This window comes from Bidens hawaiensis, unplaced genomic scaffold, assembly GCF_021521415.1.
Source record: "Bidens hawaiensis isolate Kalapana, Puna unplaced genomic scaffold, B.hawaiensis_p1.1 tig00028798_1, whole genome shotgun sequence".
Taxonomy (NCBI): Eukaryota; Viridiplantae; Streptophyta; class Magnoliopsida; order Asterales; family Asteraceae; genus Bidens; species Bidens hawaiensis.
In genome coordinates this window covers 10,397-82,485 of record NW_027494728.1, presented here as the reverse complement: position 1 = coordinate 82,485, position 72,089 = coordinate 10,397, and the positions used below count along the sequence as shown (strand labels likewise).

Genomic DNA, 72,089 nt, shown 5'->3' with positions numbered 1-72,089 from the left:
AGCCTTGTTAGCTGTTCTAACAGCATATGTTGCAAGAGATTCCAATGGTCTCATTGGTAAAGGAGTATGCTTTATTCTCTCATTAAATCTGGTCCAGAGATGGTTCTGCTTCGATACAAATCCGAGCCATCGTTTTCACAACAATCTAAGGCCGGTGTGCCCCAGCTGCACTTAATTTCACCATGCAGCATGACGCAATCCGTGCCATCAAGTAGTGTGTTCGCATCATCATGGCCTCAGCATGGTTGGGTCGGGGTGTTTTGATAGTGAATTCAAACATATGTGTGGCTGTCACAACGGGTGCGTAATTAGCAAGAATGCATTTCTAAATCATCATTTTATTGTGCCACAAGAAGTTTTGCTCAACAAGGATTTCGATTCCGGCCTAGATCTCTACGAGCAATCTTGAATGGTGTTGGTCTCACGTAAAATTTGTTGGGGCAATTAGAAAAGGATCAAGCACAATAGGATGTAAACCAAGTCTTTTATCATCAGTATAACAAAATTTCATCATGTATGATGTTAGATATAAATCTTTACATCTACGTATATAACAACCTATATAGTCGCAAATCTACCAATATATTTGCAACTTTTTCGTACATAGGATGGTGTGCACGGTTCAGTTTAGGCTCATTTTGGGTGAAAACCAAACTTCAGTTTTGGATTTTTTAAACTGTTTGGTTTCAGTTTCAGTTGTTCAGTTTTCATATTGATTTTGGTTTTTTCAGTTTTTGGCATACGAGCTTGAAAATTTTGGATTCAAAAAAAAAAGTTAGCCTAAAATATTGAATTTAGGTATAAAACATGTAAATTAATAAACTAAATGACTATTATCCATTTGGGGGAAAATATTTGAGTTACATGGTAATGAATTATGATAAATTACTCAAAATAAAAAAATGAAAATCTAGAAATTCGGTTCGGTTTTTCGGTTTCCTAGTACATACAAAACCAAAACCAACCGTACGTAAGTTCAAATTTTACAAAAACATAAAACCAAACCATTAGTTTTTGTTTCAGGACAGTTTTTTCGATTCATGCGCATCCCTAAATAAATAGACAAGGATAACTATTGGTAACTATCATCTTAGTCATTTAAAAAGTTTATTAAATTATATAGCTAAAGTAAATAAGGTATCACATTCACGATGAGTGTGTGGTCTATGTTACACTTCTTGTTTGGTTGTTTATTCTAATATTAATCTAAATAAACAAATGATATCAACCGATACTTTAAAAGTGGATTTTGATTGTGAATACAATTTAAGAAAAAGAGTTACTTTTCAGTTGTAACAACAATTGGAAAGTAAGGCAATCACCACATGTTCATGTTTGGGAAATAGCCACTTCATCTAATATAATCTTAGATGGGAAACCATATAGACATGATTTTGTTTTAACTCCTCAACCCAATTCACTTAATTAACCAACCCATAATCAAATTTTTCTCAATAAAAAGAAATGATGATTTGAGTAACATCAAATTGAGCCAAACTGATTAAATTAATGGAATAGATAGTTGAATCCACAAATGCTTAGCGTCCCCACAAAATCCAATACTAATCTAGAACAATGAATATCGAATGATTACTATCAACCATACTAATCTCGTGAAAATAACGTTAAAAGTGGCGGAATGTGGAAGGTTAATCAGGCATCATGTGGATGTGTTGATAGCCGAAAGACAATGGTACATGCACCAATCGTCCGGTATCTCGATGGTTGAGTTTTATGTGTCTTATGTCCAAGGCTTGATGCAAAACTACTATCGAGTCAGAGGTCTCACCGGAAGCAGGCTCTCTATTTCTACGGGGTTGAGCGGTAGAGATAAGGTTGTCTACATCTTACCCACCCCAGACCCTACCATAGCTTTGTTATTGGTGGAATATACTGAGTATGATGATGATGATGACGACGACGACGACTTGAAGAATATCAAAAAGGCAAAAAACAACAAGAAAATGGCTTCCTCTTTCATTGGCAATGTTCTATTCTACAACTCGATTATCACCGATATGGGTTCATTTCGAGTTATGTAAAATGTCGTTCTGTCCAACAAAAGCTCGATGTGTTCATTTTGGTTCTATGTTGTTGTCAGATTCAACAACGATTTTGAATCAATATTTGATGTCAGATTCAATAAAGAGATTTTGGAAAGACATTTGAACTTAGGTCCAACGGCTCGAGTAGAAGACTAAATGAAGACGATAAAGTTCATCAAAACAAAGACGACTTAGTGGTTCAACTAATTTTTATCCAGACGATTTAGTGGTTTATATGTCACAACTTTAAATAATAGTCAACACATCATTGCTAACTTCTATTTTTGCTTAATTCTCAATTCTTGTACTTCACGTCAGACCTCTTTTAATTCATTTTTTCCACAATTTAATTGTTGGCCACAAGTAGTTTAGTTATTCACCAGCTAATTTCCGAATAGGGGAGGCTTGGAGGGTGTAGAGCCGCACCATCAGCCAGGGCACATAAGGTTCGGGGGCATAAACTTTTTTACACATATTACACACACACACACATATATATATATATATATATATATGTGTGTGTGTGTGTGTGTGTGTTTTGGTGTTAAAAATAAGGTTATTTATTATGGTTTATGAGATAAGTCCATGCTCAGAATGGTTTCTACTTATAATGAACCGGTCAATAAAAGTTTTATTCATGTACACTAGCGAATAAATTTTTTTCGTTAAGACATACGGGCCTTTTTATTTTGCTCGGCTGAGGTATCTAAATTTTTGGAGACGGCCCTGTAGCCGAAGACCTTTTTAAAAGCTTTTCCTTCATCATTTTACCTAGTTTCGTCTTTAACCCTATAAAATATAAAAACTAATGAACAATAATATATATGTATATAATAATATAGTATCAATGCAAGTTATGAATAATTAACATGTAAATGCTACTATGCTAGTACCTAAAGTGTACCGGTCAACTAGCATCTTAACCATCTAAGGTTACTTATACTTCGAATACTTCCCCTTAAGAAGACACGACCCATTTCCACTTTCTTTTTCAACTAGTTGAAGGGTACAATCTCTTCTTTGGTACTGCAATAATAAACAACTTTGAGATAATTACGTTTTGCAAACCTATGATCAACGTCAGAATGTATTTTGTGACACGCATTTCAAATTTAACCCATCCAAGCCCCCAACGTTGTAAGTGTGATTCAGTTTAAGCATGTCGGTTAAGTTAACCGTTGTTTGACCTTGAAAATCGTTGAAGTGACATTTATACCCTTATTTTATTTATTTATTACTTTTCTCTCTCTCACACACACACCCATGCGATGCAACAAATCCCAGTCTCAATCCTAATCCCTAGAAGCTTCTCATGTTGGCCAAAGGTATCGCTTGTGTCTAAAAATAAAATCCATGGTACCAAGAAGCTTTACGACTCCTTTTCCAAGAGCCTCATAGACGAGATGAAATAAAAAGAGTTCCGATCACTGGGTCTAAGGTCACAAGCATTCCGGCCGACAATTACTTATTGAAAATAGGACCGACATGTCAACTTACATACCTTAGGTATTTTATTATAAACTAATGCAATTTTCTTTTATATTTCAAATGACTCTGTACTTTATTGGGTGTCTTTTTAGCGACAATGTACTTTTAACGTGGTATTTGCTTTTTTGTCATGTGACTCGACTAGATCTGAAAATTTTAACATCGTATAGTTATAAATCTAATTATCGAAAAATACTGACAAAAGAGAAAAAAAATCGAGCCCACCACCGAGCAGAACTACATTAATCCGTTGATTAACTTTAAATAACCTAAACGAACCCGTATCAAATTTATTATTAGATAAATAAACAGATTTTTAAAAATAATTAGTTATTGTTGCCACCTATTTACATGGTTGCAGGTTATTGTCAATCATCGTTGTCTTCCATCTCCTTGTATTAGAAAAATCACTCAATTTGATAAGATAATTTAGTTATTTCAAATTATATTAATTTTTTATTAACGCGATTTAGAAGCGGATCTTCTCGTTACGTCACGGCAACTAACAACAAGAATATAGACGTTATTATGAAACCAAATAAACTTAAACAAGCAAATTTAAATTTCCAAAATAATCCAAGTATGACCCATGTCGAAACTTAATTAAGTTACCCGGAGTTAGTTAACGGGCTGTGTTAAATCAAAATTATCCGAAATACACTTCGTGTGAAATTTGTCCCGTATCAAATTTCCAAGCTAACTCGTAACTTGAATCCGGTGACCCAAGCTAAATTTACGTGTCAAAAACTAGAACCAAAACTCACTCGAAACCAATCCAGAGTAGAGGGGCTTTCGACTCGAAATTTTAACTTTTTGAACCGCGTCAAAATCTAACCCATAATCAATTCGTCACAAACTCACCCATCTTTGTCCTTAATTAGCTGAAAAATAACCCGAAATATATAACTCATACTTAAATTCTTACATTATTGTATTTGAATTATATATTTACCTTTTTTTATTATGTCTACGTTATTAAAAATTAGTTTTTACAAGAAACGTTTTAATCAATTATTGTAGGTATAATAAAAAATTTGTTCTATTTAAAACATTATTATTAAATTAAATTACTCTCTATTACACATAAGACAAATTGGTTGCTTTCCAACCTTCCAGAAACAACTCGACGTAAAATCAACCAATAGTTGTAACCTCGATTATTTATACCCATCGATAAGAGCTTCTAATTAAACACACTCACACTCTCAGCGAAACAAAAATGACAAATAATATTCATGTTCTAGTAATACCTTATCCAGCACAAGGCCATGTGATTCCTCTCATGGAGGTATCACGTTCCTTTATCCGCAACGGTCTCAAGGTCACCTTTGTGAACACTGAGTTCATTCACAAACGAGTTACTAGTGCTTGGTCCGATATAGATGTCCCGAATGATTTGATGAACATGGTTACAATCTCGGACGGGTTGGGACCATGTGACGATAGGGATGATCTTGTGTTGTTGACCAAAGCAATGTTTGAACTCATGCCCACCAAACTAGAAGAGCTAATAAATGATATCGACAAAAATAATGAGGATAACATTACTTGCATCGTTGCCGATTTTTGCATGGGATGGGTTGGAAAAGTTGCTCGGAAGATGGGTATTAGACTAGCACTCTTTACTCCATGCTCGGCTGCAGTTGTGGCCGTCGCCATGAGCATTCCGAAGCTAATTGATGATGAAGTTATAAACACTAGAGGTTAGATAACCTTTTATATATTGACGTACAAAACTATATAGTTACTTGTACAAAACTATCATGTTTCACAGGGGCCGTCACTATTGCCTTAACTTATGGGTGTAAACGAGTTGAGCCCATCCCAGACTCATTGACGCTCGAGATTCGCCCGTTTAAGTTATAAGTGCTCGAGCTAGGATCATTTGGTCTAAAGCTGGTCTTGTTAGTAGCTTTTCAAGCTCGAGTCCAGCTCAGCTCGGCCTATTTAGTATATATTGACTAATTTAAATACATATATAACTATTTTTTATTAGTATTTATAGTTATATTTATATATAACATAATATATATTATCTGTTGGGTCAATTGTTGTTTGGCTTAAGTGTAAGGCCCAACCCAATAATTAGGTTTATTATATTTGGTAATGTCTTGGCTAACAAGTTAGGGTTAGTCTATATAAACCGAGTTAATGGTTAGACATTAGAGAGGTGAGTTTGGTGTAACCGAGTTAGGGTTCATCAAGAGTCAAACCGAGTTAGGGTTTGAGGGTTTGTAATCAGTTTTTAGAGTTATATTTTCTGATTAATATAAACGAGAGTTATTCGTTTAGTTTGTGTGTTGATTATTGATACGAGACTTGAATTGGTATCAGAGCCAAGTTCAAGAAATCGATAATCAGTTGGCGGCGATCGGCGGCTTGCGGAGGATTATTAGAATCGAACAAAGGGTGTTTGTTTTGGTTTGCGGCTGGGTTGTTCATGATCTCTTGCAATGTTCTTTCGGCTCCACTTAGCTGTTTAATGTTCTTTGAATTAAACCGTCTTATTCAACCCAAATAAAAAACCTGGTCTAACCAACTTGTTTATCCAATGAAAGAAAAAAAAACTTAAAGCTTGACCAAGATAACAAATATTAAACCTGCTTGCTTATTCCTTTTATTATCTTATCCCCACCAAGAATAAAAGCAATACTTTTGTAACCTAATAAATACCAAGTCTTGGATGACGTAATCACAATTATTAGATGCATAGAAACATGATCTGCTGTAGGTTAATGATGCGAATAAGAATTAAACGGCAAGGTTGTTTTTGTTCCAAGTTATGGAAGATAATATTCTTCTTCAAGTTTCTCAATACAGGAATGCTCGAGAAATATGGGCGGCTTTGAAGGTGTTTCTCAGTTTATTAGGGCCGAACGAGTTCAAAAGGCTCGACTACTAACGTTGAAAAGTGAATTTGAGAAACTCAAGATGGCGGAAGACGAGACTGTTGATCAGTTTGCGGGAAAAATAACTGGTATGGTTTCAAAGGCAACGGGTCTTGGTCACGTATTCGAGCAAGATGTTTTGGTGAAAAAGTTACTTGACGCGGTTCCAGACAAATACTTTAACTTGGTAGCCTCAATCGAGCAAACGGTTGATCTTGATAGTATGAGGTTTGAAGATGTTGTTGAAAGACTTAAGGCGTTTGAGGAACGTCTACGAGGGAGAGAACGCGCTTCAAATTCACAAGGTCAGTTACTTTTCAATCCGTCGGAAAGTAATTACAAAGGGAAGTCGTATCATCAGTCCGGTAGCCGAGGTAAGGGTTGGCCGAGTTCACGAGGACGTGGAAAAGGCCGTGAAACCGGAGGTCAAGATTGAGATGATGAAGATCAAGATGGTTGTGACAACCGAGATGGTCAACATCATGGGTCAAGGTATACTGGGTCAAAGAAAGGATCGTCAATGGAGAAAAAAGGATATGTCACAAGTTCAGTGTTTCCGTTGTGATGAGTTCGGTCACTTTGCATCTACGTGTCCGGAACGTATGAAGAAAAAGGAAGAATATAATTTGAACAAAATTGATGATATTGATCCGAGTTTATTTATGATTAAAGGAGATCAGAAAACGGTTTTTCTGAATGAAGATGGTGTGATTCCAAAGCGTTTCGAAACCGAGCCGATGGAGAAAGATGTTTGGTATCTCGACAACGGAGCATCGAATCACATGACGGGTAGTAAAGCGTATTTTTATGAATTGAATGAAAAAGTCACGGGAACGGTGAAGTTCGGAGATGAATCTTGTATTGATATTCCTGGAAAATGGTCGGTCTTAATTGAAGGAAAAACGGGGGAGCAACGTTTGTTGACCGATGTCTACTACATTCCGAGCCTACAGTGCAATATCATAAGTCTTGGTCAAGCAACGGAAGGTGGATGCGAGATTCACATGAAACATGATTTGTTAACCATTAAAGATGATACAGGTAAGCTTTTGATGAAGGTGACAAGGACCAAGAATCGATTGTACAAGATCAGTCTCAAGATAACAAGTCCCGGTAAACGAGCTATCATTGTAATAAAGAATTTTGCAGGTAGGGATCTTCAAAGTATTGGACTGAAAGAAGACAAGTCGGTTATGAGTCAGATTCCAATCAAAGATCCAAGTTCCAAAATTCAAAGTCCAAAGAAGAGTGTTCAAGAAACTAAACGCGTGGTCAAGAAAGTGATTCAAGCACAAGGGAAGGCGTGTGATGATCAAACGAAGCAAGTGTTACTTCTAGCCAAGTGTAGCCGAAAGAACATTGCAAGAGATCATGAAAAGCCTCGGGAGAATCAAGTAAAGGATGACAAGCGTGAAGTTGAAGACTCGCCAATTTCGAGTAGGAAATTAGGGGATGAGTCGGGTGACTCGGGTACAACAATTGCGGGGGTGATTGTTGGGTCAGTTGTTGTTTGGCTTAAGTGTAAGGCGCAACCCAATAATTAGGTTTATTATATGTAGTAATGTCTTGGCTAACAAGTTAGGGTTAGTCTATACAAACCGAGTTAATGGTTAGACATTAGAGAGGTGAGTTTGGTGTAACCGAGTTAGGGTTCATCAAGAGTCAAACCGAGTTAGGGTTTGAGGGTTTGTAATCAGTTTTTAGAGTTATATTTTCTGATTAATATAAACGAGAGTTATTCGTTTAGTTTGTGTGTTGATTATTGATACGGGACTTGATTATCTACTTATTTTAATATTTTACACACACATTTATAACTATATTTCATCGTTCTTGTCTGTACCATTGTGCTTATGGGCTCTGGCAACTTGCGGGACTCCTGTTTGGTTTTTTATTATAATTAGGTCTTTCAAAAAAATATATAATAACTAATATATATATATATATATATATATATATATATATATATATTAATTTATTAGTTAAAATTATATTAAAAAATAGGCTCATGAACGAGCTCGGGCTCAGGCTCTTTTACTAAGCAAACTTAGTTTCTAGACTCGAGCTCTTTTAAACTCGGTCCGAGCTTTTATCGACCTTATATCATGTAACAGAAGGTACCCAAATAAAAATTCCTTTTATTTTAGGAAAACTTTTGAAGGATGACATGGTTCAGCTATCAACGTCCATGCCACTCTTGGACCCTACAATGTTTGTATGGGTATGTATGGGAGACCCAATCATGAACCAAGTTTTATTTGATTACCTATTTCTTGAGGGAAATGAAGCAACAAAAATAGCAGACAGAATAATTTGCAATTCAGCCATGGAACTAGAGCATGGGACGTTCACCCTATTTCCAAAGATGTTGCCAATTGGTCCACTTTTAGCGACCAACAACTCAACAAAGCAAGTAGGCCACTTTTGGAACGAAGACTCCACTTGCCTAACATGGCTTGATCAACAACCGATCAACTCTGTCATCTATGTGGCATTTGGAAGCATCACAATTTTCAACCAGACGCAATTTGAAGAGCTAGCGATGGGACTCTTAGATACCAAAAGGCCATTCTTGTGGGTGGTTCGACATAGTACAAGTGGTAGTATGGACTATGTCTTGCCAGATGGCTACATGGACAGCATAGGTACTCTTGGGAAAATCGTCAATTGGGCACCTCAACAAGAGGTCCTAAAGCATCCGTCAGTGGCTTGCTTCATGAGTCATTGTGGCTGGAACTCTACCATGGAAGGTGGTAGCAATGGCGTTCCTTTCTTGTGTTGGCCATACTTTGCTGATCAGTTTTTTGATAAGACATACATATGTGATGTCTGGAAAACTGGTGTGAGTTTAAACAAAGATGATACATGTATTGTTACACGAGGAGAAATCAAGAGTAAAGTGGACCAACTTCTCAATAATTACACAATCAAACAAAATGCTTTGAATTTGCAAGAAAAAGTGATTGACTGCTTGCAAAAGGGAAATTCCTCAGACAAAAATCTCAACAATTTCATTGATTGGGTAAAGGAAGGGAATGCTCATGCTTAATTGTGTGGATGAAACGAGAAAATGATAATGCACAACATTTATGATTTTAACTGTTTTCATGTATGTTCTCTTTTTCATTGTTTTCATGTGTGCTTTCTTTTCCGCATTGTTTTTTTATAGTTCAAAACACATGTGACATGTCGACATTGTATAAAATTATATATGTTACTCACTGTGAATTTATACACTATTACTAAATGCATAGGGTAAAACGGGTATTTAACTACAACTTAAATTCAATAAAGGGTGATTAATGTGAATGTTGTCTTTTATATTTATAGGATCTCAATGTTGGTAAACCTGTAACTGTGTGTACATCAATGTTAACCACAGAGCCGGTTCTTGGGCTGTGCATACTGCATACCGTGCCACTACACGAGGCCCAAAAGCTTATATAGGCCCAAAGGTTATTACAAATTGATTGTTTATTTTCTCCTAATAGGCACAATGCACACGACACATACTCATATTTACATTTTATATCCTCTAACATTTTGCTATATTTTGTTCGGCATTGTGTTCTATTTAGCGATCTGTTGTGGCTTTTTTTAGTTATAATTGTGTCTTTTGTTCATTTTCGTCATTGTGTCTTTGATCTCGGCATTGTGTTTTTTCGTCAAATTTTTTTATTTTTTTTGTATTTTTTTTGAACGGAAATGATAAGCAATTTAGTTTTTTAATTTTTTTCGTTATTTATTTATATTTTGAGTTACGATTTTTTTTATTATTTTTTTGTATTTATTTTTAATGAGTTTTTGTGTGGTCACAAATACTTCTCGCACTTCTAATTTTTGTCTCCTTTTTTATTTTAACTTTACCCATAATAATCCCCAATAAAATATTTAAGGTTGGTATTAATAATTATTCAGGTAGAAGTTTATTTATAATCTTACTTCAAATAAATGGCGAAACTTGGTCATAAACGCGTCCAGGGGGATTCAATACGTACAAAAACTTTCATAAATAGGGGGAGCCATGCTCAAAAAAATTCGGAGGAAAAAGAGTAAAGTTACGCTACGTTTAAAAATTTTCGAACAAAAACGAATAAATTAACACTATTAAGGAATGATGAGACCCTGGACCTCAACTATACTTCACAACTTCTACAAATGCCCAAAATATCTTGTGGCTTTTGATAGTCGATGATCTTCGAACCAGTCCAAGTGATTGAGGTGAGGCGGACTTCTTTTTTTTTAAACAAAGAGGTCTTGAGTACAAGTCCTATTTGTAAAAAAAAATTAAAAAAAGACATAATTACAGAAATTGTCATTTATTTTTGTTTCAAATTTCACTCATTCTCCTTTATTTTCAATTTGATGTGTTTTATCCTTTACGTTTACAAATCTAACATCGTTTGTTATTTGACCTTAACTCAGTTAGTTTTCTCGTTAAGTCTAGTCATGTGTCTTACACATGAGGACAAATTAGAACTTTTATCAATTTAATTAAAAAACATTTTAATAATCAAAATTAAAAGAATATATTATATAATCTCCTTTCTCTTTCTTTATTTCTTATTCTATAACACCTTCACCACCACCAACCCAACTTCACCACCCACCACTGTTTAACCTCCGGCAGCTACCATTCATTCTCCAGAACCACCACCGTCTGAAACCTATGCCACCCACTACCACCATCGCTCATCACCCACTACCTTCCCTACCAAGTCACCGGAACCACCCAACCTTTCAGATTCTAAGCTCTGGCCATCTCATACCTTAGTGGAATCATTCTTACTAATAAACTATTTATTTACAAAAAAAAATTAAGTGGAATCGAAATCAGGGAAAAGAAATGGTGTTTGACTAATTAAAGTAAAAAATTAGATTAGATCTGCAACTTTTGAGGACTCTAAAACAGAATTAAGTCTGAAAGTTTGGCCGGAAAACAGATTGTGATGGAGATTGATCCATCGACCCGACCCAACTCGTTTCTACTCCCCAAGGTCCGACCCATGTACTGTTGGCCGGAAAACCGATTGTGATGGAGATGGTTTGATTCCAGTGAAGTAGAAAATGGTAGCAAGAGTTTTATTGTAGGAAAAAGATACGGGAGAATGGTGATGGCTGCTTTTTAAAGTTTTAATGATGGCATGTGGTGGTGTAGGGTGGGTGGTGATGGTGGTGGCGTGTGAGTGTGGGTGGTGGGTTGTTTGGGAAGATTCAAGATAAAACATGGATCCTTATATCATACTTAGAAATGATGATATATAAGCTATGATCTATTTCTCTAGTTTTGATTATTCTGAAATAACATTGTTAACACGATTGATTAGGTTATCATGCTAGTTAAAGAAATCATATGTTAATGAATGTGTAATTATAACCTAATTAAATCAACCAAATGGAGGTTTTGTGACTAAACTATAATCACCCAAATTTGTTAGAATTGGTATTTGAGAAATCGAAGTCAATCATAATCTTTCTGCTTTACTAAACTACTTGCCTACTTAAATTGACATTCTCGTGGTAGTATGAGATTAAGAAAGGGTGGACTTGAAAATATGCATGCTACTTTCTTTTATGTCATATAATATGTTTACTTAGAAATGAGGGGCTATTCTATCATATATTATTATGGCAAGTTTATCATATGTTTAATTAATAATCATTAAGGAAGAATGGAGTGGATTCTTGATCTTAGATGGTAAATTCATATAAATGATTTACTCATTTAGATTTTCTCTTCTTGTCAACTATATATTATATAAAAGTAGTTTTTATTAAAGTTTGAAAATCAACCCCAAAATGATTAAACTATCCGATTGAAATAAAATGAAGATTTAGTAATAGAAACATTTGTGTCCACGGATCGATACTTGGTTCTTATCAATACTATTATACATAAACGATAGGTACACTTGTTTATTTTGTGTGTGTTTACTCTTAGTAGAAATCACTTTATAAATTTAAAACACGATCTTATGTGAAAGCTAAATCTCCCAATCATCCAATTTTATAACCGCACGCACATCACCCTATAGTCAGAAAAAATAAACTAGAAGATATTAAAAAACACATAGGTAATCGTTATATTTTTATCTTTTTGCTATCTTGTTATGAATTTTAATAGACTTTTGGGTTGATAATGTAGGCACTATGAAGTTATTCCAAGCGGTAACAAACTTGCATGTGCAGATCAGGCAATTGTCAAGCATTTAAGGAGTGAAAAAAATGCATATGTAGTGAAGATTCGGTAACAAACTTGCACGTGCAAATCATGGCAATTGTCAGGCATCCCTTGTGTTCATACGGTAGCAGCTTTAGGGTTCATCAACATAAACCCAGATGCTATGTCAGCAGCTGGTTTACAAAGGACATATTTAAGGAAGCTTATAGACATCGTATCCAACCGTTGAATGGAAGTATGCATTGGCCTAAAACAAATGATGTTAAACCCCTACCTCCAAAAGAAAGACGAATTCCTGGTAGACCGACAATGAAAAGAAAAAGAGACTCTTTAGAGAAAGAAAAGAAGAACACAAAAGAAAAGAAGGACAAAAAGGTTGGAACTGCAAGAAAAGTGACTAGTCAAAACTACAAAGAAACTAACATCAGGTCTTGGACGTAGGAGAAAAAAGATCCACAACCAAAGGTGGCAAGTGCAAAAGGTAGAAATAAAAAGGCAGAGTTGATAAGTGCGACCCGCGATGGGGTAGAATAGGTGATTATACCCAACTGGGCTCATTTTTGGTGTGTTTTTTCTTTGTTTGTGGGGTATTTTGGTGTATTTTGACCCATTTGGGCGTATCAGGATCGTTTGGATTTATTTTGGTGTATTTTGATATGTTAAGGTTTTTTGTGTATTTGACCCATTTGGGCGTATCAGAATCGTTTGGATTTATTTTGGTTTATTGTGATATGTTAAGGTTTTTGGTGTATTTTGACCCATTTGGCGTATCAGAATCGTTTGGATATATTTTGGTTTATTTTGATATGTTAAGGTTTTTGGTGTATTTTGACTCATTTGGGCGTATCATAATCGTTTGGATTTATTTTGGTTTATTTTGACATTTTAAGGGTTTTGGTATATTTTGATCGTTTGAGTATTATACATGTTTTTGTATACTTTGGTTTTGACGTGGCGTCGTCTCAGTGGACTGTGCTTTTTTCTCTCCACTGTTCGTATCCCACCACATTTATTGCGATGAGTATAAATAGTAGCAATTATTTATCTTTTGAAGTTTTATCATCTTTGATTTCTCATTTTTCTTCATCTTTTCTTCCAAACTTCCGATTGGACTTTTACTTCTGTTCAAAATTGCTCGTTGTTTTCCTTTCATTATCGAACCGATGGTTGGTGATAAAAAATAAATTTCCGTCATCACCCAATACTGATATTGTAGAAGTTAATTGGAAGAGTTCTGATTATGAAAAGCTTATCCACACTTATGGGATCCCGTCGGAGTGGGAACCGGAGTTCCCAGCTGTTGGATCTGTCGCTAGCAGACCTCCGGCCGGCAAGATGGCTGTCACACCACCATCTAGGGCCTAGGAGTGTGACCAATAGTTGGTATCGTATTTGTAAATAAATCAGAGTGGCAGGTTAATGCGGAAGTCTTTATAATATATAAGGATCATACTTGTAAATGTTTACATTACAAAACAACGAGACAAAAGTCTCGTTTTAAGTTTACTTGTTATAAGTTTTACAAAACCACCATATTTTAATATTTACACAAAATTATCCGAGCCATCGGATTCTTGAGCTTCTTCGTCTTTCAAGCTCTAATCTTGGTTACCTGCAAGATGTTAATAAAAATACGTCAGCAACGAATGCTGGTGAATATGTTGACGCTAAAAATATGTTCTTTAATTAATCACCCCTCGAGATCACGCAAGCCTCAGCCCATCTTGGCTTAGGAATAATCAATTTTAAACAATCATTATAAACTCGAGTCTCTACACTAGGTCACCTCAGCAAAACACCGCAGCATTTCGACGTACTTAGGTACCATAAATATACACAAGGTCATTCTCACTCGAACATACTTTGGTTCGGCCCATCGTGGCTGGAGGTCGTGACCAGGCGTGGTGCGATGTGCCCACCGCATACCACATATGTAAAGATCCAGACAAACGTATACCACAACCTGAGGGCTAGGCTTATACTCTTATTTACAATATTTTTAGAGACACGTAGCCTCATGTAAAGTTTTACACATAACACGTTTTGTTTTTTTACAAGTTTGTAAAAGTGGGGCGTATTCACCTTTTAAAATGGGATCGGCTTCAAACACCGTCCTTGAGTTCTTTCCTTTGCTATTTCGCACCTATAGTACGAGTATAACTTTTGTTAGTCGGATACACGATCTTCTTTGGGAGTTTGGTTATGAAATCCATGGTTATTAACTCCCACTTCCATATAGGAAGTTCGAGTTACTGAAGCAGTCCCGAAGGCTTTTGGTGTTCAGCTTTAACTTTTAAACAAGTTAGACATTTCGCAACATGCGAAGCAATGTCCTTTTTCATTCCATTCCACCAGTAGTTTGGCTTGAGGTTTTGATACATTTTGTCACTACCGGGGTGAATCATGTATTTGGACTTATGCGCTTCGTTCATAATCTTTTCACGCAAGTCTCCAATGATTGGTACCCAAATCCGGTTTCCCATTCTAAGGATACCATCATCACCCTTGACTAACGAGTCAATGGTGCCGTTACGTTTTTCATCGGAGATCTTGTTTTCATTGATCGCTTGAGTTTAAGCAGATTTGATTTGGTCGATAAGATCGATTTGAAGTTCCTTAACGCTCGGACTCTTTTTGGCTTTTCGTGCTCTTTACGACTCAAGGCGTCAGCCACAACGTTGGCCTTACCTTCGTGATAAACGATCTCACAATCGTAATCGTTAAGAGTTTCCACCCAGCGTCGTTGCCGCATATTAAGCTCTTTTTGCTCAAATATGTGTTTTAAGTTTTTATGATCAGTGTACACGATAAATCTTACTCCATATCTTTAGTGCCAAGATTATGGCGCCTAACTCTAGATCGTGAGTTGTATAGTTCTTTTCGTGCACCTTAAGTTGAAGAGAGGCATAAGCGATTACTTTCTTTCATTGCATTAGTACACATCCCAAGCCGGAATGAGATGCATCACTAAAGACAACAAAATCTTCGGTACCTTCTGGCAAGGCCAGTATAGGAGCTTGGGTAAGCTTTTGTTTAAGTATATCGAACGCCTCTTGTTGTTTCATTCCCCATTCACACTTGATGTTTTTGCGAGTTAAAGAAGTTAAGGGAACAACAATTCGAGAAAAATTTTCGATGAACCTACGGTAATAGCCAGCCAATCCAAGAAACTTCGAATCTCGGTTGGCGACTTTGGGATTTCCCACTTAGAGATAGCTTCAATCTTAGCGGGGTCCACTTGAATACCATTAACGTTGATAATGTGACCAAGAAATTGCACTTCGTGTAACCAGAATTCGCATTTCGAGAACTTGGCGTACAACTTCTCGGTCTTAAGGATTTCAAGTAAGGTTCGAAGATGATGTTCATGATCGTCCTTAGACTTAGAATAAATAAGTATGTCGTCGATGAAGACGATAACATATTTATCCAAGTAAGGCTTACAAATTCGGTTCATCATATCCATGAACGCAGCTCGTGCATTAGTAAGTCCGAATGGCATAACGGTGAACTCATAATGGCCATACCTTGTTCGAAAGGCGGTTTTCGGGATATCTTCGTATTGAACTTTAAGTTGGTGATAGCCGGAACGAAGTTTGATTTTTGAAAAGAAGCTAGCACCTTGAAGTTGGTCAAACAAATCATCGATTCGAGGAAGTGGATAATGATTCTTGATTGTAACTTTATTGAGATCTCGGTAGTCAATGCATATGCGCATGGATCCGTCCTTCTTCTTAACGAATAGTATCGGGGCTCCCCATGGCTATGAACTTGGTCGTATAAAACCTTTCTCGAGAAGCTCGTCAAGTTGTTTCTTTAATTCCTTCATCTCGGTTGGCGTAAGACGATACGGAGCATTAGCGATCGGAGCAGTACCAGGAAGAATATTGATTATAAACTCTACTTCACGATCGAGAGGAATGCCGGGAAGTTCATCGGGAAATACATCGGCATAGTCAGAAACAACATGAACGTCTTTGATTTCTTTGGGTTTTGATTCTTCAGTGACGTAGGCCATGAATGCTAAGCATCCTTGATTTAAACATTTGTTAGCCCTTATCATGGAGATTAGGGTAACTCGGCCAACGTCTTTATCCCTTTCAATTCGAATAGTTCGTTTATCCGAGGCTTGAAGTTCAACGGTCTTGCTATTGCAAAGGATATGAGCATGGTTGTCGGATAACCAATCCATACCCAATACAACATCAAAACCAGCAAGAGTCATGGGTAGCAATTGAATAGGCAAAACATAACCGGCTAATAAGATTTTTCCGTTTTCTAAAGCTTCGGATATTTTAATAGTTTCGCCACTAGCGGTCTCGACGCTTAGAGTTTTATTTAATTTGATTAAAGGTTCGTTTAATAGACTACAAAAGTTATAATCTATAAAACTTAAGTTGGCTTCTGAATCAAACAAGACTCTAGCATAAGCGTTGTTAACAAGGAACGTACCGGTGATAGTTTCCGGTGTGTCGGCCGCTTTCTTCGTATCGAGAACGAAGACTCTTGCATTGCCCTTCTTGGTCTCGTTCTTTTGACCGCTACCACCCGCACCACCAGTCGCGGGCTTGTTCTTGGGACATTCGAAGCTAAGATGCCCCATCTCTTTGCAGTTGTAGCAGGTCATTTTCTTTTTCCAACAATCGGTCGTAGCGTGGCCGGTTTTATGACATGATTCACAAAGTCGTGGAATTAAATGGCATCTACCCCTATGATACTTCTTACAAATTTTGCATTGTGGGATGCCGGGGTTGAAGCCTGACCTTCGTTGGTCAACTCCCTTACCCTTGAAACGGGTATTCCCTTCCTTCTTCGAGTCTTGCGTCGTCACGATCTTCTTATCCTCCTCCTTATTGCCGATCATTCCGCCCATCAGATACCCAGCCAACTCCATCGCGGAGTCAGTGGTTTGTGGCAAGTGTGACCTCACCATGTCACGAATCTCTTGTGGCAGTCCCCAAATATAATGTGTGACTTTGCTGGACTCGGGGGTAACCAGCTGGGGAACCAAGCGACAGTATTCGTGAAATTTCGTATTATATTCACGAAGGTTCGTTCCAACCACCTTGTGAGTCAAGAACTTGGTTTGAATTTGGTCCGTTTCATGCATCGGACAGAATTGACATCAGCAACTCCTTGAACTCGTTCCAGGTCAAACTATACATTGCTTCCCTTCCTCTACTCATCATTAACGTGTTCCACCACTCCAGGGCCTCACCTTTGAACATCAAGGCATAGTACTGTATCTTCTCCTCATCCGAACAATTGCTTGTAATAACTATCGTCTCCATCTCCTCGAGCCACCTCACAGTTGTGATGGCTCCCTTGTCACCATGGAACTCTTTTGGTCCATAGTACTTGAAATCTTTAAACGAGCATCCTCAGATTTTGAGTTTCTTAAATTCTTGTCTAACGCCTCCATCGGCATTTGACTCATGGACACTCTCTTCTAGGAGAGATGGTTTTGGACGAGACTTAACAGATTTTTGGGAAAGGTGAACAGATTGAGAATGTTTTGTTTGTCGAGATTGGGATCGAAATTCAGATTCTTCCCTAACAGCTTTCTTAATCATTTGTTGAATTTGGTTCATGTATTTATCGGGAATTGGTTCGACTTGTTCTTTCTCAGGACCTTTCCCTTTTACTTCACGTTTCTCGGCTTCCTTTCGGGAAACCTCTCGATTATCACTTTGTCGAGACATTCTTTATCTGAAATTTAACATATTTCTTTTCTTAAAATACAAATTTTATTTATTTCACATTCATATACATATCATAAATGATATGTATATTATTTTACAACATACTTATATATCGTTTAAGTGATATATAAAGTCATATCCTTATTACATATGATACATTTCACACATAACATACAAACTATTTTTAACACATAACTTCTTTTCTTGCATACACCATCGTCACCATCCTCTTAGTCCTTCATAAATTTCTTCACTACTTTTGTTAGCTTGTTACATTTGCGAAGAAGCTTGTCTCCTACCTTCTTCTTTTTCTTCTCATCAACATCAATTTTCTTCCTCAACCCATCAGTTTCCTATAGGGCTCGATCTAAATGCTCCTCCTGGGACTGAGGTATGTCGGTAGGATATCCGTATCTTGGAGGTGGGTCGCGGTAACCCATCATCACAATGTCATAGTGGTTCTTCGAGTTTGGATACGGAGATGTTGTCACATCAGAGGGATAATTGAAGAATGCATCAGCTGCTTCATTCTGCTCACGAATCTTATTGGCATGTTCTTCAATGGATGGAATCTCACCTTGGTATGGTGGGAAACTTGATTACGCCTTACCCTTGAGTTCATGGAGAAATTGCATATACAGGTCGACCGAACCATAGCTTGGAGTTGAGTGTTGCTCTTCCATTGATGTGGTTACTTCATTTGTATTGTCATGATTCCTCCTCAAGGTCAGTTTCCTCTTCCGGTTCCTCTTCTGGTTCTTCTTCTGGTTCCTCTTCGGTAATTGCCGGCATATGAATCTTTTAATATGGCATTGTTACTCTCATCTTGGGTTTATGAGATGGCCTTTCCTTGTTGATGCGGGAATCGGCAGAATCCATAGTTGAAGTACCGGTATGCCACCTTCATTAATCAGAGTGACATTGCATCCAGTCGGATGAAGGAGATTTTGGTTCCTCTTTGATCGGTATATTAGAGAGGAAAGCATACGAAGGATGGGGATTTGGTGGTAAGTGTGTTGATCCTCCGGATGGGTAATATGGTGGGATTTCGGTTGGTTGATAAGTCGGGATCTCGGTAGGATGATATGTCGGGATCTCGGATGGTTGATACATCGGTAGACTTGTTGGATGATAGCTGGAATGTCTTGGTGCTTGGTATGTTTGGTGTGGAGTGTTATCTAGGTGGTAAATTGGACTTGGATTGGGGTGTTGGCTATGTTCTTCGTTAGAGTTAAAGAATGATTCAAAGTAATTCTTGCTCATTATGTCTTTTTGGGAATTTGTAATACTTCATTGCTCTTCTTGCTTCATTATCATAATATTCCATTAACTTCTCGTAAGACATCTTGATAGGTGGTTTAGATTGAGGAGAGGGAAAGAAAGGGTTACCAACCAAGCTTATCCCTATTCAAATAAACACGCAAATATTTCCTATACTTGGATCCAAGCTTGGGTATTGTTTTATGATACCCAATTCGCTAAGATCGATGACTCTGATACCAACCTATCACACCCCCATTTAGGGCCTAGGAGTGTGAAATAGTTGGTATCGTATTTGTAAATAAATCAGAGTGGCGGGTTAATGCGGAAGTCTTTATAAAATATAAGGATCATACTTGTAAATGTTTACATTACAAAAAGACGAGACAAAAGTCTCGTTTTAAGTTTACTTGTTATAAGTTTTACCAAACCACCATATTTTAATATTTACACAAAATTATCCAAGCCATCGGATTCTTGAGCTTCTTCGTCTTTCAAGCTCTAATCTTGGTTACCTGCAAGATGTTAATAAAAATACGTCAGCAACGAATGCTGGTGAATATGCTGACGCTAAAAATATTTTCTTTACTTAATCACCCCTCGAGACCACGCAAGCCTCGGCCCATCTTGGCTTAGGAATAATCAAGTTTAAACAATCATTATAAACTCGAGTCTCTACACTAGGTCACCTCAGCAAAACACTTCAGCGTTTCTTCGTACTTAGGTACCATAAATATACACAAGGTCATTCTCACTCGAACATACTTTGGTTCGGCCCATCGTGACTGGAGGTCGTGACCAGGCGTGGTGCGATGTGCCCACCGCATACCACATATGTAAGGATCCAGACAAACGTATACCACAGCCTGAGGGCTAGGCTTATACTCATATTTACAATGTTTTTAGAGACACATAGCCTCACGTAAAGTTTTACACATAACACGATTTGTTTGTTTACAAGTTTGTAAAAGTGGGGCGTATTCACCTTTTAAAATGGGATCGCCTTTCAACACCGTCCTTGAGTTCTTTCCTTTGCTATCTCGCACCTATAATACGAGTATAACTTTTGTTAGTCGGATACACGATCCGGCTTAAGACCTTTAGTCTTATAAACTCTACCTCGACGAACCTTTAGTTCTTATAATCTCTTTTACTTTAAAACCTTTAGTTTTAATAGTAACTTATAAACCTTTTGTTTATATATAAATTTCTACGTTTCTTCTTCTTTAAGAAACGTATTTCTTTCTTTATTATTTAAGTATTCTCATTATACTTAAATAATATTTATAACAAAGAATACTTATATATATATATTTCTTTTTCTTTATATCTTTTCTTTGTTATATGTATTTCTTTTATTTTCGAGGTATTGTGTATAATTTCGACTTAGGGTATTAAGTCTTTATAATATTTTATTATTATTTCGGTTCAGCATTATGCGTACCTTGCTTGGCTTGGAAATACCCTAGATACTTGGGCAGCACTTCGACGCCGCTTGCTTTTCAACGCTTTACTTGATCAACACTTCACTTCGGCATGCAAATCGAGACACTCTTCTACGTCGGCACGCTTTACGAGGTATCTTGTCGGGACGTCACTTCAATTCCATTTTCTTGCTTAACATTATCGGGAGGTGGCACGATTATCGAGGTATAACACGAATTACGAGAAATCGGGTACGCAAAACGGGGTGGATCGATGGCACGAACTTCGAGGTTTAGAAAGAGAGTAGTGAGAGAGTAATGCGTGTGTTTTGAGGTGTGAGGGATCTGAATTCGTAGCTGCTTATTTATAGGCTGAAATTGGACCCCATCACGCTACGCGATGGGTTCCTTGGCAAGCCCATCGCGTTGCGCGATGTAGGCTTGTCGAGTCACAGGGTAGACCTGCCACGTGGCGACACATGGCAGGCGTCGCGGCACGTGGTGACACGTGGCAGACGTGGTGACACGTGGCGGCAGACGTTGCCACCATGTGCCACGTGGCACACGTGTCCCATGTGTCAGACAACCGTATCGCGGTACGCGATGGGTGTCTCCTCTGACTCATCGCGTATCGCGATAAGTCAGGAAAATCAGAATTTACATTTTAGTCCTTCTAGTTTGGAAATTGGCAGAATTAGTCCATTGACTTTGAAAATTGACATTTTTGGCCCGAAATTTACGTGATGTTACAATGGCAGTCTATGCCGACTTCTTTTCTCATGGGAATCTTCGAATTCTGATAATCAAGTTTCTCATGAACGTTCTTAGTGCCTACGAGATTCATCTTTCCCAGGTGCATCCGTTCGTACTCATGCGGATTCGACATTTCGAATTCGTATGTAGAGCGAATGAGATGGTTCCACATATTGATCGGTTTGCGGTATTTTTCCGGGTGGTCAACCGCGACAGATAATTCAACTATGCGCCGATTCCGAAAAGGGTCATTGGAACTGAACCGCCCCGCAGTGCTCACGAATGGAGAACCAAGTTTTTCTGGATCTCCGAGAAGGTTGTGCCTACCACCATGGTTCATCGTCTAGCTAATGAGCCACTACTAGATGTCATTACTTGTAACATCCCTAAAATTTCGATCTAAATTTGACAACTTATTAAAGTTGGAGCATTAAAATTATTCTCAAAAATAAATAATGGAAACAAAAATTATAAAAATAAATAAATAAATAACCTTTACTAATATGCCTACATAATGTAAACGAGAACACTCATCTAAGCATACATATATACATAACAACTATAATATGGTGTGTTTTTTTTTCTCTCAATTAAGATGTTCAATATCAAATGGGCTAACCTCTAACTTAATTATATTTAACCATTTTATGTATTATCTATAATATATATAAACGAAAACATAAAAATCTTACGTGTCGAGATGTGGTTGTATCCCCTTTTTTTGGAGTCACCAGATTTGCTTGATTTTTAAATGGAGATTTCTCATAAATTTGACCCGAATTCATGGGTATGGGTCTTACCAAACCCAGATAATTCTTAAATGGGTTATAACATCGCATTAAATAAATAATTATTCTCACCAAATTATTGATGTAAAAATCCTATAAAATAGGATATACTAAAAATTAATATCTTATTTATTTTAAAAAAGATATATATATTATTTAAATTAAAAAACAAATTTTATAGTAAAAAAAAATAAACGGGTCTTGGTCTCATCAAACCATAGATATATTATTAACTTTCTTAAATATTATTTATAAATTAAAAAACCCGATTTTATAGTAAAAAAAATAAACGGGTCTTGGGTCTCATCAAAACCATATAACTTTTAAACTGGGTTATAACATCTCATTTATTTGTGAAACAATTTATCAACAAACCATAAATATATTATTAACTTTCATACAATAAAAAAATATAAATTAAAAAAATTAATAAATATTAAAACAAACAATATAAAACAACCCCGTAATACAGGGGATAAAAACTAGTTTTACATAAATAAAGATATAGAACTAATAAAATAAACATCATGCATTTAGTGGCCACGTAGAAAGATTATGAATGCCACAGCTTTTAATGTTTGCCAACAATATCTTCAAGTTTAACACGTGTCATCCAATTTGTAATTCACCAACTACTATTTATATATGGATAGACTAGATTGACGTCTATGTATTACACGAATAATTTATGAAAATTTTAAACTTTAATAATTAAGTGAATTACAGACAATAAAATAATCATATATTGTTAATACAATTACAATTTATATTAAAATTACAGAAATTACATAACTAAGATTACACAAATATGTTGCAAATATGTACTCCAACCTTCTTTGTACACTACATTTGTGATTGTATTGGTTGGTATACATTGTTTATCAAAAATCAAAATCTTTAGTCCATGTCTTCTTGTAACTCTTTATAAGGTAACATATATGTCTGTTTATAACTCTTGATATAGCCATGTATTGTTGTCTGTGTGACAAATAAAGTTATTCAAGTACATACCGCGACCCTAGATAAATTATAATATATATATACATGAAACTAACAAAAAAGTATTCATATAGATAAAATAGCATACCTTTTGATCATTTAATATATATGATGTCATTTGAGATAATTTGCTCATGTTTATAAAAAAAACATAATTATCCCAAAAAACATATTACCTGAACTTTGATGATATAATCATCCTTAGAATCTTTAGAATATGAATTGATTGATCATGATAAATTATTTGTTGTTATTAATATTCTGCATATGGCAAATTTTAATTAAGTTTATATATTAAAATTAACAATTGTATAATCAAGAAATATATATAACCCAAAATTTAAATATAACAAAATGTTTTGTTTCATTTCATATGAATGGAAAATGACAAAGACATACTAAACTTAAAGCCATGTTCAAATAACAGTAAATTCTTTTTAAAAAAATGTGTATAGCTTTATTATTTTGAATATAAACTATAATAGACATTTTAATTATGTACTACCAAACATGTAACACTAACATAACCTCAAATCTTTGTATTTGTCTAAAAATAAAATTACTAAGTAATATAATATTGAAATGATTTGAATGAATAACTGATGAAAACGATATTCTAGGTTTTCATATCCTAAATGAATTTTGGAAAGCGAAAATACTGGAATGGGATTGAAACAGATTTTTTTGTTTAAAAATCTGAATGTTTTTAATTAAATAATTTGTCTTATAAGGCATATTAAATTTAATATATTTTAATGTATAAAAAAATATAAATCAAGTCATAAAATATATGTTTCTGAAGCATTTTTGTCTTGAGTTATGAAAGAAAATATTGAAAACTAAATATTGATCTTCTTGTTGCTAACCTTTTATATTACACAAAAAAGTCAAATAAATAAATGATAGATAGTTCATATGGTAAATCATGATTCATATGGATTATAATTATAATATTCAACTTCAGTAATATAATGCTAAACACCGAGATATATATAAAATGTATTCTTCATGTTTGTAGTATTTATATAAAATGGTTGAAAAAATTTAAGAAAATACACATTTTCCTGAGTTCAAATACATATGAGAAAATTTTAAATCCAAATTTGAAACCAATCTTATATAAAAAAATATGCATTGCTGCTCAAATCCCAGTTTAAAAACAAGTTGTAGTTTATCTTGATTTTAATTACCTATAATTTTAAAATTTTATTCTAATAGGTCTGAAAATATTTCCTTATTTTATTATCTTTCACTATTAATGTTAATGAATGAATCGAATATGATTTACATTTAAGAAAAATAAACTTCAATTCATAAATATATATTGAAATGACTTAAAATATAAGGATCAATATTGAAATGTTGAAAAAAAGAGGAAGTAGGCTATGAGAGTGACAAGTGACAAAAATGGGTAGTTATTTATTAGAATAGATAGATATGTATCTTTGGATGAAAGGAATCCAGATTTTAGAAGTTGCTCATGAAAGAGGCGCACAATTTTGAAAACAATTTTACCCAACAAACAAAGATATATATTTGATTTCCATCGCCTTGATTCATATTAAACCAAAAGAGATAAATTTGATTTCCGGAAGCCATCGCGCTACGCGATGAGCCCAGAACAAAGGTCATCGCGTATCGCGATGGACCTTGATAGGTCAGCGGACACGTGTCAACACAAGGTATGGCGGCGTAGAATATACGGCGCCGCGATAAGCGACGGGATCACCAAGACCCATCGCGTATCGCGATGGGCTGCAAGTTCAGTTTATAAATAGGAGGTTCACGGCACCATCCTCCTACACACCAAAATTGTTTCTCTCTCTAGAATTACTCTCTCGCTACCTCGATTTCCGTGCCCGACTCGACAACCGTCACCTCGTAATCTGCGCCATATACCGACGATACCTTGAAGTACGTGCACGACACGACGACCATCATATGTCGCCTCGTTTTGCGTGCCAAGCATCGTTTTGCGTGACGAGTATCATAGTGCGTGTCAATCCCTGAGGTTACAACATTTTAAGCTCTAGTACGCGTTAGAGAGTAGAAGTGCTGCTCAATCAATCTTAGTAATCAAACTCCAAATACCCGTGTAAGATGGGGGTTCTGCTTAAATCATTATTTTATTATATGGTTTAGACCATAGTCAGGGGCATAACCCAAACCTTGATCATAAATATGTTTACATAAGCTTTAAACATACAAGAATTATAGTAATATTTCTTTACAATTAAGAAACACATATTTTTCATTCATATAGTCAAAGTATAGTTTCTTAACAATTAAAAAACATAGTATTTCATACACAAGGAATTTATAATCGAACCCCAAAATTGGATAAAGACAGTAAATTTCTCATCAAATTGCAGTAAAGGGGAATTTATAATTCAAAAACCACCCTAATATCATATTCACATGAAAACACTAAACATAAATTGTAAATACAAGAGGGCTCATGAGATTAACACATTGATTTAAATATGAAATCATGTCAAGCTTCTGAACAACTTTGATGCTGTTTGCCATTAACAAAAATTACCCCCAAATCCGGTAGCACAAAAAATAACACAACCCTTAGACGACGTCGGTGGCTAAAACCGATAGTAACAAGAATGTTAATTTTCTTTCATCTGATTGGTGGCTTACATGGAAGCAATCGTGAATTGAAAAGGATCGATGAGTTAAGAGGAAATGAGGTGTAGAGATAGATTAAGGGTTGGAAGGGTACCAATGTCGACGGAAAAAGGGGGGAATGAAACCTCCGGTAACTCCCATGGAAACTGCCTTTTTCTTGCTAGGATTTAATTTCATAAGCGAATTAAAGAAAAAGCAGTTGTAACTGTCTTCACTCCTCTCTGACAATATAATATATAATATAGACGTTATTATGACACCAAATAAACATAAACAAGCAGATTTAAATTTCCAAATAATCCGCAAGTTTGACCCATGTCGAATCTTAGTTAAGTTACGCGGAATCAGTTAGCTGGCCATTTTAACTCGAAATTGTCCAAAATACACTTAGGTAGCGTTTGGTATGCAGGAATGACAGGAGGAATAGAATGATTTATTACGTGAGAATGAAAAAAGTTGTGTTTGGTTGGTCAATGAAATGGAATCATCCATTACACATAGAATCTCATTTCATCAAATCCATTCCTTCCCACCCTCTTCTTTTTTTTCATTCCATTCTTCTCTCACCCTACTTTCTCAACACCACCACCACCACTCCCATCGCCACCACCACCACCTGACCGCCACCGTCGCCACCAACTTCGCCACCACCACCACCTTACCATCAGCGCTGCCACCGCCACCTGACCATAACCGTCATTACCACTGTCGCTGCTTGACCACCACCTTCGTCGCTGCCACTCTATCATCGACGTCACTACCAATGCTACCAACGCCACCCCCATCACCACAACCATCGCTCCTGACCGTCACCACCACCATTTTCGTCGTCGGAGCTACCACCATCATTGTCGCTATTTCAGTTTTTTTTTTCTTTTTTTAGTAAAAAGTATATATATTGGGACAGGAATATTTTTATTAATTCTATTTCATTCCTACATTTTTTTTTAGATACCAAACAACATAAAATAATTATTTATTTCATTCTTATAGGTTAACCAAACAAGACAAAGGAATGATAATGATTCATTTTATTCGCTTGTTCATTGCATTTTTCTCTCATTTCATTCCCTCTTCATTCCATTACTTCCAACCAAACATACCCTTAGTGTGAAATTTGACCCATATCAATATCAAATTTCCAAACTAACTCGAATCTGAAGACCCAAGCTAAATTTACGTGTGTCAAAAACGTGAACCGAAAGTCACTCGAAACCAACCCGAAGTAGAGTGGCTTTCGACTCGAAATTTTAACTTTTTCAACCACATCAAAATCTAACCCATAATCAGTTCGTCACAAGCTCACAATTTCTGAAAATCCCATCTTTCCCTTAGCAGAAACATAACCCGAATTAACTCATACTTAAATTCTTAAATTATTTTATTTGACTTATTTACCTTATTTTAATATGTGTGCGTTGTTAAAAATTATTTAAAAGAAACGTTTTACTTTTTAATCAATTAATGTAGGTGTATTTAAAAATTTTGTTTAATTTAAACATTATTAAATTAAACTATTATCTACTACACATAAGACAAATTGCTTGCTTACCAACTTTCCATAAACAACTCGACGTAAAAATCAACCAATAGTTGTAACCTCGATTATTTATACCCATCGATAAGAGCTTCTAATTAAACACACTCACACTCTCAGCGAAACAAAAATGACAAATAATATTCATGTTCTAGTAATACCTTATCCAGCACAAGGCCATGTGATTCCTCTCATGGAGGTATCACGTTCCTTTATCCGCAACGGTCTCAAGGTCACCTTTGTGAACACTGAGTTCATTCACAAACGAGTTACTAGTGCTTGGTCCGATATAGATGTCCCGAATGATTTGATGAACATGGTTACAATCTCGGACGGGTTGGGACCATGTGACGATAGGGATGATCTTGTGTTGTTGACCAAAGCAATGTTTGAACTCATGCCCACCAAACTAGAAGAGCTAATAAATGATATCGACAAAAATAATGAGGATAACATTACTTGCATCGTTGCCGATTTTTGCATGGGATGGGTTGGAAAAGTTGCTCGGAAGATGGGTATTAGACTAGCACTCTTTACTCCATGCTCGGCTGCAGTTGTGGCCGTCGCCATGAGCATTCCGAAGCTAATTGATGATGAAGTTATAAACACTAGAGGTTAGATAACCTTTTTTATATATTGACGTACAAAACTATATAGTTACTTGTACAAAACTATCATGTTTCACAGGGGCCGTCACTATTGCCTTAACTTATGGGTGTAAACGAGTTGAGCCCATCCCGGACTCATTGACGCTCGAGATTCGCCCGTTTAAGTTATAAGTGCTCGAGCTAGGATCATTTGGTCTAAAGCTGGTCTTGTTAGTAGCTTTTCAAGCTCGAGTCCAGCTCAGCTCGGCCTGTTTAGTATATATTGACTAATTTAAATACATATATAACTATTTTTTATTAGTATTTATAGTTATATTTATATATAACATAATATATATTATCTGTTGGGTCAATTGTTGTTTGGCTTAAGTGTAAGGCCCAACCCAATAATTAGGTTTATTATATTTGGTAATGTCTTGGCTAACAAGTTAGGGTTAGTCTATATAAACCGAGTTAATGGTTAGACATTAGAGAGGTGAGTTTGGTGTAACCGAGTTAGGGTTCATCAAGAGTCAAACCGAGTTAGGGTTTGAGGGTTTGTAATCAGTTTTTAGAGTTATATTTTCTGATTAATATAAACGAGAGTTATTCGTTTAGTTTGTGTGTTGATTATTGATACGGGACTTGATTATCTACTTATTTTAATATTTTACACACACATTTATAACTATATTTCATCGTTCTTGTCTGTACCATTGTGCTTATGGGCTCTGGCAACTTGCGGGACTCCTGTTTGGTTTTTTATTATAACTAGGTCTTTCAAAAAAATATATAATAACTATATATATATATATATATATATATATATATATATATATTAATTTATTAGTTAAAATTATATTAAAAAATAGGCTCATGAACGAGCTCGGGCTCAGGCTCTTTTACTAAGCAAACTTAGTTTCTAGACTCGAGCTCTTTTAAACTCGGTCCGAGCTTTTATCGACCTTATATCATGTAACAGAAGGTACCCAAATAAAAATTCCTTTTATTTTAGGAAAACTTTTGAAGGATGACATGGTTCAGCTATCAACGTCCATGCCACTCTTGGACCCTACAATGTTTGTATGGGTATGTATGGGAGACCCAATCATGAACCAAGTTTTCTTTGATTACCTATTTCTTGAGGGAAATGAAGCAACAAAAATAGCAGACCGAATAATTTGCAATTCAGCCATGGAACTAGAGCATGGGACGTTCACCCTATTTCCAAAGATGTTGCCAATTGGTCCACTTTTAGCGACCAACAACTCAACAAAGCAAGTAGGCCACTTTTGGAACGAAGACTCCACTTGCCTAACATGGCTTGATCAACAACCGATCAACCCTGTCATCTATGTGGCATTTGGAAGCATCACAATTTTCAACCAGACGCAATTTGAAGAGCTAGCGATGGGACTCTTAGATACCAAAAGGCCATTCTTGTGGGTGGTTCGACATAGTACAAGTGGTAGTATGGACTATGTCTTGCCAGATGGCTACATGGACAACATAGGTACTGAAGAGGTAGGTCCCAGCAGAGCCCAGTTGGACCCGCAAGACTCACCTTGAAAAGGGACGTCTGCGCAGAAACCAACTGGATCCGCAGGACCAACCATGCTCAGAGACGTGACGTCCTTACGCGCAGTACGCAAGCTGTTCCCGCAGGAAATGCCTCCCAATGGTGAAGGACTCTGCCTGTTCCCGCAGTTGCGGATACAAGCCATCAGGGAAGGCCACCCGCGCAGCAAGGCTACACGCACAAGGCACTTAGCTCTCAATCACTCAGTGTCACCTGAAGGAATGAGCAAAGCCGGGAACAATCCCGCACAAGGGCGGGAGGGGGAATACTCCCGCCCAAATAAGCCAGTCCGTACGATACGGGAAGATCTTCTGTACTGTACCTGACGAGGTATGGGCAAAAGATCTGACTAAAGATACGACAGCTTATTGACAACAGTATGGCGAGCAGCATGCTCCTGTACTGTATGTCACTATTAGCCGCTGCCTACTCACCAACTCCTGTCATACCATGTGCATAGCCGGCAGTTGGTGGAAAAGGAATAGTACACAGCAGGCCTGGTCACTATCAGCCGCTGCCTACCCACCAACTACCAGCAGGGCACGTGCGTAGGCCACAGTTGGTTGAACAGGAATACTATTCAGCCGGCCACACCTCCTTGGAAACCTACCTTCGGCTATAAATACCACAAATGGTATGACCATCTCATCTTATCATATCTTATCATATTATCATCATAATATACCTGATATCTGCTCTAGCAGTCTCTTAATATACATTTATATTTAAAGAGCAATCTAGTCTGATTCTCACGCCGGAGGGTGGTCACAAGGAGGAACCCCCCCCCCTTCTCAGTGACAAGCTCGCGGTGTCTGTTTTGCAGGTTATCAGAAGAACCATCTTTGCCGGGTCTAACCCCTCGTGGGAAACATCTATCTAACCCCCAGGTTACCCGTAATCTGCCCGGGGTCCGGTTAGTGTTTCTTCATTGGCGCCATCCGTGCATAAAGCTAGAACTTCATTTTTCTCCAGTTTTTTCAAACTTCTGGAAAGATGGTTAAAGAAACTCCGGTAACCACAACCCCAGCTACTGGGGGGAATACCGGCTACACAGTCTTTACGAACACTACCCCAGTTACCCAAGCCGGGGCAAGTGAAGTAAATTTTACGAATACTACCCCAGTTATCCAAGCTGGGGCAAGTGCAGTAAATAATCGCTCACTGGGATTCACCGATACCCAGTTAGAGAAACGAACAAGACTCCCCCGCCAAACACTCGATGAAGTTAAGGCATGGGCGGAGGCACGTCAAAAGGAATTCCAAGCTGAGTTGGACGAACGCTTGCGTTCCGTCCAACAGGCAGACGAATTCGAAGAATACTTGGACGATGACTCGGAGGAATCCGACTCCGACGCGAACCCTCGCCATAGGGCAAAAGGGAAGCGTAAGGAAACGGACTCCCAACCGAGAAGGCATTTTGGAAAAGCCTTCAAACCAAAAAACACAGGTGGAAGTCCACGTGACTTCTCGAAAACATTCAGACCAAACGTTGCAAATGCGGGAACGTCCAAATTTGCAAGGGACATTGCGGAAGCAATTGCCCCAAAAAGTACCAAACAAATGTCCAGCATAGGCACATATGATGGTATATCTGACCCAGATGATCATTTGAACAGATTCATAACGGGGGCAACCGTCAGTAGTTGGACAGAACCTACGTGGTGTTACATGTTCCAAATGACGCTTGTTGGGGCTGCTAGAGCGTGGTTCGATCGTCTACCGGTCAACCACATCTACGACTGGGCAGACTTCCAATAGAAGTTTAGCCAACACTTCAGCCAGCAAAGAAAGTATACCGAGGAGCAATGGACAATCCTCAAATGCATTCGAGAGGAAGATGAATCTTTGCTAGACTTCATCACTCGCTTCAACTCGAAGAAGCTAAGTCTGGGTAACATTAGTGAAGATCTCGTTCGCGCTGCTTTTATTCAGGGCGCGAACGACCCAGAGCTCATCCGCACCTTAACGGGTAAAGATGGCATGCCATCCACATGGGATGCCATCATGACAGCAGCTAAACGCTTTGCGGAAACGGAGAAGCAACTGGGTAGAGATCTCCCACAGAGCACAAACCTCTACACCCACAAAACAAGAGAAGAAAACGTCCTTACCGCCCGATTAAACAAAAAGCGAAAGCTAGGCATTTGGCAGTCAAGGGTAAACTTTGACACCTCATCCGGCTTGCAACATCGGTTAGGCGGAAGGGATAACGTACAGTCAAACAAGAACTCCAGATGGACGCCGCTCACCAAAAGCGTCACCGAGATATTCGCCACTGAGGAGCTCCCATGGCCAAAGCCTCAAATAATCCGACATCGTCACAATGCTGATCGGAGCAAATACTGTGACTTTCACAGGACAAAAGGCCACAACACCGAAGAATGCATAGACGTAAAGGACATGGTCGAAGCACTTTTCAGAGATGGGACGCTCGCGCACCTCGTGGCGCAATGAACGCTGAGCAGGCTGATGCGTGTAGAACCCCAGCTGGGGAAAACACGAATAAAATTCCAGCTTCAATATGGAGACTACATGCTGCGTAAAGAACGAGATCCCGAACCAGGTGCGTATCGGCTCGATGGCACTCCCATCCCAACAACATGGAAGGGAGCTCAATTACACAGTTTGCATGTAGATCAATTCCAAATTTGTAAAGAAAAGGCCAAGAGCCACTTCTAATGGAAATGATTCTCCTTAGAACATCGACGCTGATGATTTTACATTTATACTTTATGAACTATCAACACTGATGACGGTCTTCACTGCATACATAAGTGTGAAAGTCGTTGCATGGGGAAGGTGGCAAAACCCGCATAAACCCAAAAAACGGCAAACCTTCACGCAGGTCAGTTGAAGGGGAAAAGTTCAGTCATCCCACTAAATGAAAGTGCCGGTCTATCCGCATGAATCATGATAGAGGAAACTGAACACTAACCTATTAACAACCGAGCGTCGAACGGTTAATTTATTCAACACTAATATGCCGGTTTTCACCGCATAATTACGTGGAAAGTCGTTAGTTGGGGAAGGCGGCAAAACCCGCATAAACCCAAAAAACGGCAAACCTTCACGCAGGTCAGTTGAAGGGGAAAAAGTTCAGTCATCCCACTAAATGAAAGTGCCGGTCTATCCGCATGAATCATGATAGAGGAAACTGAATAACCTATTAACAACCGAGCGTCGAACGGTTAATTTATTCAACACTAATATGCCGGTTTTCACCGCATAATTACGTGGAAAGTCGTTGGTTGGGGAAGGAGGCAAAACCCGCATAAACCCAAAAAACGGCAAACCTTCACGCATGTCAGTTGAAGGGGAAAAGCTCAGTCATCCCACTAAATGAAAGTGCCAGTCTATCCGCATGAATCATGATAGAGGAAACTGAACAATAACCTATTGACAACCGCGCGTCGTACGGTTAACTTATTCAAGAGAATTTCTAACAAAAGGATGAGGAAAACCTACACGCAGGTCAGATATAGGTAAAGTTTAGCCATCCTACTAAGTGCAAGTGACGGTCCTACCCGCACAATCACGAAAGAGGAAGCAAAACTTCACACCTATTATTTACCACGTTCAAAGGTTAACTTATCCTAAAGACTTAGAAATCTCAAAAAAGATGAGGAAAACCTACACGCAGGTCAGATGGTAAAGTTTAGCCATCCTACTAAGTGCAAGTGACGGTCCTACCCGCACAATCACGAAAGAGGAAGCAAAACTTCAACCTATTATCTACCACGTTCAAAGGTTAACTTATTCTAAACACTTGGAAAATTGCTAATTTAAACTAAAGTATGCAAGTCATATAACATTTATAAAGCAAGGAATCCAGAGAAAATAGCGGTCTTACCCGCACAAAGATTTATATTTCACAATGATTCATTACAAGAATGGCCGGGTAACTACCCTCCTACAAGAAAATAAATCTATACAAGCTAAATCTATCCTAGCAGTGGGAAGGGATCTTCAGGATCAGGCTTCAGGGCCACTTCCACTTGGACCAGCACCATCAGTAGAGCGAGGCAGTTCAAGGAAAGCTTTAAGGATAGCTAGCCCATCATCAGCAGCAGCAACTTCGTTTACCTTCTCCACCACCGGATGCGGGAAGGCGGCATACTGATTCACTGCTTGGTCGTATACAGCTTCAGTATCTACATCGAATAAAGGGAAGTTGGAAGGCGGGATGCCTTTCTCAACGAACCCTAGACCAAGCAGGAAGCCGGCCTTTTCCCCATCCTCGTGAGAAGCGTTGAGGGCTGCGCTCATAGCATCGTCATAAGACGTCTCATTGAAGACTCGATGCACAACCTACAAAAGAAAATATACAAGTATCAGAACCTTTTCTATTTACAAAGAAAAGCGTAAAGACATGAAAAGCTTACCTGAGACAACGCTTCTCGAAGAAGCCATTCCTTGGCAACCAGAGCTTCTTGGAGGGCAGCTTGAGCTTCGTTACGGGTGCGTTCGGCTTCACTCTTGTTGAGGTTGGCAAGCAACACATCTTTAGCCGCAGCCTCTTCGACGCCCTTTAGCTTACGCTCGGTATGGTCAAGCACCCCCCTCTGGTCCAGGATTTCTTGAAGCTTCTTCGCGTCCTCCATCGCCAAGGCATCATGAGCCTGCTGGAGAGCCTCTAATTTGGCTTTAAGCTCTTCATTCTCCAGGCGTAGAGGCTCAGCAACAGCTTCAGCCTTGGTGGCCCTTTCAGTTGCGTTCCTAGCAGTTTCCTTAGCCAGCCGAAGCTGTTCATTAACAGCTTGGGCAGCCTTGGAGCGAGCCTCGAGACGGGCCTGAACCTCAACTTCAAGGGCCTTGAACGCCTTCTCCTTCTCCGCCGCCGCGGCGGAGAGCCTCCTATTCTCCTCCCGGACAGCCCGCGCCTGAGCTACTTCCTGAAGGCGAGCTGCTTTTAACTTGTCGTTTTCACGACAAAGCAGCTCGACGCGCGGCTGCATCCGGGCCAGGAGAACCCGAAGCTCATTGCTTAGCCTACCCTCCTGGTAGCTAGCCATGGCTTCCCCCAACGCACCACTAGGAGCAGCGTGACGAGCCCACTCCACGCACTCCACAGGGGTGCGAAGGGTTGTTCCTCGGCGAATGTTCCATCGTGGAACATACACTTCATTGGAATCCGACACTGCAAAAAACAAAGAGCAGTTAGGAAAAGATGATTGAAAAATATAAAATAGGCCAAAAGAACCCTACGCACCTGTAGGGTCAATAACAGGCCGATAGCCGCCAAACCCATCACCTGAACCCAAGGGAAATCCATCCAAGAGGTCAGGCAGATGGGAAGGTGGCAGAGGTTGGCGATACGCCCCATGCATACCTGAAGGATCGGCCGTCGTTGCCGATGACGGAGGAGGCATGGTAAAGGCCGCCGCGGTCGCCGCTGCGGAATCCGCAGCAAAAGTAACCGCCGGCTCGGTGAAAGATGCGGTAAAAATGGCACTCACAGCCGGCGGTGACGTCATCACAGCTGGAACAGTCGGCTCAAAGGAGTGAGCAACTGAACCAGCGGAAGCAGGCGCAGGCGCCTGGGTCGTCGCCTCAGGTAGGCTGACCAAGCCTACCGTCATTGGCGGAGAGGACTCCTCTGCGCTCCACCCTGGAATGCATCAACATCCATGCCTGCACAATGAAGATAAGTATTAATGATGGAAAACTATGAAGTTAAAAGATAAAGGAAGTTTGTACTTACGGGTTTTCTTGAGCCTAAAGGTACGGAGAGGCGGGGACAAACCCGATGGAGCCGGCCTCTTTGCGCCGCTCACCATCGTCTTCTTGGGCTCTCCGGAGGTGACAGTTGCAGCCTCCGGAGCGGTGGTCTTATCACCACCGGGATTCCCCGCCACCTCTTCGCTCTCGGTCTCCGAATCAGACCGAGGCACTGGATCGGCAGTGGAGGCCACCTTCTCCTTCCCCTTCCCGCCGGCAGCCTTCTTCTTCCGCACCAACGGAGGACCATCTGCGGATTCCTCATCAGAACATACGATTAGAGGAATTCCAGCAGAGGTTTCAACATTGAGGGGTCGAGGGTTGAATAGCGCCTTACCTGGCCGCCTGGCGCTAAGGATCTCGTGGCCTAGCGGGTAGACCTCCACGAACCGATCCGCCGTTTGTTCTAGGATGGGCAACTCGTTCTCGTCTAGAGCGCGAGTACCCATCCGAGCGGGACCGTCAGCCTCCCGCGGGTACATGAGCGACTGCAAGTCGTTCCCCTCTGAAATAAACAGGAAAAAAGTTAGAAGAGATTCTAAATCAACAAAAAGAAACAGAGCATACCGTAAGGAACAGAGTTCGAACCGTATTCAATGACGATTGGGATCTTTTGCGCATCCGCCTCCTTCCACACCCGGCTCATCCCCAGCATCACCATCCCGGACTCCGCAAACCGGTAAACCGGAGATTGGACTCGGGATATCTTCGAAAACCATTCCGCCTCCTCGTAGTTGGAGGCGTGAAGGCTGGGAAGTGCTTGCCCATTTTTGAACTTCATGGCAAGGGGGATGGCGCGAGCGGAGATGAAGAAGAACTCCCGCTTCCAAGCGCGAAGACTGCGCTCGGTTGCGCAAATCTTCAAACCCTTTATCCGGGTTATCAACGTATACCACCCCTTGATGCACCTCCAAGTGTAGAAGGTCATCAGGCGGTCAACATAGGGCTCAATGCCCAGAATCCGGCACACCCACTCGAAGTGCCGAATCTTGGCAATCGCCATCGGGTGCACCTCGGTCAGGTGCACACCGTGCCTCTCCAGGACACGGTAAACAAACTTTGTCAATGGGAACCTAAGATTCCCATAAACAAAGAATGCAGCATATACCCCAATCTTGCCTCTGGGGGCATCGTACACCGTCTGATGGGGTTCAGGAAACTCAGGCTCGAGAGACTCGAGCATGAACTTCCTGACGACGTACTGGTACAGATCGACAGGCAGAGCACACTGGCACTCGCCAGCAGTACTCTTGTCATCGGCTGTAGATTCGAGATCACGAGACGACATCTTGCAAAAGAAAGAAGAAAACGATTTCAAGAGAATGCTCGGCTGAAAGATGAGTATTCGCCGGAAATCGTTCTGAAGATGAAGAGAAGAGTGAAAGTATGAATTACAAAGAACCCTCTCCCCCTTTATATACTAATCGCAATTAATGCGATGCATTTAATGCGGAAGAGAGAGAAATCGAAGGTGCAATGAAACTATGACACGTGGCACAAAGCAAGCTGGCAACAGCTGTTGAAAGGACGCGTACCATTAATTTCGCGGCCACGCGCCCGAAAAATTGCGCCCACGCGCCTGAAAAAGCGTCTGGAATGACCAGGTACTGTCACGTCACCATAACTTCCTGCACGTCCTGACACAGTCAGAAGAAACCGTCGCACGATGTTTCAGACGTTTGGACTGTTCTTATCCTTTCACCAACTCTTCGAATTTCAAAATTCAAAAAGATTCAAAAGTAAGCGGGAAAATACCCCTTACCTTGGCAACCAAGTAACCGTAAGACGGATGCGGGTACAGTGTTAAGGCAAAACCCTTCACATACCTAGCACCCGCAGGGAATTGAAGCCAAGAATACTCGGCAACCAAGTAACCGTAAGACGGATGCGGGTACAGTGTTAAAGCAAAACCCTTCACATACCTAGCACCCGCAGGGAATTGAAGCCAAGAATACCTTGGCAACCAAGTAACCGTAAGACGGATGCGGGTACAGTGTTAAGGCAAAACCCTTCACATACCTAGCACCCGCAGGGAATTGAAGCCAAGAATACATTGGCAACCAAGTAACCGTAAGACGGATGCGGGTACAGTGTTAAGGCAAAACCCTTCACATACCTAGCACCCGCAGGGAATTGAAGCCAAGAATACTCGGCAACCAAGTAACCGTAAGACGGATGCGGGTACAGTGTTAAGGCAAAACCCTTCACATACCTAGCACCCGCAGGGAATTGAAGCCAAGAATACCTTGGCAACCAAGTAACCGTAAGACGGATGCGGGTACAGTGTTAAGGCAAAACCCTTCACATACCTAGCACCCGCAGGGAATTGAAGCCAAGAATACCTTAGCAACCAAGTAACCGTAAGACGGATGCGGGTACAGTGTTAAGGCAAAACCCTTCACATACCTAGCACCGCAGGGAATTGAAGCCAAGAATACCTTGGCAACCAAGTAACCGTAAGACGGATGCGGGTACAGTGTTAAGGCAAAACCCTTCACATACCTAGCACCCGCAGGGAATTGAAGCCAAGAATACCTCGGCAACCAAGTAACTATAAGACGGGTGCGGGTACAGTGTTAAGGCAAAACCCTTCACATACCTAGCACCCGCAGGGAATTGACGCCAGGAATACCTTGGAAGTAAAGTAACCATAAGACGAGCGCGGGTACAGTGTCAAGGCAAAACCCTTCACATACCTAGCGCTCCGCAGGGAATTGAAACCAAGAAGGATCTTCTGGGCAATGCTTGCGGAAACGGAAATAACATCCCCGCATAGCGGGAACGTCGAGAACTACATTGTTTGAAGCTCCAGGATGGAATTGGTGGTTTTAACATAATTGATCACTATGTTCAAAACTACCAAAACCTCATGGAGAATCCACACAAGTGGGACTCAACGCTCCTGACTTGCGAGGAGGTTACAGACCTACCCGCATCATACCCAAAGATCAAGCAGGAAAGTCGGGAATTTCTGCAAGTGACAAGGACTTCCGCGGGAAGAATCCCCATGGAAAACCTTAAAAAACCCTTTTCAAAACCCTTTGCTTAAGTCCAAAAGTTCACCTCACTTTATTAAACACTCATGAGAATAACATTGGACTGGGGGGACTTGAAGAGGTAGGTCCCAGCAGAGCCCAGTTGGACCCGCAAGACTCACCTTGAAAAGGGACGTCTGCGCAGAAACCAACTGGATCCGCAGGACCAACCATGCTCAGAGACGTGACGTCCTTACGCGCAGTACGCAAGCTGTTCCCGCAGGAAATGCCTCCCAATGGTGAAGGACTCTGCATGTTCCCGCAGTTGCGGATACAAGCCATCAGGGAAGGCCACCCGCGCAGCAAGGCTACACGCACAAGGCACTTAGCTCTCAATCACTCAGTGTCACCTGAAGGAATGAGCAAAGCCGGGAACAATCCCGCACAAGGGCGGGAGGGGGAATACTCCCGCCCAAATAAGCCAGTCCGTACGATACGGGAAGATCTTCTGTACTGTACCTGACGAGGTATGGGCAAAAGATCTGACTAAAGATACGACAGCTTATTGACAACAGTATGGCGAGCAGCATGCTCCTGTACTGTATGTCACTATTAGCCGCTGCCTACTCACCAACTCCTGTCATACCATGTGCATAGCCGGCAGTTGGTGGAAAAGGAATAGTACACAGCAGGCCTGGTCACTATCAGCCGCTGCCTACCCACCAACTACCAGCAGGGCACGTGCGTAGGCCACAGTTGGTTGAACAGGAATACTATTCAGCCGGCCACACCTCCTTGGAAACCTACCTTCGGCTATAAATACCACAAATGGTATGACCATCTCATCTTATCATATCTTATCATATTATCATCATAATATACCTGATATCTGCTCTAGCAATCTCTTAATATACATTTATATTTAAAGAGCAATCTAGTCTGATTCTCACGCCGGAGGGTGGTCACAAGGAGGAACCCCCCCCCCCCTTCTCAGTGACAAGCTCGCGGTGTCTGTTTTGCAGGTTATCAGAAGAACCATCTTTGCCGGGTCTAACCCCTCGTGGGAAACATCTATCTAACCCCCAGGTTACCCGTAATCTGCCCGGGGTCCGGTTAGTGTTTCTTCAGGTACTCTTGGGAAAATCGTCAATTGGGCACCTCAACAAAAGGTCCTAAAGCATCCGTCAGTGGCTTTCTTCATGAGTAATTGTGGCTGGAACTCTACCATGGAAGGTGTTAGCAATGGCGTTCCTTTCTTTGTTGGCCATACTTTGCTGATCAGTTTTTTGATAAGACATACATATGTGATGTCTGGAAAACTGGTGTGGGTTTTAAACAAAGATGATACATGTATTGTTACACGCGGAGAAATCAAGAGTAAAGTGGAGCAACTTCTCAGTAATGACACAATCAACCAAAATGCTTTGAATTTGCAAGAAAAAGTGATCGACTGCTTGCAAAAGGGAAATTCCTCCGACAAAAATCTCAACAATTTCATTGATTGGGTAAAGGAAGGGAATGCTCATGCTTAATTGTGTGAATGAAACGTGCAAATGATAATGCACAACATTTATGATTGTAAGTGTTTTCACGTGTGTTCTCTTTTTCATTGTTTTCATGTGTGTTTACTTTTCCGCGTTGTTTTCATATAGTTCAAAACACATGTCACCTTTGTATAAAATTATGTATTTTACTCCACTGTGAAATTATACACTATTACTAAATGCATAGGGTATAACGGGTATTTAACTACAACTTAAATTCAAGAAAGGGTAAATAACGTGAATGTAGTATTTTACATTTATAGGATCTCAATGTTGGTAAACCTATAATTGTGTGTACATCAATGTTAACCACCACAATCATACAGTATAATTTCATTCATAACAAAAATTTTAATAGAGTTTGGAGAGTGTGGAATGTAGACAAATCACACGTCCATGGGCAGAAGGGTTGCTACCTGGGAGACCTCTGGCGCCTAAACCCGACCATATCGTATACGTTCTGTTAACTTATGCCTTAAGGAATAAAAGAGGTTTAGTATTTTGGATATATAGAACAACAATCGCCGGAGCTTGAGTTTTCATGGGTACTGTGGTGGTTAATGGTGTCGAAGGAAGGCGGATGATGGTCGCTCTGGTGATGGTAGGTTGCCCGGAGCAGTCATCCAAGAAGATGTGGTCTGTGTGCAAGGCTGGGTGGTCGACCGACTTGGCCTGACACCCCAATAGGCAGGAATTTTTTATTTTTACAATTATGCATATATATATATATATATATATTTATATATATATGGTAAGGATCCTAAGAGAATCCTTTGAAAATTGAGAACTTTGAGAATTATTTTGGACCACTAAAAACACTTTTAAAAAAATATTTTAAAAAATCATAAAACAAAAAATAATAAAAATTTTAAAAAAGTAAAAAAACAAAAATTCTTATATTTCATTCCGGTTTCATTAAAAAAATAAAAATAAATTAAAAAAAACAAAAAAAAACGTCGTATTATACACATATGCATAATTTTATTTAATCTTTAGTTACGTAATATACACATATGTACAGTATCATTTATATTAAATTATACATATGTGTACAAAAAAACATGTAAATGTACATATGTGTATATATTATACATATGTGTATATAATTTAGCTAAACCAAGTTTTTTTTTATGAAACCGGGATGATAAAATAAGAATTTTGGTTTTTTTAGTTTTTTGATTTTTGTGTTTTTTTTATTTTATGATTTTTTTTATTTTTGGGTTTTTTATGGTCTAAAATGGTTCTCAATTTTAAAAAAGTTCTCTCATGTTTCTGATCATATATATATATATATATATATATATATATATATATATATATATATATATATATATATATATATATATATATATATATATATATATATATATATAATTTTTAAAAAAATGTATTTTTATTGTTTAAACTCAATTACTTAACTATTTTAAAGCCTAATTTTTTTTTTCCTTCGGCCCAAAATTTTTCACGATTCTCTAAGACAGGACTGTCTATCTGGGTGAAGAAGATGAGTTATAATGAGAAGAAGAAGAGGATGGGGAGAGGTGTGCGCTTGTATCATCATTTTATCAAGGTTCAAGAGCAGCCCTCGCAGTAACACACGGATGGGGAATTAGCGATGACGGGCGGAAACATTGTAAATTGTAGAAACCAAATGCAAGAAACAAAAGTGGCATGAACATTTCATAATAACAACAAGAACATCAAACAGACAACAAGTAGATTAATTTAAAACGTTACCAGTAGTAACCGAAACTTTTGCTTCGGTCTTGCTTGTTCAAAACAAACCAACCCGAAATTTACTATGTGTAAATCAACTACTTCTTTTAGAATGGGTTACCCCTTATAAATGTGGGCATGGGTGGATCTAAGTAGTGACTTATGGGCAATGTTTTAAAAACCGATAAGTACCGGCCGGTTATACTGAATTTTTGTAAGATAACCTGTATTTAGAGCCCGATATTTTTGAGTGGTTTACTAGAACATCGTACCATCAATTTTTTTAATAAACTTATTTTTTTATACTTGGTTGAACCGGCAAACGGTTATAAACCCAAGAGGTTTTTAATATTTTTTGCGGACATTTAAAAAAAACTTTTACTTAGCGGATAAAATTGAAACGAGTAAACACAGTAAACAATGATTCACTAATCAACCGATTTTGTATCCTGCAAATCCAAGGTTGGTTTCTTTACATCCTTTGTAATAGATTTAGTTCGTATACAAAGTACAAATTTAATTCCTATTTAACTCAATCATTGTTTATGTGATGATTATTAATGTACTTATGAGTTATTTTTTGAGTTAAAGTTATACTTATATGAAATTACAGGGTGAATTATTCAATCCGGTTGAATCTCCATGTACATCCTGATTCAACCGATTGTACCATTTTTAAACCTAATCTGGTGATTAAAATACTTGTTTTAAAACATTGATTACGAGTTCATCGGAACCCTCGAGTTTCAAAATTTTTGTTGGGCACCTATATATAAAACTGAAGTGAACCCATTAATAAAATATAGATTGATGTAGGCCAAAAAGGAGGGCGCCGGCTAAGTGTTGCCTTCTCCATTTTTAGCCTACAACGAGGTAGCTAAGACTTGTAGGCTAAGTTTAGCTAGCTTTGGACACGTGACAGTTTCGTATTGATTCGAAGTAACTTTTTATGATTTTCAGAGTCCAATAAGAGATGGCTAAAGCTTAGCCGCCTTTCATATTTTTATTTGCCTTGGGGTACACGGCAAATCCTGATCTGGCTCAATTTAAATGTTTATTTTTTTTTTGAACGGTTAACTTTTATAAACACAAACACTGACAAAAACATCCGCCGGAAGCCTCCACAACCCGGAGGACAGCCGTTTTATTTAAATGTCTATTGGACTAGGAGGCAAAATTTCAAATGTCTATTATTTAAAAAACTTAATCAATCTTGATTATTTCTATATTTCATCCTAAAAATAACCTTCCTACCACGTAAATCAATTACTATTTTTAGTCTAGATGATATTTATCAGATTTTATTTACAAATTAAAAGATGGATGACCAAATTTATCAAGTAACACAACTATTTTATATTTTTTTAGAATCCAAAAGGCCTTCGTGGGTTTCATTTGTTCATTCTCAAACTAATCAGACACTCAAAGAGCAATCGAACATATACGACTACCTGTCTCCCTCCACCCTCACCGTCTCCATTCTCCATCGTCACCGCTCGTCAGCTGTCAAACTCCCTCACCCTCACTGTCTAGCGGATTCAATGTTTGGGCAGTGGGTATAAGCACCCCTCTCAAATTTATAGTTTTCTTTATAAACTTTTAATATATTAGACCAAAAGACCCAAGTGTCTCATGCATATTTTTTAGTGCCCCAAAATCAACTTTTTAGCCCATCTTTCTAATTTAGTTTAATTATATCTTGAAAGATAACAATTAAGCCAAGATTGCTTAATTGTCTAGCCAATTCATCAATCGAAAATTTGCAAATTGCAGTTTGTACAGGAGTGGGATACGAACACGTGTCTTCCGTTTTACGTCTCGGGTATGTACATTGATAGTGTAATTTTCTTTGACCCAACCCATTTTGGCTTGACTTGTTTTAGTTTTAGTTGATATGTTCTAGGTTGACCTTTTCTGACACCACTAGCTAAATTCTTGAATCCGTCACTAATCTCTGATCTCAAGTGCTCAATGATTTAAGCATTCAAAAATTCAAGTTCGAACTACATTTCTACCTAAGCCAAAATTAAATTTGTAACATTCATTTTTCTCTACAAAATGTGTAAGAAAGGCAACAAGAAGCCTCTTAGTTATTAAGAAAGTCTGGTACTTAAAAGAGTGTTTTGCAAAGTAGATAAGAGTTTTGCATTTAGGTTTCTCGTTTCAGAGATGGGCAGATGGTGCCATTGGTAGTGTGATGCAATATGCGTGCTCTAATAGATTCTCCAAGTTTAATAATGTTATCATTAATTTTGCCGGTTGCAGTGGTAAGTCCGTGTTGATAGATGTTATTCTTCAATTTCAACGACGCATGTGAAGAGGGAATTACGTAATAGGATGGATGCATGAACGATTCTTGCATTTGTTACATAGAAAATGAATTATTTCAACAAGGTTTGGTCAAGGTCAAAAACAGGCCCGACCCATGGGCCAGCTAAGTCAAACCATTGCCTTAGGCCTCCATCTTTGTGAAGCCTTCAAAATATTGCAACATGTATATACTATATGTTTTTAAATGGGCCAAAGTAAGGCCCAATTCTTTAATTATGATTTATGTAAGCATGTTTGGAAATAATAATAATAAAAAAGCCTTACAAAACAAATATATTTACATACAAAGAAAAATAAAATAAAAAAGTTAACTCCGCCGGCTATAAACTTAATAGCTTATTATTGTTGATCCCAAGCCCGAGTAATGGAGGAGGGTTTATATCAAATTGTTTTTAAAAAAAGATCTCAACATTTTAGTTTGCTTTAGGCCTTCAAAAACGTTGAGACGGCCCTGGTTAAAGATGTAATGCGACGATTTCAAAAGATAAAAACATATAGTTTGTTAGATGGTATTCTTTATTTTATTTTATTATGTAATAAACCTCACGTGACCCGAACGTACAAAATTTTTGAAGTACGCCCCTATGAAGTTAAAAGTATCTGAAAAACAGTGACTCTGCATGGATCCGCATGTGGCCAACGAGTATTCTTTAATCTTTACGCAGGTTTTGTCAATCATTGTTCGTCGTCTACCTCCTTGTCGAAGGAATCACTCAATTGTACATTCCGGTTACTGTTAGTTATCACTGTTGTCCTCAATCTCCCTGTCGCATTAGGAAACCACTCAACTCAATTATTACCATCAGATATTCGATGTAGCTTCTATTTTAATATGTTATTTGATAATTGTCGAAGCATGAAATGAATCTGACCTGATTCATGACGATGTTTCCACGGATTTTCGAGATGAACGAACCACGTCTTGATCTTCTTCTCCGGCTGCTTGAGACCTGCAATGGTTTTTCGGGGGCGTGGAGGTGACTGCTAAGAAATCCTGAGGATCTCTTGTTTACAGACACAAAAAAGTGGTGGTGGCTCTTATTGAGCATGACCCCTTAATAAGGAGGTGGAGACCTCCTTATATAGAGAGTCTCATGGCCACCATCATGGTACCCTAACGGGCCTAGCCCAGTTAGGGTTACCTCCACAAAACCCCCTCAGCCCAATAACATTGTATTAGTCCATATAATAAAATAAGCCAAACATAATAAATTTAGGGTCGTAAGACCGGGTTTAGTACCATACCCCTACAAGCCCCCCAAGTCCAGCGTTGCTCATGGGCGCGCAAGCGTCTAGGTGGAGCGTTGGACTTTATGAGGTGTGTTTGGCTATGAGGCGGTTTTTTCCCTTTTCTTTGGCCTTGTCTTTATTGTCTTTGAGTTTTGGGAGGTTTTCCTCATGACGGTGACATGTTGCGGTCCTTATGATAATGATGGTGCCCTGTCATAGATAAGATATAGCACGCATAATAGTGGCGCGAGGCCTGATAAGAGATGGAGCGCGCATCTCGATAATAATGTAACATAACTTGCGCGCGAGGCAGCTTACGAGTTATGAGAATAATAAAGCCTGCGCGCCAGGCGACTTACGGATCTATAAGAATAATAAAGTCTGCGCGTAAGGCGACTTACGAGCTATAAGAATAATAAGGCTTGCGCGAGTTGCGGCTTACGAGCTATAATAATAATAAAGCTTGCGCGAGTTGCGGCTTACGAGCTATAAGAATAATAAAGCTTGCGCGTGAGGCGACTTATGAGCTATAATAATAATAAAGCCTGCGCGTGAGGCGACTTACGAGCTATAATAATAATAAAGCTTGCGCGTGAGGCGACTTACAAGCTATAAGAATAATAACAGCTTGCGCGCGAGGCGTCTTATGAGCTGTATGAATAATAAAAGCTTGCGCGCGAGGCGTCTTACGAGCTATAAGAACAATAACAGCTTGCTCGCGAGGCGTCTTATGAGCTGTATGAATAATAAAGCTTGCGCGCGAGGCGTCTTACGAGCTATAAGAATAATAACAGCTTGCGCGCGAGGCGTCTTATGAGCTGTATGAATAATAAAAGCTTGCGCGCGAGGCGTCTTACGAGCTATAAGAACAATAACAGCTTGCGCGCGAGGCGTCTTATGAGCTGTATGAATAATAAAAGCTTGCGCGCGAGGCGTCTTACGAGCTATAAGAACAATAACAGCTTGCGCGCGAGGCGTCTTATGAGCTGTATGAATAATAAAAGCTTGCGCGCGAGGCGTCTTACGAGCTATAAGAACAATAACAGCTTGCGCGCGAGGCGTCTTATGAGCTGTATGAATAATAAAAGCTTGCGCGCGAGGCGTCTTACGAGCTATAAGAATAATGAAGCTTGCGCGTTCGCGTAGACTCTGGCTTTGTGTTATGCGCCACGCGCAGATGTTGCGTGCGCGTGCGCGTAGATTTTATGTCCCGCGCCACGCGCAGATGTTGCGTGCGCGGGCGCGTAGACTGTGTGATATGTGTGAGCATGTGGCGCGAAGCCGTATGGGTTTATGAGGATTCCCAACCTTCAAGTTTGGCGCTTGGCCTGATGGGTTTATGAGGATTTCCAACCTTAAGTATGGCGCGTAGCCATATGGGATATTATGAGGATTCCCAACCTTAAGTATGGCGCGTAGCCATATGGGGTATTATGAGGATTCCCAACCTTAAACTATGGCGTGTAGCCATATGGGATATTTTGAGGATTCCCAACCTTTAAGTATGGCGCGTAGCCATATGGGATATTATGAGGATTCCCAACCTTTAAGTTTGGCGCGTAGCCATATGGGATATTATGAGGATTCCCAACCTTTAAGTTTGGCGTGTAGCCATATGGGATATTATGAGGATTCCCAACCTTTAAGCATGGCGCGTGGCCATATGGGATATTATGAGGATTCCCAACCTTTAAGCATGGCGCGTGGCCATATGGGATATTATGAGGATTCCCAACCTTTATGTATGGCGCGTAGCCATATGGGATATTATGAGGATTCCCAACCTTTAAGTTTGGCGCGTAGCCATATGGGATATTATGAGGATTCCCAACCTTTAAGCATGGCGTGTAGCCATATGGGATAATATGAGGATTCCCAACCTTTAAGCATGGCGCGTAGCCATATGGGATATTATGAGGATTCCCAACCTTTAAGTTTGGCGCGTAGCCATATGGGATATTATGAGGATTCCCAACCTTTAAGTTTGGCGCGTGAGGCCTGATGCGCGCATGCACGGCGATGGAGTGGTGACTCGCGAGTGCGCGTGCATGGCGGAGGTCTCTTGCGCAAAACCCACATGGTGGTTTCCGCGGTGGCACATGCACGGCTGCGGAATGAGAATCCGCGGGCGCGCGTACGTGGCGGCGGAAGTTTGGTAATTTTTGGATATGCAATTTAAGAGTTAGACCTGCCATTTTAAACCTAAAATCCAGGTCTGTAATCTAGATCTAGATCTGTAAATCAGATCTGGATAGATCTGAAGCTCGGAGCAGATTTAAAACCATCACAGATCCGGAGACTTGATCATTCGAGTCCGGCAGTTTCTTTTCGCACAGATCTGGAAGCCTCTTTTAGATCTATGGATCTTTTTGAGCTTTAATAGAACAAGCCTTGAAGCCTTTTTCTGTAAACTTCCAGATCTGGGTTTTTCCTGGGAGAGATCTGACAGCCGAGATGAAGATCGAAGGGTAGTTCGTTGCCGTCCCACGGATGGCGCCAATGTCGAAGCATGAAATGAATCTGACCTGATCCATGACGATGTTTCCACGGATTTTCGAGATGAACGAACCACGTCTTGATCTTCTTCTCCGGCTGCTTGAGACCTGCAATGGTTTTTCGGGGGTGTGGAGGTGACTGCTAAGAAATCCTGAGGATCTTTTGTTTACAGACATAAAAAAGTGGTGGTGGCTCTTATTGAGCATGACCCCTTAATAAGGAGGTGGAGACCTCCTTATATAGAGAGTCTCATGGCCACCATCATGGTACCCTAATGGGCCTAGCCCAGTTAGGGTTACCTCCACATAACCCCCTCAGCCCAATAACATTGTATTAGTCCATATAATAAAATAAGCCAAACATAATAAATTTAGGGTCGTAAGACCGGGTTTAGTACCATACCCCTACAATAATTAAACTAATTAAACACATGTTTATTACTAATTTATCTTAATTTTTTTATCCAGGCCGGAGGTAAAATTAGTTTTTAAAAGAAACTGAGGGCAATAGACGTTATAATTAAGAGTGAAAACGATACTATATATGAAACGTTTAATTTATGTGTGTTTTTAAAATTTTATTACATCCAAAAATAAAAAAATTATATTAATATTTTTGGACAGGTGTGTGAGACGAATATAATTGGTAACCCAATATATCCCCCATTTGTGACATAGTGGTAGGAGGCATGAGACTAAAGTTCGAATCTCATTTGTGTAACTTTTGGGTGGATATTGACAATGAAGAATTTGAACTAAGCTTTGTGTAAAGGTTATCAGTTTCGAATTCTGATCCCACCCAGGTTTTTGTCTCACCGTGTGTTACGCTAGAAAATTTGCTTTTGTGGCGGCACAACGATTTTCAAGTGGCAGCTAGCAGCAGTATTGTAAAAATCGTTAGTCGATGGTCGGGCAGTGGGATGGGGACTAGCGATTAATCGAGATTAATCGGATCGGACTTTAATGTATATTTTTTAGTTTTATATATACACGCACAAATTTTTATATGTAATTTTCAGTTTTATACATACACAAACATATTTTGGCTGGAAATTGGTTGGAATGTTATCGGAAACTGCTGGTTTTTGTGAAATCTCGTCAGAAACCGTTGATTTTGGTCCGAATCGCGTCGGAAACCACTGATTTTGGCTGGATTTGACCGTTGACCGATTAATTAGTCGACTAGCCCAAAATTAATCAAGTGGGGACTAGCGATTAATCAGAGATTAACTTGTGCCTAGTCGGGATTTTTGCAACACTGGCTAGCGGTATGGTTTCCTGGGGAAACACCAAGCCAGTGTGAGCATGGTTAAGACAACATAGTCTGGCCAGAGTGGAGCATTGGGACACTCAAAATTTGAAGAGTGCAGTAGCTGAATACTTACAAAAAAAAAAAAGATTAATTGATTCTATAGCCGGTTAAGTTGAGGGCATGCAGTTGGAACCTCAACCATTTATATTTCTTGTACAGTCTTCAAAACACTCACAGTGAAACAAAAATGACTAATACCCATGTTCTAGTAATACCTTATCCGGCACAAGGCCATGTGATTCCTCTAATGGAGGTATCACGATGCTTTATCAACAACGGTCTCAAGGTCACCTTTGTGAACACGGAGTTCGCTCATAAACGGGTTATGAGTGCTTGGTCAGAGACAGATGGTCCCAGTGATTTGATGCATATGGTCACAATCCCAGACGGGATGAGACCATGTGACGATGGGGACGACCTCGGGGTGTTGACAAGAACAATGTTTCAACTCATGCCTGCCAAACTAGAAGAGCTAATAAATGATATTAATGAAAATGATGAGGAGAAAATAACGTGCATTGTTGCCGATTCTTGCATGGGATGGGTCGGAAAAGTTGCTCAAAAGACGGATATTAGACTAGCACTCTTCTCTCCTTGGTCGGCTGGAGTTGTGGCCATTGGCATGAGCATTCAGAAGCTGATAGACGATGGAGTTAGAAACAGTAGAGGTGAGATAATTTTTACTTTAGTTATATATTAACTCCAATGCAGTTAAGCCTTTCATCATAACTATTTTTATTTGGGTGCACAAATATGTACTAAATCATATGTGGGTAAAATCTTTACTATGTTTCACTTAAAGAGTAGTCAACATTGGCAATGGTGATGACCCCGTATGAAACATGATCATGATTTTTCACGTTTAATAGTTAAGGGGATAAACTTAACAGCACGTTTAACTTAAACGAGTTCGAGCCCGGCTTGTTCAATCTCTATATTTAAAGCTCGTGTTCAACTCGTTTATTATATATTAATTAACTTATATACATAAATAGTTATTTTTTGTTAATAATTATAATCGTAATTTTATATATGACATAATGTGTTGTATTTAGTTATTTTATCAAAATTTTATATATAATAACATATACTATGTGTGTGTGTATATATATATTAAAAAAACTGTATAAAATAATAGGCTCACGAGGCAGGTTCAAAGTGAAGTTCGGGCTCAACCTCATTTATTAAACAAGTTTATAGTTAGGCTCAAGCTCAGGCGGAACTCGTTTAAGCTCGACTTGATTCGAGTTTTATCAAACCAAGCACGAGTAGCTCACAAGTGGTTTAGCTTGTTTGCACCTTTACGGCCCCTGTGAGGCATGTGAAAGAAGGGTCAAATAAAAAAATATTTATTTTCTTTTAGGAAAACTTCTGAAGAAACAAATGGTTCAACTGTCAACATCCATGCCATTAATCGACCCTACGACTTTTGTATGGGCATCCATGGGAGACCCAGTCATAGACCAAGTTTTCTTTGATTTCCTATTTCTTGAGGGTAACGAAGCAGCAGAAATAGCAAACCACATAATTTGCAATTCATCAATGGAGCTAGAGCCTGGAGTGTTCACCCTATTTCCAAAGATGTTACCAATTGGTCCACTTTTGGCGATCAACAAATCCTCAAGGCAAGTTGGCCACTTCTGGAATGAAGACTCCACTTGCCTAACATGGCTTGATCAACAGCCGGTCAACTCCGTCATCTATGTGGCATTTGGTAGCATCACAATTTTCAACCAGGCCCAGTTTGAAGAGCTAGCACTAGGCCTCATAGATACCAAAAGACCATTCTTGTGGGTGGTTCGACGTAGTACAAGTGGCACTATGGACTATGCGTATCCTAGTGGTTTCATGGATAGTATAGGCACTCTTGGGAAAATTGTCAATTGGGCACCCCAGCAAGAGATCCTAAACCATCCGTCGGTAGCTTGTTTCATGAGTCATTGTGGATGGAATTCTACCATGGAAGGTGTCAGCAATGGTGTTCCTTTCATGTGCTGGCCATACTTTGCTGATCAGTTTTTTAACAAAACATACATATGTGATGTATGGAAAACTGGTATCGGTTTGAACAAAGATGATGTAGGTATCGTTACACGAGGGGAAATCAAGAGTAAAGTAGAGCAGCTTCTCAACAACGACACAATCAAACAAAATGCTTTGAATTTGCAAGGAAAAGTGAGGGAATGCCTAGGAGCGGGAAATTCCTCCGAAAAAAATCTCAATAATTTCATTGATTGGGTAAAGGAAGGAAATGTCGATGCCTGTGGGAATGTAGCATGCAAATGATATTACACAACTTTAGGAGTCCATTGTTTTCATGAATGCTTCCTTTCCCGTTGTTTTCATGTACTTCAAAAAGCATGTCAACTTTTAATAAAAGTATGTTTTTTACTCTACCATGAATTTACTCTCTGTTACTAAATGCATAGGGTAAACTATAAATATATAACTACAATTGTGATTCATGAAAGAGAGATAAATGTGAATGTGAATGTGAATGTGTTAAAAGTATGACTTTATGATCAATTCATTTGTGATAATTTTATAGTTTGATGTTCTAATAACTGGTTAAACGTGTTAACGAGGTAACTTCCGGAGTTTCGGTCTAATGTATGTGATTATGTTACTGGAGTGCAAGGAAGTTAAAAGGTGGAGGACTGTTGTGCAATATCGAAAAATAGATAAGGAGCTGCTTGTAACTGGTTAAAGAGTTGCATATATCTCATAAGGTTTGATTCGTCATTGATTTTTTAACTGGTTCGTCTTTTCCATATTTCTTATGGAAAAGTTAGGGTTCGTCGTTTTTATACAGATGTAATCTTAAGATCAACTTGTATTTTCTGATCTTAAGTGTTCTTTATATGGTTTGTTGTTGAATCTGTATAAACGATTGGGGTTTAATAAAATTGGTTTTGGTATTTCGTGTGTATATCCACGGTTGCTGACAGAATGTGAATGTAATATGTCATAAATTATAAATATCTCAGTGTAGTAAAGCTATAACCCTGTGTACATCATTGTTAGCAACAAACATATGCTGGATCGGCTCAACATTTAAGCTCATCAAGATAAACAATCCGGCTAAGCTCGCCCAGGTATGTAAGCAGGCTTATATTTCATTAATTTTTATCTCAATAGTCTTTAGATTATGTTGTGTACTTAAAAGTGATTCCCTCCAATTCTTGTGGATATAAATAGTCAACGGAGCATAAAATCAAACAGTGATTAATCTAAACTCTTTTAAGAAAAAGAACACACAATCAGATATCGTGTGGTGTTCTACACTAGAAATGAGGAGAGGATCGACTATTTTTACATGTGACCAACTTTTCATTAAACTATGGCTAACATTATATGGGTGTGGGCAGTGATGTAGAGTTTGCTAGGTGTTAGTCAAATGGTGGGCATGGACTAGAGATTAATCAGGATTCATATAGATTAATCAGATTGAAGTTCGTATATAAATTTGGGAATTTTGTCCGATTTTGACCAAATAACGATTATCTAAAGACTAGTCGGAGGGATACCGACTAGCCCTTAATTTGTGATTAATCGGCGCCCAGGCGCGATCCGATTTTTATCGTAATAGAATGGAAAGACCCAGAAAACATATTCCTTGATGGCTCATTAACAACCAACCAGGCTTGGCCCGGTCTCCTCTAAGCCCGGTTGGGATTTGAAAACTGAAAAGGTTAGCCCAATATTCGCCGGTCTCCTTTAACCAAGTGATTGGTATCCTTTTGGGAACACATTTTTAACATGAACTGATCAGTTAAACTAACACTAAATAAACTACTTTTGGTAGGCTAAACCTTTATAGGTCTAAATAGGGGCGTGCAACTTAACCGTCATAACCGTTAACCGGACCATAACCGATATAACCGAACCAATTTTAACCGATAACCGTCATAACCGATGGGTCGGTTTAATAAATTTATAAAAACCGTCAAAGTACGGGTCGGTTTTGGTTAAAGATAATTCCAAAACCACCATAACGAACCGACCCATTTATTTAACCAACAATATGTTTGGGATTAACTTCCACTAACATATTGTTGGATTATATCATTTTAATATTATAAAATTAAGTTGAATTTCATTGTTGGATTATATAATGTCATTTTCTTTGTTTGGTAATTTAGTATTAATATTATGGATTATATACTTTGTTGTATTATGTCATATGGTTTTTTTTTTGTAATAATTTGTGCCAAAATTTTAGGCCCAATTACATTGTTTTGGTTATGGTTAACCGACCCATTATAATCTTCAAAACCGATTAACCGAAAACGCCATAACGGGTCGGTTATGGTTATGATTATCCATTAACCGACATGTCGGTTATGGTTATGGGTTTGGCTCAAATCCGCCCCAAACCGACCCATGCACACCCCTAGGTCTAAAGCACGTTCTAGAATGAAACGGTTTTCACGAAAGGATACTTTTTCTTAGAATCCTAACATGTAGAAATACGATGACACAAATAAGATTTCTCTTAGAAACAATCATACTTCATATTTAACAGTTTATTGACCTTAGGTTTTTACTTCAAATGGTTTTCGTGTTGTGGCTCTACGACAGGGAAATCCATCAAGGTTGCTCATCTCTGGTGGTAGCAAACTAGCAATTTCAGCTGAACATTCGAGGTAGGGGCGAGCAATGACCGAACGCGTAACCGAACTAAAACTAACCGATAACCGAATTAATTGAAAAGCGGTTATCAGTTATTTTTTGTACCACCAGTTAACCGAATAATTCTTGTTTTCGTATATTTCTAGCATTTATACCAGCATTTCATGTATTCACACTACCATTACATGTATTTAGATCATCATTTCATCATTTCATGTGTTTATACATTCATTTCATATATTTCTAAGTAAGCTTTTAGCCCAAATTTGATTTTGGTTATTAACCGAACCAAAAAGAGAAAAATATACCAAATAAACTGAACCGATTAACTGAAGACCAATTGGTTAATGTGGTTGAGGCTATTAATCGAAGCGAACAACGTATACCCCTAGTTCGAGGGATTGAGAGCTAAAAGAGTTGTGAGACAGAATTAAATGTGATAAAACCCTATAAAACTGGATCGGTATTAGAATGAAGGTAGCAAACCCCCCTAAAAAAGAAAAGAAAAAGAAACTAGAGACTCTTAGCATCAATTTATTTATTTGTTAAATTGTATCCCTTAATGTTTGATCATCAAGTTAGTAAAAAGAAGAAACAGTCACAATTCACGAGATACAACAACAATCATACATAGTAAAACCCACCCCCACTAATAGCAAGCTTATTGATAGAGTATGGGGAGGATTAGATGTAGACACACGACACCTCTATCATAGAAGACATAAAGGTTGTTCGAGGAAGTCCCTCAACTCCGATTCACGAATAAACGATGCATAAAGTGATCCCAACCATCCATTTGTATTTGATCCAAGAGTTTGAAAATGATTCATTTAACTTCTAAGGCCATGTGATATGGTCCTGGGGAGGAGAAGAGCAAGGAGATGAGATGGCATGTGATTGATGAGAATGGACCTCCCCCCCCCCCCCCCCCCCACACACACACACACTCTTCATTGTTTGACTTTGTGTGTGCAAATGTTGGATACATCGCACACCGTTTTAGTTGAGGTTTGCACATATGTAGTGAAGGCTTGTATATGTGTTAATTTTGTTAGAAACATATTTGAAAAAGTATAAATAACGAATGATGGGTACACTATAGGTCAAGTGGTGAAGTGAAGTGAATGATGGATGCATGAGATGGTGATGTGACGCAGAAATAAACATTGAATGATGAATTATGGGCCGTATATACAAAGCCTAGTTACATATTGTTGCCGTCATAACCACTTTTAAAACACTAAATACATGTCTCTTCAAATTATTCTACGACAAAAGAACCTACATTGGAATGGAGTGAAGCAAATAATTAAGCAATTTACCAATCATCGCCTAGTTTTTGTTTCCATTGATGAACATGAGGGGAACTTATCATTAATATTTGTTAATTATATATGTTTATAATTAGGTCAAGTAACATGCATAAGCACATGTTTGTGTGTGAGAGAGATAGTGATTAATTGTTAAAAGATAAAACCATTCGACATGGAACTAGAAGATGGTGAAGGAAAAGAGAAAAAAGGTGACAAAAAGATGAATGCAAACGTAGGTAGGACAAAATGAGCCTAATCAAGTTTTGTGAGAGCATGTGGAGCTCATCATATTCATTCATTCATGCACTTAAATCAACAATTTTAATATTTAACATGATAACTAAACCTCTACCTTTCCCAGATTTCGATGGTTGAATAATTGTCACAACGAATCAATATATTATATATATTTAGGACTTATTTAACCATAATCAATGAGTTGGTGGTCCATTAGTAAAACCAGAGCTTTTAAACATCTTAGGTTGAAAGGGCTTGGAAGGTTTTAGGTTCAAGTCACATAGACGACAAGAATTAAAAGAAATTTGTCGTTCGAAAAATATTTAAAAAAATAATAATAACAATGTTCAAAGTAGTCCCCAAAATTGATATCCAAGGGCATTGTTGCTAATTTTGTTCAAAGGAGTCCCCAAAATCTAAAATAGATTGCATATAATAGGGCTCAAGAAGATATGCCGATAATTGAGAAGATCTTATACGTGTACACTAAAATAATTTGACATGAAGCATCTAAATACGAAGAACTTAACAAAATTAGGAGATTTTGTTGATAATGATGAAGAGTAATGTTTAAATGAAGCTTGGATTGATATTGTTGTTTTATTGAACATGTGGCCGTCCCCATTGAATAATTGATGGACGGTTTCTTCTATAGCATCGACGTGATGCAACTGTCTAAAATCTTGAGTGATTTGTTCAATTGGTTCCCCTAACAATTTCGATTTTCTTTCGCCATATCCATCATTAGACTCGACAAATGATAAGAAACTACCCACTTCATTTATTAATTCATGCCTAATACACCAATTATTGTCATTCTTAGACCATGTGTAGTCATAACTCTCCACTTCCAAGCATTATGCGACACGTGGCGCCCAGTTAGAGTTATGGTTTTTTACAAAAACAGGCTGTAGTCATAACTCTCCACCTCCAGGCATTATGCGCCACGTGACGCCCAGTCACTTTTACACTTTTTATTTTTTTTTAAATTAAAACTACATTAAAATAAAAAATATATTCAATTTAAATAATAAAAACTACATTAAAATAAAAAAAATACATTAAATTTAAAAAAAATGCAATAATAATAATAAGTTGTCAATTCTTATATTTTAAGTTTGGGGACCAATCTTGATTATTAAGGTTGGAAGAGGGCGATATAGCAAAATTCTTAAACAAAACCCACCAACCCCACTTCTTCTTCATCCTTGTGTTCTCAGTTACATCTTCTTCCATCGCCGGAAAATCAACCATCGCCGGAAAAGTCGCCGTCAATGGCTACACCACCACCTCCTCCTCCATAACTAACTAACGGCTCTTTTTTTTTATATTTGTGCCCATATCCGCGTTTTACATAAAACGTAGCCAAAAAAAATTAGAAAACGCAGGGGGGGGGGGGCGGTGTACCCCCCGCGTTATACCTCAAAACGCGGCACACAACGTGCCCAGTACGCCCGGTCTTAGTATACATCCATTCTTTATTGGAATTGGCAAATAAAAGTTCCGGCTAACGAAATATCTATCGATGGTTCCAAATTTTAACGTATTTACTCTCAACGATCCGTAACTAACACAAACCTATCGTCGTTAGTTGCCAGAAAAAAGTTTTTGCCCGAAAACTCAAGCTTTTTTTGCTAGAAAAACGTTAATGGACTAAAATAAGCTTTTTAACATACTCATGTCTAAAAGTCATTTAGCAAGTTTATTGTCGATTTCACCAAAATCTTAGTCGAATACCTGATTACTAATCGGTATCCTATACTCGAAAGATTTCGGAGATACCTGTCAAGTATATGCTTATATTTACCCGTTAGGTTACAAGGTTTACCTACGGATATCAGGTATATGCACTCACTAGACTGTTAATAACTATTTATTGGCATTCTCACATACGTTCTAATATTTTAATTTTTATATAGTTTTCTTACCAATAAAACTAGATTAAAAGTTAGTAAATTAGCATATTATTCTAAAAAAATATAAATAACATGTTTGCAACCATTGTTCAAGTGAAAGGGTAAGAATGTTTCGGGTTGGTATCACCTAAGGGTGCATGGGGCACCTTTGGGTAGTGGAATTTGGTACTTTGAGAACCCCACCCTTACACACCAAACGGTTTAATCGGGAAAAATAATTGGTTTAGGAACCCTAAGAGGAACCTAAAGATCGATGAATGTTGAAAAAGGGTTCGGGTACTTTGGGTTTAAATGAGAAGTGCCCTTTGCAATTTGGATACTTTATTTTCAATTTGGGTGATGACACTCCCATCATATGCTAGAAACTTGGATAAATTGGGGAGTGTCCCAATATTCTAATACTATGAACGTCGCATACTCATAAAATTCTAAAACTTATCTCATATTTAAATACCCGTTCCGAATATTTTATGTTTGTCAAGTTTCGGTTTGTTTATGATCTAAAGAAATACTTCTAATCAAAACTAATAAAACAAAAAAGACAAAAAAAGATAAAGAGGATGTGTCATTTTTAAATACTAAAATTTTATTAATATTAACAACAAAAGGCTACTAAAACTACTTTAATCATATAACTAAAGTGCACATAAAAAACCAATCAATCAATCAAAATAGTATACTAACAAGATTCTTCCGGTGGTACCGGTTGCCGGTTATATATAGCAACTTACATCTTAACATAAACAGGCAATTCCATAATAATCACTTGCCATCATGAACATCCTTTCACCACCTTCCAAGGCCTCTAAGTCATCCCAACAAACCACATCCAAACAACCCAAGTTCTTAGGCGTCCGCAGGCGTCCGTGGGGACGATACGCGGCCGAGATAAGAGATCCCGCAACCAAACAAAGGCATTGGCTTGGTACCTTCGACACTGCTGAAGAAGCTGCCATTGCTTACGACCGAGCCGCCCGCTCCATGCGCGGGAACCAGGCTCGAACCAACTTTATATACTCGGACATGCCGTTGGGATCGTCCGTCACGTCCATACCATCTCCGGACGATCCCTCATTTGGTGTAACTATACCAACACCACAGCCGCTGCAGCCGCCACAGCCGTCACAGTTTGCAAACCTTAATTATCAGCTTCAGTACAATGAGTTTGATTATCAGTCAAATACTGAATTTGGTTTGGTGGATAATATTGGGTTTGATCAGCCTCAAGTAGCAGATGAATATTATTCAAACCACCCTATGATCATGGATATTGCTAATAATATAGATGATTCATTAATGCATAGTAGTTATGCATGTGTTAATGACAACATTAATGTTGGTGGTAACTTTTCAGGAAGTGGACAAGATAATAATATAGTCCAAGGACAGGATGGATTAATGTTTGGGGACGGGTCGGGTTTATCGACTGCGTTTTCATCGTATGTGGGATTTGAGGGTTGCGAGTATGTACACAGCCCGCTTTTCGGGCAAATGCCTCCGGTTTCTGATCCTTCTGCTGATTCATTTTCGCTTAGTTCGATGTCATCTTAGTCGTTTTTTGGGTGATTATTGTTTTGTGTTTATTAATGTGCCTCTTGGAGCTTTTGTATGGTTGTTAATGGGCAGAGTGTGAATGCGGTGAATTGGGCCGTCCCTCCATCCCCCCAATCATCGTAACCAACAAGAGAAGAGAAGATGCATTGATGTATTGTTCTGTGATGGTTTGATTAGTCAAGTGTATTGGTTTTTTGTGTTGTGTTAATTGGTATGTAATTGGTCCACTGTTTATGTTTAACTCCTCTTGAAAGTTGAAACTAACGGATTTGTAAAGGTTTAAGTTTATTTTAAGAGCTTAATGTCTAAAAGATTGATAATTATCAGGAGGATTAACTATTCATTAGTTTCATATTAATAAATAATAACAAATGCGCTAGGTGCATAAGTGATCCAAACAACTTGTGTGTAATTCACGGAAAACTTAAATGAGGCCAACTATACAAGAGCTCGAGTTTGAGCTTTTATTGGAGTTGGTTTGATATATAGTAAATACAAGCACGAATGGACGATCACTGCTTATATTGAGTTTGAATATAATGAGTCTGAACGAGTCTATTTAAGTACATACACATACATACATATATATATATATATATACATACATATATATATATATATATATATATATATATATATATATATATATATATATATATAAACTTTATCAAACTGATTTGTAATATGTTCTTTAACCAACTACAAATAGCCTACACATATGTAGGTATTAGAGCCTGCACATGGTCTACTTATATTGTGGCAATAATTGGTGTTATGCGTAGATTTCTCCCTAATATTATATATATTCAAATACAATAAATTAAATAATCCACAAACACAATCTTATAAAATTAGTAAAAGTCATGTTTTAAACACAGAGCTCAAAGCAAATCTACCTCAACTTTTGATGTCTTTGACATATATCCACGTAGATAGTTTAACACATAATGCACAACACATGCATATATTCCATCCCTTTACACATGTAACGTGTATTTTTTATAAACACTACAACCTCTCCCTCACTTATCAGTGTGTCGCACGAACTATACTCGAGTAACATTCTAGAGGCATAACAGGCCTCGGCCCAGTCCAAAGAACCCGGTCCTAAACGGCCCATATCGTATCCATACCCAATCACCAAGGAATCTCTTCACCATCCCAAGCAAAGAACTTACCGTTATCATGCCTTTTGCTCCTCTCAATGATGCTCAACAGCTTTTGCACAGAGAATTCTTTAGTAAACAACTTGTCCTTCGGAACATTCTTCTGAAACGGTCTAGAAAGATCTGTATCCACCGTTCCAGGATGCAATAATATGCATATTATCGGATCCTTCTTTCGAGCCAACTCAACAGCTACACACTTGGTCACTACACATCATGAACACACACATTTCAGCCGGACCTGACCCGTTTTAACTGTTCCAAAAACAACTTGCTTTGACCAGTTCTTTATCAAATTTTAAGAAAAAGTTCTTACATTGATTAAGTGCGGTCTTGGAGGCTCGATACGAATGCCATCCGCCTAAGCGGTTGTCACCAATCGAGCCAACACGGGCACTTATGTTAGCCACAACCGCAACATCCCGTTCGGTTCCAGTGCCACCTGGCCCACCTCCAACCTTTAGCAAAGGCCACATATGCTGCATTTTGTAACCAGTGTTCATTTTATCATTTACAATATGTTAATGAGAAAAAATGAAACATTTTTAACAGGTTTGATGTTACCTTGGTTACCAAAATAGGGCCGACTGCATTGATATCATAAGCAAGCAGCAATGATGTCTTTCTACTTTGGTAAATGTTGTTTCTGTGTTCAGCAATCAACATTATATAAAATCAAGTATGCCCAAAAAAAATTGGCTAAACATTGTGAATTGCTAATGAGTATTAACATGATAATAATGATTATAGATACCTGGTTGTAATATATCAGGAATTGAAAGAATGCCAGATGCATTAACAAGAAGATTTAAGTAACCATATCGCTCGCGTATGGCCTTTGCAGAGTCCTGCAACAGAATTCCTGATTTAGTATGTAAAACATATCTAAACTTTAAGTGTTGCAAAAGATTCTTGATTCTATACATGTTATCTGTTCATACTACTTCTTCTTTTAAAGCAGAGTTGACCATAGCATATAGTGGTCAACAGCGACTAGCTGCCAATATGCTACGTAGCGATAACGATGAAATAGTGCCCTCTATTTCATGTTAAGCGATCAGGTAGTTGAAAATTTTTTAAATGTTTTACATTTAATTAGTCAACCAAAATAACAATTACAACCAATAAATAAACATTCACATCACCAAAATAGCAATTATAATCAACAAATACCACCAAAATAGCTAAAAAATCAGAAGTTGCTATTTACCACTTTTAAGTCGCTACACGCTACATTACATAGCGAGAACCTGCCACATAGCTACGTAAAACGCTATGGCAGCTATTAACAACTATGTTCTAAAGTTTATGCTAATGGAGCTGTTAAAGAACAAGTGACAAGAAGTAACCTCTATTGTGGCTTCAACTGTAAGATCCAGCATTTGAATATGCAGTCTTTCTGCAAATCTGTTTTTTAACTCAGTCAATCCGGATGATTCATTCAGATTCCGGCATGTAGCAATCACATGCTCTTCAGAATTCCTCTCTAGAAACTGCTTCGCCTGCAAAGCATAGAAATTAAAACCCTAGGGTTTACTCCAATTCTCCATCCAATCAAAAAACAAGAGTTGATCACATTATACCAAATTTTAAAGCAATTACAATGATTGATAACTCAAACGTACATATACGGTAAATTATTCAAATCCAATTTCATTAAGGAATTGAGTGTGAAAACTGAAGGTTATTTAGAAATGCTTACGAATTCAAGGCCTAGGCCTCTGGAGGTTGGTGTTTGGATGCGGATGTTGAGAATGAAGATGCTCTTAATTTGATGGTGGATAATGCACAATATTGATTGAGAAGATGAAGCTTCATGTTGCAAATGCAGATGGTAGGTTAAGGTTACAGAGACGCATTCAAATGCTGCTGGGTTCATGTCTGTGTGTTGGCGTGGATGGATTTGCACCGTTGGTGTGGCAGTTGCTAATAGAGGTGCACAAATCGGTTTTTTTAAAAAAACCGGTTCGGTTATTAACCGGACCGGTTTTTTTCGTCCTGGAAAAAAACCGGTTCGGTTAATAACCGGACCGGTTAATAACCGGTTTTTGTGCATGAAAACCATAACCGGTCAAACCGGTTACGACCGGTTTGTGAACCGGTTAGAACCGGTTAATAAACCGGTTTTTTTATTAACCGGTTTTTTAATAACCGGTCTAACCGGTTAACCGGTTTTTTTTTTTTTTTTTTTTTTTTTAAAATAACCATTATTTTTTCACAGTATAAACAAACCGGTAACTACAAGGCAAACCGGTAACTACAAGTATTAAATCGTTATCGCATATTCGTAACTCAAAAATACATAACTTTCATTTATAGCTTTTACATTAAAAATACAAACATTAAATCGTTATCGCATATTCGTAACTCAAAAATACAAACATTAAAGAATGCTTAGACACGATTACATTAACAACTTGCTGTTTCTTACTCATTATTTTCATCGCTACCCGATCCCGAGCTATTCCTTAGGTAATCGTCGTACGCGGCTTCTTCATCGGTCATTGGTTGAGTGTGTCCTTGATTGACCTCGTCTTCATACAAGCCCGCCTCATAGTCCATTTCCCCCTCGAGTGAGCGTTGATGTTGTGCCCTATCTAAAGCGTCCAAGTAATCCTTGTAGCAAATAGACATCTCTACAGCTGGTGGAGTGAGTCGAGTCCTCCTAATCGATATAACCCTGCCAGAAACAGAAAAAGCAGACTCCGAAGCTACCGTGGAAGCTTGGACCGTTAGTAAATCTTTGGCCATGGCGGCGAGGATCGGAAACTCATCCTCCTTACCTCTCCACCAAGCCAGCAAATCAAGACTTCTAAATTCATCTGGAGTCATGTGTTTCACAAAGTTGGTACCACCATACCTTCCAAGTTCACTGCTTGGGGTGTTTACCTTTTGACGTTTACCGGCGTCTTCCCAAATCATGTAGTACATCCCCATTTCAAGGTCGGTTTGGGATTGGGATTGGGCAACAGCTCTTAACGAGTCATGAATTTGGGAAGACGACCCGTATTTTGTAAGGTAAACATCATACATGTTAGACAAGGTGGTGTTGAAAGCATTCTTTAAAGTTTGATTATAATAGGGGTTTTGATCGTCGTTTAACTCTAGCTCATCACAAATTTTTTCTATTAAAGCTTCAACACCACCAACATTTATGCAAGGGTTTAACGCAGCAGCACATGTCAAAACAGCGGGTAGTTGTTGAAAATATTTTCTAAATTTTTCTTTCATTTTTACACCCATATCAAAATAAGGTGCACCCCTACAATGAAGTTCACTCAACTTTGTGCACATGACAGCAATTTTTGGTAAAGCAATGGGGCTTGTTGGATAGTAAACCCCGGATAAACTAGTTGTGCAAGATTTAAAAATTTGAAGGACCTCCGTAACGATCTCAATCAATAACCAATTTCTAGGATCGTACGGTGCACATTTACCCCTACTTGACATTATTTGATGAAACGCAATTAGTGATTCTTTTTGTTGGATGGCTTTCTCAAACATATCACAAGTCGAGTTCCATCTTGTTGGACAATCCCAATTGGGCCCCAACCATTGACAATTAGCTTCATCACAAAATTTTTTGTATCTTGAAAATGTTTTATTGTTGCTAAAAACATCTCGTAACATTCTTTTAAAATTGTTTCTTTGCGTTTCGATCACGTTTAACCCATCTTGCACGGCCAAGTTGATAATATGTGCAATGCATCGGCTATGAAAAAACGCTCCATCACAAATAGGTTTATACTTTAATTTTAAATGGCCAACCGCGGCCGTATTGTTGGACGCGTTATCAAACGAAATTGAAAAGATTTTATCATCAATCTTGTATTGTCGAATGACTTTATCCAAGAGTTTAAAAATATTTCTACCCGTGTGCGGGTAATCAAACAATTGAAACGCAACGGTTCGTTTCATCATTTGCCACGACCCGGGGTCAACCCAATGAGCCGTCACACAAATGTATGAGTCGGGCGAACCATTAGGTACCGACCACACATCCGTTGTTAAGTTTACACCAGTTTGTAAGTTTGAAAAGTATGAAATTAGTTCGGATTTAGCGTTTTTCCAAGCTTTAAGACAATCTCTTCTAAGGGTCGAACGACTTACGTGTTGGTAGCGTGGTTGAACATACTTTTGCATCATCTCCGTGAATTGAGGGTTGTCGAAGTGGTTGAAAGGAAGTGTATTTTGAATCACAAAGTTTGAAAACTTTTGACGTACCGCTTCAAGGTCGTACGTAAACACCGTTCCTTGATTCGTCATCTCCGGCTGCGAACTACTTCCCGATTCGTCCTTCAAGGCCTTGCAAAAGGGCCTTTGTACATGCGCTCTTAAAGTGGAGTTTGCATCTTTGCCATAAAACTTCAAACAATGTTTGCATCGAGCTTTTTGGGTACCGTTAGACATTTCGCATAGGTCGAAATGTTGCCAAACATCTTGGTTTCGTTTCGTGGGGATGACCCGAACGACCGTTTCTCCCGTGTTCGAGGCACCCATGTTGACGGATGAAGCAGCACTTTGGGAGGCCATGATAATCGACTACGAAATAAGAGCGTATGGAGTGGTAATGTGTTATAATTGAGCGTGAGATAACAAAATAATCGCGTATGTAATAAACGTTTAGAGCGTTTGGAGTTGTATAATCGAGTGTGATCTAACCAATACCCAACCTAAGCTATATATAGATGTTTGTGGGGGTAAAATGGGGAAAAAAAAACGGTCAAAACTTATAAAAAACGGCTATATGGCCGTTAATCAACGGGAAAAAACCGGTTTTTAACCGGTTAACCGGTTTTTTTATAACGGTCAAAAACCGGTTTATAAAAAAGCCGGTTAACCGGTTTTTTAAAAAACCGGTTATTAAAAAAACCGGTTTTTTAATAACCGGTTATTAAAAAAAACCGGTTTTTTTTATAACCGGTTATAAAACCGGTTTTGGCTCCAAATTGTGTAACCGATATATAAACCGCCGGTTTGTAAACCGGTCAAACCGGTTTACAAAAAACCGGTTTTCTTAAAAACCGGTTTCCGGTTTAAACCGGCAAACCGGTTCGAGGACCGGTTTTTTTGACCACCTCTAGTTGCTAATATGCTATGCCAGTATGCCCCTAGGCCAAGGTAGAGGTGCACAAATCGGATTTTTTAAATACCCGTCTCCGGGTACAGTGCACGAATCGAATTTTGCAAATACCCGTCTTCGGGTATGAAACCGGGTTCAAGTATGACGGATATTAGAAAATCAGGTATTGGTAATACTCGGGTCAGGTTTGGGTTTGGGTGTTGCCTCTAAAAATCATACCCTATATATCGGGTAAGGGTATATAGAACCGGATATTTTAATACCCTATTTTCGGGTATTAGAAAACCTTATTTTTGTGTTTTTTCAGGTTTTTTTCAGATGTATTTTGCGGGTATAGATTAGATTTTTTAAGGGGTTGCACCTTTCAGGAGCATTTTCCGGGTATTTTTCAGTTCTTTTTTGAGTAATTTCGGGTATAGATCGGGTATTTGAAAAACTCGGTATTGGGTATTGGAAAAGCCGGTTCCTATTTTCAGGTATTACCGGGTACAAATCAGGTCTGGTTCGGGTACAAGTTTTGATACCGAGATGCATACCCTATCCATACACTACGGGTAGGGTCGGGTACGGGTTCAGATATTAAAAACTAGAGTATAAAAAAACCGGTTCCGGTATTTTTTAGGGTCCGATTCCGAATTCGGGTCTTTTTGCACCATTAGGCCAAGGGAATGGCATGGATGTTTTTATTTGGGCTCCTGAAGTTTTGAAGAGTTTCGTTTTCTTCACTCTGACCAGACTATTTTATTTTAACTAGTTTATGTTGGTTTCAAAATTTGGCTTGGACATTCTCACTTGTATTGTTTTTTATGGATTATGCAATGAAGGTTTTAAGTTAAGTCTTGCGAGGTTAACAGTTCAAATGGAACAGATGTAATTTGCGCGCATGTATTTTTTATGTATCTCTTTTGTATCCAAATTTGTCCGAATTCATTTAAAACACAAATTCATGTTGTCATCATAATATAATCTACTTGCTTTACAAAGTTAACCAAGATATATGCCGATGAAAATAGAGGAGTGATGGTGGAGATGAGCAACAAATTACTATGAACATCTTGTACTAAGGTGCAATGTTTTAAAAACCGGTATTTTACTTATACCGAATTGGACTAAAAAATGGTACAACCGCGGTTCAACCGGTTAAATAATTTACCTTATAACATCTTATAAATGTAACTTCAATCCATAAATAACCCAAAACTAAATGATTCCTATAACAAAATATAATCAAAAAGTTAATTCATATTAAAAAATAATGCAAAGACACTCAATTTAAAAAAAAATAGTCCTAAAGTTTACACGTTTAAATGTTAATTGTTGGGTTAAAAGTAATATAGAAAAAATGTGGTCCACAAATATAAAAAATTTATCGGGCTTAAAACCGGTTTGCCGGTCAAAAACCGACATTTTAGACAAAAACCGCCGGTACGATGTTCTAGCAAACCGGTCAAAAATACCGGACTGAAAATACCGGCCGGTTTGAACCGGTTTTAAGGTGGAGCCGTGAGCGTCATCGTCTTTGCATTCGAACAAGAAGAAAAGACTACGTTGTTGACTTATTTTAAACTTATGAAATATTAAACTGAGGAAAAACTCTTGAACTATGGTTTTACACTTTTACATGTGATTGGATGACTAATTGTGGGTTGTCGTATATTTCAACCTTTGTAGATTTAGCATTAACTCATCAACTCAGAAGCAGCCCAGTGGCCCGGGCATGGATGACTATGAAATCTGAATTTGATGGGAAAACTCGACACAACTCGGATAGGTAATAACCTTTTTTTTAATAGCGTTTGGATCCCCCGCCAATACCTGAGTGAGCCTTCCTGAGACGGGATGTCAACCGTCCATACTGATTTTGACGCTCCAGGCATGACTCACTCAAGAACACCATCAAGGAGGAAACCCACCACTGTGAGAAAACCCCCTTGAGTCAGGTTTCGAACCTGAGACCTCAAGGATCCCAAGTCTTAACCATCATGTAACACCCCGACCAAAGGCGGATTATACATCGGGGCGCCACATATTGTTTCATTACTCGTGACACTATTGGGTGTCAATATTTAATAAATACATTCATTCGCGCACGCGCAAAGTAAACACAATAACATAAATCATCATAAATCAATATATTATAAATCTTAATATTCGAACAGCAAAAACTTGTCTTGATACATTTTAGTCTAGGTCCAAAATAAAGAAAACTTCCTATGTGTCCACAAGCTCCAAAACAGCTACTGCAAACCTGAACATGTGTTAAAATAAACGTCAAACACTTGCGTGTTGGTGAGAAATCAAGTTTAATACAATACATAGATAACAATAAATCTGTGCGCAACACGTGTATGTCTGGTGTTTAACAAGGGTGCAATCAGATTGTGATCAAGCCTAGATAGATCATAGCTCATAGTTCAATCCGTGCTCCCAATTGAGCACAAAAACGAGAAAACATCTGTGCAAGTGTAAACAAAGAAAACCGTAAACGATAGGTCTCCCGTGTTCATCTAATGGATCCATGAAAACTTCGGAATAGGCCGAACAAAGCGGTTAATGATACACACATACAAATAACAGCCAAGTAAACGTCCTCAACACATGGGATACTGCGCGACTAAAGTTCATAAACAAGTTTAAGACTCTAAGTTTGTACGAACACATGAACATCCCAAAACATTAAAAATAAAAAGGGATTAGGTACGAGATTACTCACTTGATAAACGATGCGGTGTAAGATAAAGCAAGAACCAACTTTAAACAAGCACAAGTTAACCTATAAATAAGATTGTTGTTTTAATGATTTGTTTTAAGTCTTGATTATAAGTTAGCATAATTAATAAGTAAATTATTATATATAATATATATACCGGAAAAGCAGGGCAGAACAGGGAGGAAGACGGAGGCAGAGAGGGAGGCGGCAGAGAGAGCAAGGAGGAGGACAGGAGAGATTAAGTGTTTGTGTGTGATGTGTTAGGAAAATATTATTATTATTTATAGAGAAACCCTAGGGAACACAATCCCTAGAAAAGGGGAAAAAAGATCTCAAAAAGCAAAAGATTCCAAAAGCAAAAGATATCAAAAGATATGGCAGCAGGGAAAAAGAGAAAAAGGCTGACAGGGAACAGTAAAAAGGCATGGGCGGTTCAGATAAAGGTACTGGTCAAGCATGGCAAAAGGAGATCTCAAAAGATTATGTCAGTCACTTTTTCTGCCAACCAATGGGGTTGGTGCGCATGCTGCGCCAAAAGTGGCTTTTTAGACATAAAGCAGATTAGGTCAACGGCTCAAAAGATAAGACATCACAAAAGCAAATGGCTAGATTAAACAGAAGAAAACTCAAAGGGTTTAGCGTGAGAAGGCTTGAGCGCGAAGGCAGACACAGAAGGTCAAGAGAGCGCGAGCGCGAAGGCAGACAGAACTAACCTTAACGCGTCGCGGAAAGAACTACATTTCTAAGCGCGCCGCGGGAAGAATTACATTTCTTAGCGCGCCGCGGGAGGAACTAAAATTCCTAGCGCGCCGCGGGAAGAACTATAATTCTTCGCGCGTCGAGGGATGAACTACGATTCTTAGCGCGCTGCGAGAAGAACTACAAATCCTTAGCGCGTCGCGGGAAGAACTACCGTTCTTAGCGCGCTGCGAGAAGAATTAAAATTCTTAGCGCGCTGCGAGAAGAGTTCGTCTCGCGTATCGCTGTAACAGGTGGTCTTCACGCAGGATTCCTCGTAAGGGGTCTGGCGCGTGGAGCTGCGCAGACAACCTTAGGCGGGAAGGAACAAAGGACAAGCAAAGAGTTAGAAGAAAAAGAGGGAAACAAGGCGTAAGGGCGGGACGGCGACAAGAGGGAAAAGAAGGCGGAAAGAGAGAAGGAAGAGGGACGGGACGGCGGAAGAAAGAGAGAGAAAGAGGCGGGAAGGAAAATATATTATTATTATTAAAAATAAAGTATAAGTATAAATAAATATTAAATCATAAAAGAAAGAGATCGGGTCAGAGAAACGGGTACCTGGGTTGGGTCGGATCGGGGCAGATGTCACAGTCTCCCCTACTTTAAGAAATTTCGTCCCGAAATTTATCTCGAAGTAGGTTGCGCAGAGAACAGGTGCGGGTACTTGATCTTCATTTGATCTTCCCTTTCCCATGTAAACTCGGCTCCGCGCTTGGACTCCCAGCGAATTTTCACGATAGGGATACGACTGCGCTTGGTTTGCTTTACCTCGCGATCCATAATCTCAACAGGCTTCTCAACGAAATGCATAGATTCATCAACTTGAACTTCATCAAGTGGAATGTGAAGGTTCTCGTCAGCTAAACACTTTTTGAGGTTGGATACATGGAACGTTGGATGCACATTACTGAGCGCGGGCGGCAGGTCTAGTCTGTAGGCAACTTTTCCTACACGCGCGAGAATCTTGAATGGTCCAACATATCGAGGAGCAAGCTTACATTTCTTCCCAAAGCGGACAACACCCTTTCAGGGCGACACTTTGAGGAGAACAAGATCACCAACTTGAAATTCGAGAGGCTTCCGCCTACGATCTGCGTAACTCTTCTGTCGGCTTCTGGCAGTCAGCAGATGATCTCGGATCTTGGCGATTTTATCGGTTGTCTCTTGAACAAGTTCGGGTCCTGTGATTTGAGTTTCACCCACTTCGCTCCAACAGATCGGGGAGCGGCACTTACGACCGTAAAGTGCTTCAAATGGGGCCATACCGATACTGGAATGATAGCTGTTATTATAAGAGAACTCAATCAAAGGCAGGTGTGAATCCCAATTACCTCCAAAATCAAGAACACAAGATCGGAGCATATCCTCAAGAGTTTGAATAGTTCGCTCAGACTGACCGTCAGTCTGAGGATGATATGCCGTACTCATGTCCAAGCGAGTTCCTAGCGCAGATTGGAGAGATTTCCAAAAGCGAGATATAAAACGGCCATCGCGATCGGATATGATGCTCAAAGGAGTACCATGGCGGCAGACAATTTCCTTGACATAAAGCTGCGCGAGTTGCTCAACACGGTAGTTTTCACGAATGGGCAGAAAGTGAGCAGACTTAGTCAAACGATCCACTATTACCCAAATGCTATCATGTTTGCTTGCTGTCAAAGGTAACTTGGTAATAAAGTCCATCGCTACACATTCCCATTTCCACGTAGGAATCTCTGGTTGTTCGAGCAAACCAGATGGGCGTTGGTGTTCAGCTTTTACTTTAGAACAAGTCAGGCATTTAGCTACGAACACAGCAATATCCTTCTTCATACCGGGCCACCAATAAGTAATGCGCAAATCCTTGTACATCTTATCAGCGCCAGGATGAATAGAATACCGAGATTTATGCGCTTCACTCAGGATATCAGCGCGAAGATTCTCATCACAGGGAATCCAGATGCGATTAAGGTAGCAGAGAATTCCACTCAGATTAGGGACAAAGTGCGCTTCCGCGCCACACGCTAACTCGGCGCGAAGGTTACCATTACTGATAGATGCGCGCTGCGCGTCACGAATACGCGATTCAAGGTTGCTTTGAATCAGCGCGAAGTGAAGCTGCGTGCGCGGCAAAATACAGTTAAGTTGGCAGGGTTTTCTGCTGAGCGCATCGGCTACCACATTAGCCTTACCAGGATGATACCGGATCTCACAATCGTAATCGCTGATGAGTTCGTTCCATCGGCGTTGCCTCATGTTAAGTTCCTTCTGATCAAAGATATGCTGAAGGCTTTTATGGTCAGTGTAGAGGATACACTTAGTACCATAAAGGTAGTGTCTCCAGATCTTCAAGGCAAAAACAACTGCACCAAGTTCGAGGTCGTGAGTTGTATAATTCTTTTCGTGAACCTTAAGTTGCCTTGATGCGTAAGCGATAACCTTGCCTCGTTGCATAAGAACACAACCGAGACCTTGGTTGGAGGCATCGCAGTACACGACAAAATCATCATTACCCTCAGGTAGCGCAAGAACAGGAGCTTCACACAACAAACGCTTGAGCGTTAGAAAGGCTTCTTCTTGCTTCGAGCCCCAAATATATGGTTTACCTTTGTGCGTTAGAGCTGTTAAAGGCAATGCGATCTTTGAGAAGTTCGAAATGAAGCGCCGGTAATAACCAGCTAAGCCCAGAAAGGAACGGATCTCAGAAGGAGTGGATGGCGTCAACCAGTTCTTGATTGCTTCAATCTTGGATGGGTCGACATGGATACCCATCTTGTTTACAACATGACCAAGAAACTGTACTTCATCAGACCAGAATTCACACTTGGAAAGCTTAGCAAAGAGCTGCTCGGCTCTAAGCTTTTGCAACACCAACCGAAGATGTTGCTCATGCTCGGCCTTGGTCTTAGAATAAACCAGAACATCATCGATAAACACGATCACGAATTTATCCAAGAAGGGCCTACACACCCGATTCATTAGATCCATGAAAACGGCGGGTGCGTTGGTTAAACCGCAGGACATGACCAAGAATTCAAAATGGCCATAGCGAGTTCGAAAAGCAGTCTTCGGAACATCTTCATCGCGGATGCGCAACTGGTGATAGCCAGAGCGGAGATCAATCTTGGAGAAACAAGAGGCACCTTGGAGTTGATCAAAGAGGTCGTCAATACGCGGTAAGGGATACCGGTTCTTAATGGTGAGTTTGTTCAACTCGCGGTAATCAATACACATGCGAAACGATCCATCTTTCTTTTTAACGAACAACACCGGAGCACCCCAGGGCGAAGAGCTAGGGCGAATGAATCCTTTAGCTGTCAACTCTTGAAGTTGGCTTGCCAATTCTTGCATCTCAGCGGGCGCAAGACGGTAAGGAGATTTAGCTACGGGGGAAGCACCAGGGACAAGATCAATACGGAACTCAACTTCACGAGCGGGAGGGATACCAGGAAGATCATCAGGAAAAACTTCAGGAAAATCGCGCACAACAAGGATATCGCGAAGCTTCTTTTCTTCAGCAGGTTTAACCACATGGGCTAAGAATGCAATACACCTTTTCCGCATGAGCCTTC

At 39.0% G+C, this 72,089-nt stretch overlaps 2 protein-coding genes and 3 pseudogenes across 4 annotated transcripts; 4 read left to right on the top strand and 1 right to left on the bottom strand.

Annotated features, from left to right (window-relative positions):
* The first annotated feature begins 4,738 nt into the window (after window positions 1–4,738).
* LOC143577755 (UDP-glycosyltransferase 83A1-like) lies at window positions 4,739–9,470 on the top strand. The gene is made up of 2 exons (XM_077061496.1): window positions 4,739–5,236; window positions 8,569–9,470. The coding sequence occupies exons 1-2, from the start codon at window positions 4,753–4,755 to the stop codon at window positions 9,468–9,470; spliced, it is 1,386 nt and encodes a 461-aa protein (XP_076917611.1). The 5' UTR covers window positions 4,739–4,752.
* An 18,348-nt stretch (window positions 9,471–27,818) lies between these two features.
* Window positions 27,819–40,093, top strand: LOC143577754 (UDP-glycosyltransferase 83A1-like; annotated as a pseudogene). Its single transcript, XR_013143163.1, has 3 exons — window positions 27,819–28,316; window positions 29,305–29,802; window positions 39,690–40,093. The product of XR_013143163.1 is annotated as a UDP-glycosyltransferase 83A1-like (transcript).
* A 9,237-nt stretch (window positions 40,094–49,330) lies between these two features.
* LOC143577753 (UDP-glycosyltransferase 83A1-like) lies at window positions 49,331–51,475 on the top strand. Its single transcript, XM_077061495.1, has 2 exons — window positions 49,331–49,857; window positions 50,553–51,475. The coding sequence occupies exons 1-2, from the start codon at window positions 49,377–49,379 to the stop codon at window positions 51,473–51,475; spliced, it is 1,404 nt and encodes a 467-aa protein (XP_076917610.1). The 5' UTR covers window positions 49,331–49,376.
* A 6,582-nt stretch (window positions 51,476–58,057) lies between these two features.
* On the top strand, window positions 58,058–59,201 carry LOC143577752 (ethylene-responsive transcription factor LEP pseudogene; annotated as a pseudogene).
* Window positions 59,202–59,562: 361 nt separating this feature from the next.
* Window positions 59,563–61,509, bottom strand: LOC143577750 (uncharacterized; annotated as a pseudogene). The gene is made up of 5 exons (XR_013143162.1): window positions 61,357–61,509; window positions 60,762–60,855; window positions 60,572–60,653; window positions 60,324–60,486; window positions 59,563–60,214 (listed from the first exon to the last, which is right to left on the bottom strand). The product of XR_013143162.1 is annotated as an uncharacterized LOC143577750 (transcript).
* Window positions 61,510–72,089: the final 10,580 nt, after the last annotated feature.

Coding starts and splice junctions, on each gene's coding strand:
- LOC143577755 (XM_077061496.1), top strand. CDS start 4,753: ATGACAAATAATATTCATGTTCTAGTAATACCTTATCCAGCACAAGGC. Junction 5,237..8,568: donor TGAAGTTATAAACACTAGAG/GTTAGATAACCT, acceptor CTTTTATTTTAG/GAAAACTTTTGAAGGATGAC.
- LOC143577753 (XM_077061495.1), top strand. CDS start 49,377: ATGACTAATACCCATGTTCTAGTAATACCTTATCCGGCACAAGGCCAT. Junction 49,858..50,552: donor TGGAGTTAGAAACAGTAGAG/GTGAGATAATTT, acceptor ATTTTCTTTTAG/GAAAACTTCTGAAGAAACAA.